Below are 62,094 nucleotides of genomic sequence, written 5' to 3' on the forward strand. Positions count from 1 at the left end.
AGCGGATCCGTCCCTGTAAACCTGCAGGCAGCTGTGCGTGCCACTCAGCCGGCTAGGTGGTTTCTTGTAGCTGAAGTCTTCATACGTGAAATGCTGACTCAAACACCTGTCGACAGAAATGACGGTTAAGACGCGCGCGTCGCTCGACGCCTTTCACAAACGCAGGCATGTTTGATAGACAGGCAATACGATAGCTGAGTGCGATGGTTTAGTATAACGCGGAACGGAGCCAGGTAGCCGAAGGCGGCCTCCGTGCACACGACGGTAGCAGCAGCGGTTCCTTGCTCCCGAGGAACACGGGCGGCCTAGGTGAAGGCTTGGCGTTCGGTGGAGGCTCAGCACTCGATGCAAGGTGTGCGCGCGCAACCGGGGCCCACAGAGGCGGTTGGGCCAGCCAGGAGCGCAGAAGCACAGGAAAAGGCCCCTACCTAAGGCGCAAGGTAGGAGCAGGAGTACACGAGGCCGCCAGGAAGAGGGCGAGGGTAGGAAAGGACCTAAGGCCCCGAATTCAAAGGTGGCAGGGGGGTTAAGGGAGGTAGGGGATGCCGCAGTTATGAGATAGAGCCGAGAAGAGCAAAGCGGAGAGGGGCGACGGAAGGGCAAGCCGGGAGTTCAGGAAACCAGGTACGCGGTGGCTGGCGCTCCACGTCCGGAGATGTCGACCGTAAGGACCATCCATCCCGTTGCCACGCTGGGTCATTATGGATGGCCAGGTAACGCGGACAGGTATACTTACCTTGCGAATGAAGGGTTTAACACCAAGGATTGGTTGTTGAATACATATTGTCGAACAGACAAATACGGTTCAAATAAATGAAAATAAAAAATGGCACAAGCTAGTGATTAGCTATTAATATTTTAGATGTTCAACGAGACGTAACCCACCCGCCAAATGTTCGGTGTAAGATTTATTGTGGCTGTCACCGAGAATATCTGTATATAATTATGTGAATATTTTCTAGATATATCAAAATGAGTCTAGCGTACTCCAAGTTATCTATAAGCTATATGCTATATATATATATATATATATATATATATATATAGCATAAATCTACAGTGATTAATACAGCAGTATTACAGCGGTATTTTCCCACGTTTGAATGGGATTATTTAATTACCTTCATTCATTTCAGTAATGACGTTCTCTGGCAGTAAATGCATCGACGAGTATTATGCATAGGGGATACGTACGATAAACGTATTTTCTATAAATAATTATTCAGATTGTGCGTTTCCATTATTCTCATTCGTTATTATTGGGATGAGCATTATAATTTACGTGAACGACAGCATAATGTACTAGCGTTGGTTAGGACACGCTACGAACGAACAACGTTCTCTATTGCTTCTATATTTTCGTTTCTGTATTACAATACTGCTCGGTGTAATTTTAACATACTTGTAACAATTATGAAAATGTTTATCTCCGTCTCGTGTACGTCTAACACGCTTTGTCTAGAACTGCGTTAAGTGACGACGTTGCCAACAGAACAATCAATATATTTTTTTCAAAAATATACAATAGACAATCGATCAAATTTATTTAAAAATAATTATAAATCTATAAACCTATCCCGAGATATTATTAAACTTAAGCAGAGAACGGAATATAAAGCCTACCAACATAAGCGGTTCAATTAAAAAATGGACACCGAATACAAAAAAAAAAAAAGGAATAATGAGTAGTTCGGATCTACATGAGTTTCATGAAGGGAATGACATGATACTATAAATGCGAAAAGGTTCTTATTTAAGCTAAGGTAGCTCTGTGCTACTTGAGTTTTCCATGCCCATCTACGATAATGGGTAATAAATAGATCAGCTTATCGTACCACAAATGATGATGATGATCTCGATTTTTAGAACATATTTACGTACCACACACAAGTCGGGACGGTTATAATCTAATAGCTTGCTCTGCAATTCAAGTTCGTGTACAATGCAAGTAATTCTTAAATGAAAACATTTCTTAGTATTTTAAGGTACCAAGTTTTTTTTTAGTTTACAGAATGTCTTAGTGACGTTTTTAGTTTTGTAACATTATTATTATTATTATTATTATTATTACAAGCTTCGAATATTTAGGAAACTCTTTTTTTTTTTAAATATTTCGTCTTGTACGCTGCATATTGTGCTTGAGAAAGCCGGCTTTTAGCGTTAAGTGGAGTGTATATACGTTCGGATTCGAATTTAGGTTACCGCGTGTTGAGTAGAAAAGCGCACGGGGACTGTACTGTCTCACTAGAATAGGTTTAACCGGTAACTGGTGGAACAAGTTACACATAAATAAACGATTGTTTACGTAACCTGACGGCCTTATTATGGTGGCATTGAATGGCGGATATACATAAAGGCAGTCATACACGCACATCTGAAAACGACAATCGCTCGCGTGTATTTCGGATAAAGTACTACCATAAGAAAGTTGATATTAACAGGGCTTTCATGTCCGCGTTGGGGATTCCCTTTTTAGCGAAGATAATCACATCTGAAATCCCTCTTTACTGGAGATCGTCGCGTTTAAATGTGGCACGAAAATTCGTCACAGTCACGCCGATCATACGCGTGCACCAGCATTTACACCGAGAATTCGGAATCCACAACAGTGACGAAATGTCACCTATTTAAATGGTTTCGGGACCAAAACGAGCTAATTATTATATCCCTTTTTTCAACAATAATTGTCTTTGGATCTGTAGTAGGGAAACGCTATGATTACAGACGTTCTGCTAGTGTCATTGAGGGATACGTTTAAATTTAGCTAATCGACATGCGTTGGCCCCACCCAGTTGTTCTGATAAAGCACCCAGTATTTTAGATGTTTAGTGGTAATAAAATCGAGAGCAAATACTCGCCTTGTAACATTTATAAGATAATTATAATAATTATATAAAATTATACAGACCTACAGTTCCTATCTGTACTTAAAGTAAGCTTTATTATAATGTGGTAACAGAAAGGAATCGCAAAAAGTAGGTTCGTTGTACTAACAATTTTTTCGAGCAATAACTACATTTGTCTCGACTTTGATTAGCGGTCCAGCGAGGAAAGTTACTAATTAACTATAATTTGCCCTTTTCAGTTGTATCTTAAGTTGCTTTTATTGTCCCTGATAGATTGCGCGTCCGTTTTAGTGCGCAAGTCTGTAACGGTTAGTTAGCTCCCGTTTTACAAGTAAAGAAATGAGAATTTGAATAACGCGTTTATAATGAAAATACAGTGCAATAAAATGCAAATCTCTATCCTCTTGACACAAGTTGCGGCGCTCTATGATTGGTGGATTCATATTCACGGCACACAGGCTGATTCATATCGTGTCTGGGAAAAAACAAACTATAACTTAGTGAGTACTTCATCAGTCCCATAAAGACGAAGCTCATCAAAATTTCTACTTTTTGGAAGAAGCCATATAGAGGGAGCGGTGTATATAGAAACTGCGCGGTTATGAGGTCGAGGCTTCCGTGACAGCATCCAAACGATTTTTGAGCTAAAAGTTGTGAGGCACTTAAAAAAGATGGAAAGTTAAGCGATTAGTTGCAATTAACAATAATAGTAATAACAAAAACCTGCGTTTCACATTTTCATCTATGACAAAGTAACCATCTATGCGTGAGTCCAAGTCACGTGAATCAGGTTAGACACGTCTCCAGTGGTAATAAATTTAGGCAAATGAAAACAATCTATATTTGAAGCACACTCGGCACGTTTCTTGCTAGAAGGGTCCATCAACCGCTTAGAGCAATGTGTAACTTAAGAACTATTGGACGTTTTTATTTACCAGCGTATATACGCAGACACCCACCCTGTAACAAATTTGATGCAAGCGCAAATAAAGCCATAAGATGGCAAAAATTGAAGGACGAGCTCGATTTAAACTAACTAAGATTTAACCAATGTCGCACAGACGCAAACTAATGCTATTTCTACATGACAGAAGTGCAAATTCAGTGGCCCTATATAACCTACTCAAGAAATCGTCTGAAGCAGTACTTAAAAGCAATACCGGACGTTGGATTTAAAATTTTAAGACAATGGTTTAATGATCTGGATCCGTCTGGCATTATGCGCAAGCGTCTTGAGTTATCAGAAGCAATAACAGCCGTGTACCACTTTTTATATCGAAAGAGTATTTCCAGATGTCAAGATATGCCACCGAAAAATGCAAGTTCTTTAGAACAATGTGGGACAAAAAAACAATAAGGTATAGACGTATTTATCGCAGACCTTGAAACTTAACTAAAGCAGTTCTACCTGCAATGTAAGGCGTGAAAAAATAGGCAAATAGGCAGTGCCTCGAATCTAAATTTTGGACCTGCCCACTCTAAAGGTACACCCAAGGTGTCGTATACAGACATTAATCTAACAGCGCTCCCTCTGCGATCTTAAATCTAACAGCAAATAAATATAGTCTGTAAACATTTACCGCCGACTCTATATCGTATTCTGTCACATACGAAGCTGAGTTGGTTATTAATTGGATGTTTATGATAATCAACCCCAATTCTCAGACTTCTGGTTTACCACAAAAAAATTCTATTATCTTTAAAAAAAAAAAAGCTATTCTTGTATTTTAAGCTGTACTGTAAGAAAACGGTTGAGCACGCTGATAATTTTTTTGGTACCACTTATCCGGAAAAATGCTATCTCTCCCTGCGATGGCAAATTATCCATAGTAACTGAATTCTAGAACTAGGTGGAATAGGAACCGTATAAAAAAAGCATACTAACTATCCGTTATTTTTAGATTCGTATGTAACTTTAAGTGAGAAGTGATCGCATATATTTTTATTTCTACATGGAAATTCGTTTTATAAAAAAAATCAACGCCAAACATAGATATACTACGATATTTATTGCGATAATGAATTGCATTAGTATTCTTTAGATTACGCTATCTCGGGTCTTTTCATCCTCCTTCTATTTCTAGTCATTGTCCATACTATGAGCTGACGCATGTATTTTGGATTTCAGTATGCCTTGCATGCGTTTGGCACGTTGTCCGGTGCATAACAAAATAAACCTTTAATGGCTGTTTCCTGCATACATATCTCAATGTTAGATCTGAAGTTCGATATTTTAATGCTATGGCGCTACGCAGCGGCCACGACATGTCCACAATGAAGCTAGAATCCTACAGCCATTTGGCTTTTAGCTTCCCGGCTATATCACTAACTTATATGTGCCGTTTTCCTGCGTTTCGTTGCCCGTCTAGCTACCTATTTACCTCCGAGATGGATAGCGCTATTCTTTGATCCTTGCGCGCATGTCGTATAACGCCGCTTATCCATAATAGTAGCAACGATCGTTTTGGCTGACCTAGTATTCTCCCTTACCTTTTTCGACATCTGTGTTCCTACCTACGGCCCATCTAGGCCGTCTGTGTTTCACCCGGCAAGTTCCATCGAACAGCAGCCAGTGAACCTATCGCTCGACTTTCTCACCAAACCCACCTACGTAACCCTGCTCAGCTCTCCTGAGCTCCCCAAGCTCCGACGTCCGTCGACGGAAACCCCTCCGATAGTAGCTGCTGTGGCCGTAGCGAGCGAATATCTATATCACATAACATCTATCAACGACACGGCGATGACCCCTCACCACCGCTACCCACGTTGATTCAGGTTGTCGCAAGTTGCCTCATGCACCGCAGACAGGCGCAGCCTCAGTGTCCACCATCTACAAGACTTCTGGCCGCCACGATTCGCATCGTACCGGTCGAAGGCGAGTTCGAGAGAAGAGGATGGGGGTTAAGTTCGGTATTGGTCAGCCAGGATCGCTGCTGTTGCTATTGGTGATGCCGTCTACGTTGCTTCGAGACTCTGCTTGCCGCGTCGTCGGGGGTTACGAGAGGGCACTAGCCGACGTAGGGTAGATGCGTAGAAGGCCAGCCTGGTGGGAAAAGTAGCAGCGTGAGAGAGGGAGGAGGAGGTATCAAACAAATACATATCAACAGCCTTCTCGTTTCGATCGCTGCTCTCCGACCCGATGGTCTCCTGAAGCAGTGCAAAATAGGGATTCAACGATGCCGTTGTTTGGGTGTGTTGAAAAAGGACGAGCGGAAAAATATATTATATATATTAGGGAGGTTGGTTCCACTAGATGTCTATCGTTGTGTGAGCGACGTACTCATGCTGCTATCTCTTTGTGGATATATTTTTAAATTAACTAAGTATAATAAATATAATCTAAGTTCTTAAGGAAAGTGAATAAGGGCGTGTACCGGAATTAGAGTTTTGTAGAAAACTATGATCAACTGAAATGAATATCCGTGGTATTTTTTTATCGGAAAGTCGAAAATGCATGTATTTAAACTGAATTGAGGCATGCTTTTATGGTTCTACTTGTCATTTTATTTACCGGAAAACGGCAAAGGTCTAAAACATAGCAAAAGGAAGATAATTCAAAGGCCAAGATTCGACATTTCAAACCGCATCAGCTACGATGTCTAATTATATAACAGTTGTAACTTAATTGTAAATAAATACTGGCTCACTTAACATTGTGCAAGTTGTGCAGTATAGCAGCCAATCGACTATACAGAAATTAGCAGAGCAATTACTGATACTGCTTGCAAGCATTCACCAATATATGATAAAAGACTGACTATTTAACTTTTTCTATATTAAAAAAGCTATTTGCGTATGAGCCAAGCACCAAACCGATTAAAGTTTCACGAAGTGTGCGATCATCTGAAACGTCATTCTTCAAATCTTCTTGAGGATTTTATTATGGTTCGTATTGACTTACACCCTTCACTATGCGCCTTTTTCCAAAAAGGTCCAAAGACCTTATCAGGCACTATCGCAATAAAAGGACAGCAGTTCATCAAAACCGTAGCCTTGAATTAATTATATTCGCTGATGAGTACGTTTTGACGGCGTTTATATAAGGATGTATAGACGAAGCACATCTGCTTTGTATATACATCCGTCTTTGTACACACACTTATTGAAACATCACATTGCATCGGTACTAATTGGTTCTAAGCCTAAGCGAGCTCTAGGAAAAAGCTTCACCGGGCATCAATGATGCAAAAAAGATTGCTCTGTATCTGACCTTCATCAGCTGCCTTCCTTTCACAATGTAAACCAATCCTAAAAACAAATGTAAACCTCGTAATGTAGTAACCAGGTAAGTAGTCTGCTGACGTAATATGAACGAATGAGCTCGTCTGACTTCTTTCTAGCATCGTATAGACAAGTGCCGCACGACAAAAGTATAAACTATGTCTTTATAGATGGCGACATAAAGAGAATGAGTAATTTTGTTGAACACCATACACACAGAAGCAACCAAACTGGGCTTTCCTATTTACCAGCAGAAAGTGGAGGCCTTTAAAAAACAGGTACCAACGTATTCAGTTATGTTGTGCAGAGAACATGTAACACCAAATCTGAAGTTAAGCTTCGAAACCGGTTGTAGAAAAATACATGGTTTTCAGCTTCATGCTGAAAGGGTTCGCGAGCCGTCTGAACCAATACTCTAACGAAGAAGTGTTATAGATTTTTATTTAACGATTTGTTTAATTCTGATTGAATTGTCAACAGAATAAAAGATGCAAAACTTGTTACTTATTTCTTTTATCGATGTTGTTGAATGCCACAAACAATTTATATATATGTATATATGACTTGAGAAAGATACGTTACTCTCATATTACTGTATGTGTTCTTTCGATCGGCATTCTATTAGGGTACAGCACGATCGATTCGTGATATTTTGAGCCGAAGCATATTTCGAAGCACCGCAAGTTGTCTTTCGAAGAAATCAACTAACGCGTCATCATTTACTGTAAATAATTACTATTTGTTTATATATACAAAGCTTGAGCAGAATTTATGTTGAATTGTATCTCACCGTTACAGGTACCTATCCCTGAAATGGGCAAGACGCCCATTTGCCACTCTACCGAATTTGGCTAGAACGAGTGACATCTGAATTTTTGCTGCGACAAGGGACGAAAGAAAGACGCGGAACGAATCTAGATTTTGAGATTTACCCTTCTAATCGAACAATCAGTTTGCGTTTTCAAACTGAACCAAAGTCTATTGCAAACAAATGGTACTTTAAAAGATAGATTTCGTTTCGAAACGCCACAAATTGATCGTGGTTTCTGTTAATCAGAATAATTACTATGATTCTATATATGTGCTCAATCAAAGTGACTTAGCACAATACAATAAAAAGCGACGAAGTGTGGATCGCTAATCGGCATTTTTTCGAATCTTTCGATCGAACAAACGTCGCCATGGATACGAGGCCATTCCTGATCCGCAATTCAGCATTGACATGTTGCACCTGTGCCGTCTAACAATATAGTGATCGCTGTTTTTATTTTTAAAAATGCTTTTTATAAAAAAAAAAACAAAAAATGCATATCTGTTTCATATGTCTCGTGCACGCAACCATCCTTAGAAAAAAAGCACATTTCAGTCATCTTTAAGATACGTTTTTGTAACCTTTCGCCTTTTTGTATACTAGAGCTCTAGTTGTCTTCCCATGCTGGTCAACTTGGGAAGAGCTGTTACACATTTTTTCATTTTTGTTTAATATTCTTTATCGATAACTTAATTATTTTTGCTGCTTCTCTAACTAATCACGGGGCATTCTCTGCTCGAGAGTTGTCTTTTAGTTAGAGTGACTCTGTCAGTTATTACATTTCTTCTAGGCACTCTTTGCTTCGTCTTAACTTCTTATCGTTAATTTAACTTAATTTATCGTACTTGTCTTATAATTTTAGTGGCTTTTTACTATCATAATACCTAATCCCGGGATGCGTTTACGTTTGCGCTTCCTTCACAGGCTCAATAGGCCAGCTTGTGATAATCGCAGATTTTCGTTTTTTTTTCCTACTCGGGGGCTCTACTCCTGTATGTGTATAAGATAAAGAAATCGCAATAAAAGAGCTGATGAGGAAAACAATTAAGTTAAGCACACCGACGTATATCACTGCACCATTTCAATGTCCACAAGAACTACTACAGTATATTAAACGGCCAGATTATTTCTTGATCTTTTATATTTCTTCTATTAAGTGCTTAATGAACATTTGATCTATCAACCAAAGTTTTCTGTGTAATAATTTACTTTCAGTTAACTTTTAACTGCGTTTAAAGTAAACGCGGAATACTTTTCCTAACCTAATAGAATATCTCTTTGACCACAGTGTGACAATTGTTTGTTCGCGAACTGTTTGTTCTTACACGGGGTCTCCTGTCGTCCACCAAATCATTTCTCAATATATATGCATTACTGTTCTTACAGCATACCCGTGTTTATGATATAAGCAGTGATTTGGATATACAGAGTCAAAATGTAAATTAGTTTCAATAGAATTTTTTACGAATCACAGGCCTCGAAGGCCCAGAATACAATATGATCAATACTGCATACCATTTGATGCTGTTGCGACACGCCATGTATACGTACATATGATCTGATTTAAAATTTTGCGGTACAGACCAAAACCGCGACTAGTAAACGCACCGGTGACATCAGAAATCGTGTTATGAATGATGGCTACGTTCTTCTTTAACGAAGAACAAAAGCATAGCATATTACCCAAGTGTACAGAGCAGTGCTATACTCAAACCTCGGTATCTTCGAAGAAGAGCTATAGATTATGCTAAAAAATCTATTGTTTTATCCTATTGGCATAGCAGCTATTATTTTACAATTTAACTTCTAAATCAAGTATTGCACAATCGTTTCTCTATTACATTTATTTGCTTCATTAACTAAACTGTACATTTTTCTATAAACATTGCCACGTAACAACGCATCTCAACGGTTTTTTCCACAGGTGAACCTCACATTGAAGCTGTTTTTACACACCACCTCGCCTCAAAAAACTCGTACATTTTCAGCCTCAGTGTCATGGATAAACCCAACCTGTTGGTAAGAACTGATTTGAAACCAGAATCGGACATTCTGCTGCAAACAATACACATACTTATTTTGCTTGACGTTTCGTTCACCCTATTCCAATAACATTTTGCGCTTTGCTTTACCATACGCATGCTAAATAGGCTTGGAACGAATCCCGGCACAATGTCACTTGGTCATCTTCAACATTACAAACTTTCTGAACGCTACTGTACGATCACCCGTCACGGCATTGACACGTTAATCTTGGACACGTTATGTCTTCAGCCAAGACCTCGACCTAAAGAACCTAAGAACTGTATCTCTGCTATCAACATTTAACCCTGTCTTAACTACGGACGCCAACGGTAAATGACAATAATCAACCCCACTCTAACCAGGACAAACGGTCACTTCTTCACGAGTCTTCGTCGTAGCAGCTTAGAACGGAATCCTTCGGTTGCGACACAGCTGTTAGCGATCGGCGCTGGTGGCGCCATCCAACGGACATAGGTTGGAACTCACTTCAAGTTGTGACACGCAAGTGTTTCCCGCATTGCGCCCGAACGGCAAAGGTTTTTTGGAGCTAGAACACACATTGAAAGCAGGCTGCAATAGAAAACCTGTAAAATTCTCTTAACTTTTATAAACTGCGCTTACTACGCTGGCCTCAAGGTATTATATTGCCCTTCGGTTTAGTAATTAGTTTTTGTTTCCCTCTTGTTAAAAAGTCCGCTAGGCTGACTGGTATTCCTCGGTAATTAATAGAAGCATTTAAGAGTCTTGATCTGACTCTTCATGGCAGACATTCAATTGTGAACATAAAATACGATGTTCCGGAAAAACCTCGATCGCCCTGTGCTGTTACTGTGGTTCGGAAAAAATACACGGTGGCACTAATAGCGCATCTTACCATTAAACTAAGAATAATAGCTTTACAACAAAAGTACTTTTCCATGACATGTTGTTTTGTATGAGTGAATGCTTTTCGAAACCCTCAAGCATCAGATGTAATATGCAGTTAGGGAACTGGAAACCCTACGATAGTAGACGCGAAAACAAAGCTGGAGTATTTTTAAAACACTAGTGATCTTATTGGAAGAACTCTTTAAGCGAATCTCAAACTCATATAATGTCCTTCGTTTTACCCTAAATTTTACCTGCTGATCAACATAGAACGCCTGATCTGAACGCGTCGAGCGTTTGATCACAGAATGCATCTCATACTTCATGATCTGAATACTATTGATACCTTAATATGTTTATTTTCGTGGGGCCGTGAGTTCAGTCGACGCTGCACGTGAGTAATCTATTTCTATGTACCTTGACGTGTACCCCTGAGTGAACATTTCTTATGTACCGTATATACTTCTGAGTAATTTTGAAGAAAATCTACTTGCTTTTATATAGCCGTGTTTCGTCCTATTCATAATTCAAAATGTTTAGTACATCCGCCTTTGACGAAAAATAAACGCTGATCGCTTTTGGATAGGTTAAGAAAGTCTGATATTTTTTTTAAAAAATTGGTATCTAGATGCCTAAGCACACTTAACTTTAGGCTGTCATAAAATAACGTATTAATTTTCGTTATGATTTCAGTTAGAAGTCAGTAATCTTTTCTTATACTAATCAGTACTATTGAATTTAAAAAAGTAAAAATCTACGCGAGCTGAAGACCCATGTTAGTACGATTTGGAAATATTTCATGGCATTCGTAGCTCGACAATAGAGAACACGTCAGGTTTCTCGGTCCATACTTTTTCAATAAAAAGTATCCTTTTATTCTGACATTACGAGAGCTTAAAAAGCAGTTTGTTAGAAACCATAAAAAAATGAACAGGCACAAATTGGCACGAGTCGATTTTTATTTGGAAAGAATATAAAAATTGTCCATGTACCGATTAATATTCGTCTGCGAGATCTAGATCAAAATTCTGCCTGTCCAACAATTTTTCTGTACCTTTTCTGTTCAAGTATCTGCTGTAATTTGTTGACTCGCTGAATAACGAACCTCTTCAGTCGCACCTTCATGTCGCGATGCCCTACATTCACCGACTTCTTTCTCCGATAGTTCTATGTCTGCGGTTTCTATTCGAGTTCGGTCTTTGTTGATATCTCTGCAAAGAATCTACTTTGACTAACACATCCCAGCTAAATCCATTCGCTTGCTACACGTGTTTCCGTCTGGCGTGCAAGACCAGGACCCGTTTGTCAATCAGGAGACGACTGCTGTTAGAACTGTCCTATGCCGGTGGCAGTCCAGGTGGGCCGGCAAATGCAGCCAGGACAGCATTGAGTGGAAAGAAGCACCTTAGCCTCATCTGTTTCTTTCTTTGCGGACTCTCTTCTATACCCCCTCTGCGGAGTTTCCGCGCAGGTTGAGAGACGAACAAGCAAGTGACTTGAAGTGGCAGCAGTTCGTGCTGCGCCTCGTAACAGCGGAGGAAGTGTGTGCTCTACAGTATGTGAATGGCACGACTCAAAGTGGTATCACGGTGGTAGGCAGGCGTTGCGTATTTCCATATAAACGGGACAGACCATGCACCCTCTGCAGCCGCTGCCCTAGAAGCGCGCTGCCACATAATGCCCACTTCACTTGCGGACGGATGAAGTACAAGGTATTTTCAACCACCCACCCCTTCTCCGTATCTTCGCTTCGCCCCACCGCTTCTTTGGTGCTTCGTTTTTCGCGCAAAAGTCCCATGTGCCGCAGAAGGTCTTGCCTCCTGTCTTTGCGCACACTTTCAGTACAACTTCCTACTGTGGTAAAATCTTTCGAAATGGCTCGCATCTATATCTTTAGCAATGTCTTTGCTTCCAAAACTGGCCTTCGGGAGGTGAACAGACGAGGTAATATGCAGACAATGAGGAAATGAAACCGTGTGTATGTCTAGAATACGAAACGTTTCAATGGTCAGTCGCGTTGATCACGAAGACTGAATAATCGTGGTCCTTATTGTTTAAGAAAAAGAAGATAAAATTATTTTTTTTATCGCCACGTGTGCGTAGTACATGCGAAAAGCCATGGGAACAAAATGTTTGTGACCATGTGTACCTAAGTAGATGTTTTACGTCCGGGTAGTGTCGCGTAGCATTGTTTCCGATGGGAACGCATACAAGAAAACATGGGCGGTCTTCCTTTAACAATACAGCAGCACAAGTAACAATGAAAAAAAAATAAGGTCAATTAAATGGAAAATGAAAAATCGTTAACGAATCTAACGTCAGCATCGATTCTAATAGTAATCTTTCGTCAACTTCGCACTTACTCAAGCTGACTAACTTAGAACAGGACACAGCAACTAAGCCGAAGCCCACGACGAAGGCAGTGTGACTCGATGTATAATGAAGTGGCATCCATTCCGGGTTTATCAATTTCTAACTATGACAGATAACGGCTCTTTGTCGAATCTGTAAAATATGACAATCATATCATAAAGGACGATGCTTGTCGTTATGCCTCAAAAAACAAAGTCGACCAATTGCGATCTTTCCGAATGCAAATTCTACACAAATAGGGCGTAACTGTCAACATTCCACAACGAATATGCTCACTTAGTTTCTTAATCTTCAGAAGCATATATATGTATATGTACAAGTTTTTATAGGGAAAAACCTAGCGGCATTAGATTGCCTGAATGCCCATCGTGTCATGGTTGACTCGTGGGAAATTGTGCGTTTATCAAACTTCTTCTTTGATAACTTCAGTATTCGAATGTACTATTAAAGGTTAGAGGGTCTTCCAAGTAAAACTTATCCAGTTTCGGAAACGATAACCCTTACTGACGGGCTCAACTGTTACATCAGATGAGAAACGAAGGAATGTCATTCTTGAATATGTCTTCAGCTGTTGCACTAATAACTTCATCCGTGTGAATCTTCTTCGAGTATCTAGGTGCAGATCCGGTAATTTCTGCTTAGAACCTGTGCTCAAGAAGGTCGTGGACGTGCACCGTGCTGTGCAGTGTACGACCATTGGACCTTTGAACAACTTCCTCTGCCAAAAAGGTTGACGACCTCAACCATCCGACTCAAGTCCGTACTGAAACAGCACTTTATGTACCGTTTTTTGATAAACGCGCTATCAACTGCATTTGCGACTTGGTTATAGCGCCAATATTTGAATATGGATGATGGATCGGCAGTGTAGGCCTGCATGCAACAGTCGGGGAACGTGTTGTTTGCATGATTTTTTCAAGGCGCTATGCAGAAGAAAGGGCTCATAAACGCAGGCGCCAATATAGTCAGTCTACAAAGCAAGCCCTTTCAAAACAATAGTTTAAGGAACCGGCTTTGAAACCTTACTTCGTCATTCATATTTTACTTCCACTAAGGTCCGTAAAGTAACTCTTTTCGGTAAGAATAGGCGTTCTTATGCATTCATCTATAAAATATATATAAACTTCCTCACATGAAAGAAATATTTTTGTTTGCATAATATTTGATAATAAACAATACAGAGAAAAAATACAATGCAAATTATTTTTACTCATTCTATACTCACTACACACATAGAATATTTGGCGCCATGGACAATTTCGAAAATTAAGACGATAAATCTATAGGCATTAGGCCCATATTTTTGTGATCTCAACTACTACCAACTATATATTATTATAAAAATCAGTACATCTTAAATCGCTAAACATATTGATTAATTCACTTTCTTGACTTTTTTTTTAACGGCTAGCAATTGTGACCGCCGGTAAATATTCAGTCGACAATACCTTTTGTGGCACGGCGGCTTACCTTTAATGTATCACACGCATGGTTTTTAATAGTATCACACCTTTTAAACGTCCTAATGTCTGAGCATGTTACATTTTCCTCATTAATTTCAAAAAGAAATTTCGTCTGCCTATTTTTCGAGTTGACTTCTGCTTTTGTCTCCGTCAATCATTGCTTCAAATCATTATCAGCGTACGACGTGTAGAATTGATATTTAGAAGTATCTATTATGAGAAGTTGGTCGTTTAAAAATGATTACTGAACTTGAACTTGTTAATGAGCGCGAACTTTATGTTGAGAAGTCCGATTTTTGGGCCGTGGAAATGCCAACATTTACAGATGCACTCTCTCGGTAGAAACGCGATCCAGTCAACAGAAGTAATTCCAAATTATAAGTCGTGGCTGATTTTTTGCTTAAAGGCTATATTTTCCCCCCTGAAGCTCTGACTTCCGCTGAAGCTCTTACTCAAGGAACGAGAGAGCCTGTAAAAAATTTATGTATATAATATAAGGTTAGGACTGTAATGGTAGTCATGTCTGTCAAATTCAACTGCGCGGCTAAATGATATTGAGAGTACATACGATCAGAAGGAAATTATAAAATCTATCTGGAGCTCGAATCTGGACTTTTCAATCCGAAGCCGTGCGCTTCCCGCCACGATAAGGGTCCAAGGCTTTTCGGAAGCACGACCACGATGAAAAGCTATCATCCAGCCATTGAAAGTTATATTACCTGAGAGCTAATTTATGCTCAGATTCGATCTCTAGTATATTTGGTAAGTGCGAGTAAATATACCGATATTGTTTTGCCTCTAGATTAATGAGGTGCTAATAAAAGTGATTCAAAAGTCCTTCGATGAAAACTTTCTAAAATTATAAATATTCCATAATAATTCTTACACTCTGTCATTAAAGCGATACAACACAACTCTCCGGCCCCACTCCCGAGATCGCGTCGAGGCAGATTTTGAAACAACCCAAAGCTAACCGTCGCGTGCAACACGGTCATGTCCGTTGTAGTCGTGCTAATACAGACATACTACAAGCGCGCCCTATAGACACTTCTCCATTCGCAAGTAGGGCGCTTCTCTCATACGCAGCTTATCTTCAGTGGGTTAGTCCACTGCTTGTAGTCACCAAGTCATTCCATGTAAGTGAGTCCCTATGGAGCAGTTGAAAGGCTACCGTTAACGACGACACTCAAACAAGGGGGGGTAGAAAAGGGCGACAGCGATTTTATCGACGCGATACTGCGGAGGGGCGACAGATAGCACAGTGAAATCAGCACACTTGAGCCACTCCGTAGAAGCTTTGCCCCCTATGCTTCTGACTTTGCCTACCATTGGCGCGACAACACCATAGAGACTGGAGTCTCCATAAGCAGGCGCCAATACAACTCTCCATTTTTCGTTACGAATACAAATGAAAAGCTAAAACATTGTGGTTTGAATAACGACGAGATACATCGACATAAACCCGATTTGACATTTTTGATAACAGGACGATGAATGCTGTTAAGTAGATGACCCGCTTGGCGAAATCTACTATTTCCAAATTCGGTCAATATCGTAGTTTTTTTTCCGTCATTGTAAAGACGGCGAATCGTACGTCACGGAGTTCGACAACGCCCAAACTATTCGGCAGCCTGCTATTAAAATACTGAGCTAAACTCATTAAAGGTTAAAGCCTTAAGGTTAACACATTTTCAAGGCAATAAACCTCCTTCTTCATGAAATACTTTCTTGGGCATTCAGGAGTAGCTTAAATGCGAAAGAAGAACCTTTTGGATATCTTCAAGGGAAGCGCGTCTTTATTGTACAACCACCTTTTTCTTTAGTTGATATTATTTTAAAGACCGCATGTATATTAATCAACTGGTTAATCCTGTTTGGTCACTTAATCATATTTCACAGAAAACCGTTTGTTATCTGACGGCCTTCAATAACATCATTGTACTTATTATCTGAAATGATTGGTTTCGCATAGGGCATACGCCTGAAGGCATAAGTGAGTTGTCTAAGTTGTAGATTAGCAAGTGAATCATTATCGTTTTTAAGCGTATTATAATTACTTTTTTCGTATTATCCTACAGTACCTAGGCAGGCGTTTATGCCTGCGTGATGAGCTGAATAGTGCTATTTGGGTTTAGGTATATCTTACAGTAGATGTCACGACTCAGTGAAAGTATTTGTGTTGCAAACGGACACGCTGCTTACTTCAATTGATACCTAGGAACCTCATTTAATGTCTAATCTCTGTATTTGATAGTACAACACATCTGGGCTTGAAGCAATCCGTGTATAAGGTTGACTATGGCCTTAGATGGATTACTATCCGCTCTACCCGCTGACTATTTACGTAGTATAGGGCTGGATCGTAGTTCTACGAACATCTTTAGTATACTGTGTGGTTTAGGCAGTAAAACGATAAATACGTGAAGAGACAAATACGGGACTTTTTAACTCGTACGGGCCTATGTTCACCGGTATTTTGTGTGTTCGATGACAGGGTTCGTTCGTCTTTTATCGCCGTTAAGCCCCCAATCCAGGCAAACCTGTACCTTACGTTTTAACCAAAAAAGCATTTTGCCATAAAAACCTTCTTTTTATGTATAGTCTTCAAATATTCTTTTTAAAAGAATCTAGAGTGGGCGGCTTAGCTTTATCAACTGTGTAAGCCGATGTTTTGTATATAATTGTAACTTTTAGAATTATCAAAGATATTAGTCAACGAAAATCCATGCGCAATAGTATGACCTATAGGTCTAAACGTTGGCCAATGGTTGTTTTTGTCCCACTTGACCTTTGACCTCGCACCCAATTAGCTAAGTCTAAGGGATGGTACGTACAACATGAATGAATGGCGAAAGAGCATCCATCCTTAGATATATTTCCCAACTCCGACACAAATTCGTTGAGCTATATGCTTATAGTTCAGATCGAAGGCCTAAACGAATTTGCTTAAGTGGCGCGCAGTGACTAATTGTCTGAAATACAAGGCTCTATCGGCCTACAAAGGGTCAGCCTCTGTTACAAGTAAAGGTCGCACAACGTTAATCCTAGTGATAACAAGGGCCCATAGAAGACTGCTAATACAAATTGCGCAATCAACGAACCCATAATGAACCTATTCTACCTTTACATCTGCCAAGCTACCGGGTATAAGCATGGCGGCCGTTACCCTCACTCGATGATTGTCAATTTTTCGTTGAGGACAGCTGCGTAATCACTTACCACAGCAGCCTGGCAGGCTTTTGATAGGACGTGCAAGCTATGTACCGTACTTATTACGTGCATCATTTAATAATACTGCCACTTAATCAAGCAGCACTTTCGCTGTCATCTAAGCAGCTAGAACTTGTAACGATTTGCCAACGAAATATTCAGGTATTAGAAGCGAATTTTATATGTAGGAGCTCACAATCTTGACAAGTGTATCTGGATATATTCAATAGTACGAGTCATTGCGTATCTATTCTATAAACGGGTGATACGCTTATGCGGTCCGCGTTGTCCATTTACGGCGAAGCCATTCAATCCAATGAACAATGTTTGAAATCACCTGAAATGTTGTTTTGCAACTAAGAGGCCGTCGGCGCGTAACTTACCACAAGCTACTGGGTCGTACGTAAATTATAAGTTAATGGCAAACGGAGTACATGTTAAGGTAGTATTCCACGATAAATCGTTCAGAAAACAGCGTTGACGACGCCTACAGACACTTAATTATTTTTGAAGCAAATCATATCTTTAAACATCAGCTGTATTCCAGACATAATTAAATATTTCATACCTACGAGTGGATATATTAATAATGCCTCCGTTATCACCCGTATAAATGCTGACAACCTCGCAAGCATTTTTTTTAAACGAACGCATCAAAAGACGACGCGAAGCCTAATTTTTTTCTTAATTATCTACACTATATTCATTTATAATCTGTAACCTATACCGGTAGCGCCCCCTGGCTAACGGGCCCTTCATGGCTTTTTCTTACTAGGGCCCCATCATAAGGGCCTCTACCTTGCAACGTATTTTCGACCTGGCGGCCCACCTTCAACCTTTGCGCTGCTCCCATTGGCTGGGCCCTCCTCCCTGGTGAACCAATCGCATCGCTCCATTTAGGGGCCTTTTGAGAAGCGCTCATCGCAGTTTCAGATTCATTCATTCCATCGATGAAACCTACTGCTGAATAGAAGCTATTTCAAAACTCATACTGAACTTTAGAGGTCTGAGACGCTCAATCCGAGAAAAAAAAATAAAATTTTTATTTTTTCTTCAATAAAGCACATTATATTTTAAGCAACTTAACCATGTAAGCAAGTTGCGTATATATTTTAGCACTTGCCGAATTAATTCAAAGTAGTCGCTTGGTCATGATAATGCTCCCCGTGGGATTTGCGGGTGACGGACTGTAAAGTGGCCTGATTTGTTTCCCACGGGACCTTTAACTTCGATGGTCAAGGGTGCGAAAACTTGCGAAGTTCTTGTTGTCGGCATTGCTGGCCATTAGTCTGAAATCACAACTAGCCCAACGAAACTTATCAACTTATCAACATGGTATAAAAATAGCCAAGGCCCATAATTTCTGGCACTGTCAAAACCTCTTTTTGGATATTGGAGAATATGATGTCGAGCTAGCAAGGCCTAGGACGTTTCAATATGTAGATCATTATCTCCCACATATTAAGATGAACACAGCCTACGTATCCGTGCTAGGTAGGCTGGGGGTTTGCATTGTTAATCAACAAGGTTTGTTATAAAGATCAGATATTTGTAATAATGGATTTTTCTGGATTAAATATTTCACTGAAGTGAAGTTGTATTGAAATCTCTGAAAGCTTAGTTGCTGATTTATGCAGCAACCGTTTTGCTGTAAACATTACGTAAGATTAAGTTCTACGAACTGGTTGACTTTGTTCTCTTTTTTCAACTTTTTGTTTTTACATTCACATGTTCCATAAGTGTCTATCGCCCGCAGGTCAATATCATCTTGGATAGTGAAGAAGTTTCTATGCGTTGGGAGAATAAACGAGCATCTTGTGTAGAGATTCAATTCATCTGCTTTATCACCTTAAAATTCTGATAAAAATTAGTTGAAGTACTGAGGCTCTTACTGATGAACTTGTGCACAGTTTAAATATGCGTTGTGTTCCTAAAGCAAGCAACATATCGAATACTAAAAGAAATTGGTAATCACTGCCATAATTCTTTAGTTGCGTAACTTTTGTAAGTACATATATAGATAATTATGTATATATATAATAACCTGCTGAGCGCAATCCCGCTTGGAAAAATGATTTAGGATTTGAAAGGGAGCGAACCGTCGACTCGCTATTTCTACCAAAGTTTATCGCTTGAGTCGATCCTTAGCTCAATTTTTTCTGTCTTAAAATAAATTTTAATATCTACATACGCATTTGCTAAATACTAGAACGAGAATTAGGGCGTATAAATCAGTGAACGATCTGTCATCGAAAGACCTTGGCGAATCACTCTGGACATTCGTATTAATATGTATGTTAGAAGTCCTGACGAGTTTCCAAAATCTGGACGACCACGATCAACGGTTACCCGTCCAAATCATTCGTATAATACTATCGTATTTCGGCAAAAGATAATATTTATCTCGATCAAACCTTACCTAGAAGTGCTTTACCACCTCCAGGTGTAGAATGTTTGTAGACACCGTTCGTGAAACAACGAAATTTAAGAATGTGCCTACCTGAACCTTTCGAACCACCTTTTGATTGAAGACTGTCCTTTTGCAATAATTGGCGATGTGCGACGAGAATTTCTGTGATGGCTTAAGATTTGTCTAAATAATCGAATCCTGTGTTAAACCTCGACCCGCCTCGTTCGCTTTCCACGAATGATCGAGTCGAGCCAAGAAACTACAAGCCGGTGGACAGAACGAATCCTTTGCTATATGCTGATGCGGCTCCTGTAATCTTTTCTATTGCTGTAATTTGTTCGGATGAGTGCACCTGAAGCTTGCTTCCCTTGCTACACCTACTCCCCCTTCGAGTCGTCCATCGCCGATTCTCACAAACCGTGTCGACGGTTTATCCGCCTAAAGATGCCTTCCTCCGTTACCAATTTCAATGACAACGCTCTTCTTCCAAAATGTCGAATAGTGAATACTCTGCGGGTCATGCAAGCTGACTCGTGCGAGCTACAGCGCTTCATGTGCCTGCTTGCTCGTCGCTACTTGCATTTGTGATGAATTTCAGGAAGTTTTAGTCTGCGACGAACCGCGCGTGGCCTTTCTATTGCACTGCCGGTGAGGGTTAGGGTGCTTTCTCTTCCCGTGATTCTCCCGTCGACTGGGCGACTGCGTCGTTTCGGTTGCCGCACCGGTAGCCGCTGCGGCGTTTTGGCGACTTCACTTCGCAAAGACGCGTCGTCTTTTTGCAATGAACGCGCCGGCGCGAGTCTTTGCCGCTCTTTCCACAGACCCATTCTACCACGCCGTTGCTTCCACTACCTCTCAGTGCTGCAACAGAAAGCCACGGCGTTCTTGAACCCCTTCCCCTGCTTCACCCGTACAATGTGCGTGTTTTGCATTCACTATTCCCGCATGCTGTTAGGAACGGAGCGTCGCGAGAGCAGCACGCAACGTACTGTCCCGTCCGTAGGAGTACCCGCACTCTAGTATATGGTAACAGTAGCGCACGTAGTGATGTCGGAGAAAAACAGTGCGTATGCAGCGATAGCGTAGCGTCGACGGGCTTAACCCGCGCGCCGTTGAAGGTTAACCCAGGCAACTGACGATACAGCTGAGTGAGTGACCCGGATGATTGAAGGAAGTTGAAGCCCCAGGAGGCTTCTATGCAGACCGGTAAAATCTACTCTTGGCATGTCCGACACATGCTTTTACTCTCTTTCTGTTTCCTTCCCTCGTTTGACAAGAATCAAGACAACGAATACGATATGACTCTTTATTGTGGTGTTCCCAACCCAGGACCCCGTTCCTTTTCAGTTAGTCTGATTTCGTCGTTATGTTAAAGCGCTCACTTAACGAAGTTGAAACGAAGTAATGCTTGAAGTCACGCTTCCGTTGTTCCTGTCGGTCGATTGCCGACTTCCGATAGCTTTGCCCCAGCTTCACGAATGCGGCAAGGCAAAGTCTTCGTTACGCCATAGCTAGACAATGCTAAAATGATAGAACAGATTTTCGCCTTCTGCCTTGTGTGTTTCTTCGGATCCTGGCAGAGTCGTCGCCGAACGACTTGCATAACTGCATCGCAAGATAATCAAATTCCAGTGTTGTTATGCGTGATTCGTTGGCCCATACATTTCGAAGTACCTCGATTTGCTCGTGAGTAAATCGCGAGAATTGCACCTCACTTCTCTGTTACATCGAAGGCCTCTCGGATTCAGCGTGTAGTCTATGAAATGCATTTTATTTATGTGGAAATCAAATAGGTAATGACATATTGTGATCGCCAAACTCGGTATGGAAGAAATCTAACATGATTTTAATCGAATCGAATTATGGTTTTAAAAAATTACGAATTTGTCTAAAAAATTGCTTTTTTTTATGGTCCCATAGACTCTGCTAAAGTAGGAATTTTTAAATATATCATTTTTTTCATTCTCAATAAAAACGTAAATAACTTACTTTTGTAGCTTTGGATCGCTTTCTGATCCTTGTGGTGCAGATTTTCTTTTTTGCCTTCGTTTCGCTAAAGCGTTGAATCTTAAGTCGTACGGTAAACGCCATCTTGCGGCTCTTCGTTCTTCCTTTTTCATCTTTTTTTTTTTCTTTCTGCTCAAAACGTCAAAAGTCAACACAGCGATACGTGTATAGTAAGTCATCTTGCACAAAACCCAGCAAATATGGGAATGTCGCATCCTACCAGCGTAGCTGGATTGAGGCAGCTACAGCCAGGCAAGCGCTTCCTGGCTGAGCGGCGAAAAGACTGCGCGAGGAGTTAGTTGGAGCCTGTAAGAGACGGACTTCGAACGACAATCCCAACGCATCTAGCAGAATAGGAAAAGGGCATGCAGAACGCTTCGAAGCCAAGGCAGCTTGGGGCCTAGGGGGATGAGATTGGCGGTGTTAGAATGAAGGTGCGCTAGCAAGACACTGTAGCGGCAACCACCGTCGACGGTGCTGCCGGTGCGCCACCATCACTTCGTCTCGGATGAAAGGAATGGTGAGTCGCAAGAGGGATTGTTGGAGGTGACAGGCGTGGGCGAGGAACGGATAGAGCTAGCTCAGCTTGGAGAAAGGCTGAATTGCGGCCGTGCGAACGGGCTCTCTGTCTGCCTGTCTAACCTCTGACTCCTAGGCGACAATCGCTGGTGAATAGATGTCGTTTAGAAGTATTGTAGCTTAGGCAAACTGAGACAGTCTTGATGTGGGGCTACATATTTCGGCGGAGGCGCGACCGATCACATCGAATCGAATGCGCGAAGTGTCGACGAAGAAGGGCAGGATGGAGAAATTTCGTGGTCGGACCAACCGACCAATGACAGACGGACGAACCTGCAGACAGAAAGGCGCATACTGCATCGCACGCCCAGGGGTTTCCGGGGTTTCCGATCAAAGAAAAGTCAAAAGGCAGAGGAGGGAAAAAGAGAAAGACCTCGCAAGGCTCACCACTCATCCATTCGGTACAATCGACAGCACGGAAATATTGGAAAGTTCATTTTGCCATTTTACGCCGCGCCTGTTACTCCTCCACTAGTCGCACTTGAGGCTGGCCACTTCAGAACCACAGGAATGGCGTGGTGTGCAGATCTCCCGCAAGATCTGAATTCGCGTCGAGTCAGGTGGAGGGGGGGGGGGTAGGCGTATTTTGTCAAGCTGTTGGCGCATGCAATAGCGATTCGTGCATGCTTAGGCATCACATTATTCTTATACCTTTGTTAGTAACAATCAGCTACGATGCGAGAATTGTATGCAAATAGAGGGTAGATAAGCAGGCACGAAAGTGTCAAAAGCTGGCTGACGAAAACGGATGACGTCCTACATAACATGATACCTAATTAATAACCAGTTTGCAAAACGAAGAAGGTTGATTCGTTTCGAAACTACCAGAAGAAAACATGACTTGATCCGGCTATTTTATGAACCATAAAGCACAGAAAAATGAAATAAAAATAATTAGTAAGACTGTAGTTTCACCTCGTGAATGAGATGACAGACAAGAACAACAGCGAAAACTTCCGTAAACAATTCTATCACCCCATATTAAATGTATATCCATTGAGCCATCAAACCAGGATCAAAATTGTCAATTCACAATTTCCTTAGACATCCTTTGTAAGAGTGACCCAAGGCGTTCAGTCTTAATTCCTTTTTCATCTTCATATCAACTGTATGTAACTACATTGAATCGTCTACCGGCGTAATAACGGTTAAACGTTGTGTTTACGCCAACAGCTTCTCTCACAAGCCTCGCAGCAACCCTGACATGCTTTCAGTTCGCTTCTAGCACGAACCAAGGGCTTTAAGTGCGAAGGAACCAAGGGAGGATAGGACGCTCCGCCCTCGGAAGTTGTTGCAAGCGCCGGTCGGTAGCAATCCAGGCGAAAAGGGCCTATTTGGAAGCTAGCCGCTCGTTTCACTGACTTCCTCTATCAATCGCATTTGCCGTCCATGTAAGCGGAGTCGAACAACATTCGACTCCGCCGAACGCTGTTCGACCAACAACAAACTCTTCGCGAAGAATCTAGACACCACTCACTCATTCATCCTGACTCCTCCTTCATTCTAAACTCTCATGACAACGCCGGACGCCAATTTCTTCGAGCAAAGTCACTCCCGAAGTCCTTTTGCGGTGATTTTCTTTCACCGACTGCATCTTTTCCCTTTTCACCGACCGTCATCGGCGATCTCAGCCGCTTCACAAGCGCGTATCAAGGACCACTTGGCCGCCCGGCTTGTTCACTGCGCTTCTTTTTCCCCTTGCCGTTGTCACATAGCCCAGCTACTGCTGCTACCACGAGCCGTGCGTTTCTGCTCTCTGGTGCTTTAATCCTACTATAGGCAGAGCTCTGCCTAACGGCCTGCTGCCTTCGCACCAATTTCAGTCACCGTCGGCCACCACTCCGTTGCTCACCGTCCCGCCGCTATACGAGGGACAACACGTATTGTTATAATAGTTGTACCAGCTCCAGCAAAAGAAGCCGCTTTCTCCCATCTTTCCTTTCCTCTCTGCTCAGCCATGATCCTATGTCATCGCCCGGTGTCTTGTCCTTCACGTTCTACTATCCCACTACTCCGTTATACCCTCGCATCTTCTTCTTTTTCTGCTTGATTTGCTTTAAATTACCACAATTTGTCATCATGGTGTCGCAAAATCGGCTGGCTCCATTTTCCCCCTCCCGGTGAAGTGGGCGCCTCATGGTCCCACGAACCAGCCTCTGGGACAATGCAAGACGATGCCAGTGGCAACACCAACGATGGCTCAAGTCATGTTTGCCCGTATCCCCGTACCCCGATTGAACAAAGGACCACGTCATAGAGCTATTGCCACTATGCCTTACCGGCTGAAGACTGCTACAGCTGCTGCTCAAGATGTTGCTACGGCTGCAACTGTGCTACGTTGCGAGATCTGTTCACCATCCACTTGATCAAGTGAGAGGGAGAGAAGAGGAAGAAGAAGAGATCTCTAAGTAGAAGTTTCCGTGTGTTCCAATCGTGCTCCAGAGGGGGCCGATAAAGGGGCTGGACTGTGAACGTCACGGAGGACCCGTTCGTCGGGTGCGTCCTTCTTTCACTATCCTCTGCATGGAAAATCCGAAAACAGTCCAAACAGGACCAGGACAGGATCGGAGACGGAAGTTAGAGCAAAGTTGCGTTGTCTCGTAGGAGAGGCGGACTACGAAAACCCGCTTCAGGAAGACCCAAGGCTTCTGGAGAACAACAAAATCGAATTAAAATCGATACCGAAGTGAAAACGTGTGCTCATCCGTTGCCACGCGCTTCCATAGCGATCGCTATTGATGTTGCAGTTGCACAGTGTCACCCGCTAACGCCATCGCCACTGCCGCCTTTGCTGACTCCGAAGCCAACAGAATGCCCGGGCCCTTCAAGCAGCTAGAGCGAAAGAAAGAGAAGGGATTCGTACACACCACTTGCTGCAGGGGCATAGCATATGCCCGTGCCCCGCGCTGAGCCGTACACACGAGAAAAGTTGTGATATAACTTCTAAATTTTTTAAGATTGTCGTGCCAGCACAACATCATAGACCAGAGATCATCGGATACTGCAAGAAACTGGACAAAAAGACGGGAGAACATAGAGCGACGGTAGGCGGAGCGGAAATTGCCGCCGGACAGGTGACAACGTTGGACGGCCGGTACGAATTTAAAAAGAAACAAACTTAGATCACAGCAAAAGGAACAAAGGTCTTTATAATGGAAAAAAAACGAACAAAAAATAAAAAAATGTTGACCACTTTCATGTACCGTCCGGGCACCGTAGCGCTTCTTAGATGTTATACGCGGTTCGGCTCACTGGTCTGCAGCGGCTGATTGACGATTATGCGCTATGGTGCGCGACAAAATGAAACGAAGTTCAACGAAAAGTCAAAAAAAATTATCGGTAAAAGGTATCGGTACAGAACTACAGAACGAACAACTTAGCTAAGTTCCGTACGATCTTCTACTAGCAGGCAATCTCACAGTTGAACTTTTTAAGGTGGTCTCTTCATAGCAAGTTAACGTAAAACAATGATTACTTTGAAGACGAGGAAAAAATCATTGTGCGTGTTTTTCCCAAAAGCCTGTAAAACCCAGCTATAACTGAGGGGTAAAATAAACTATTTCGGATTGCATATATTTTACACAGGCTGTTTATTGTTTCACTAAGTGTGGTAGAATATGATGAGATATCTAGCTTTTGAAAAGAGTATTAATGAAATCGATATATCCGTTCTGTTGGGCGTAAGGGGCTGAATTCATTGTAACCTTGTTTACAAAGCAGTACCTGTGGAACTTACAAACCTGTTGAATACTACTTCTGTTGTTTGCTGTCACTTCCTCGTTATGTTAATACATATTATATAGCCAGACTGCCACTGCTAGATGTCTATTGGGTTTTCCCTGAATCTTGAACACATCTGCTGTGACGCTCCGTGACCGCATGTTTCGAATCAAGCTGCCCCATGCAGTCTTTGATCCATTTTAGCCTCAAAGACCCCTCTCGACCTGCGGTTGTTTTTTGTCGACTGCGACGTATGACGAACAAGAGCAAACAACTTAGAGGCTTCTCTGCTCTCTTTTATCTTTATATTTATACCGGTCTCATCCAAAGTTGCTCATCTTCACGCCACCGTGTCTTTGTTCGTCCTTATTTTGTTTAGCTTCGCCGCTGTTGTTTTTGGAGACTTGGATAAGCTGGCAGATGCTGATCTTCCTGCTGAAGTGCACGAGGGCCGCTCAGGCTAAAGCGGTAAGGCGGCACAGTGTGCCTGGTCACTCTGCAAAGAACGGGAGCACTTCCTATTCGGGTGCCGAACTCGTTCTTCGATTCGTTGAAAGAAACGGAGAAGCAAAAAGAGTATGGAGTGAAGATGCTGCCGAAGGGCTGCTGAAAGGCAAGTCGGGGACACGCAGACAGTTTTTCCTGTCTCGACGAATTTGCGTGGTCAAGCCTCCTGCCAAAAGCATGCCAGTACTGCCGCAGGCGACAGCAGCCAATTTGCCAAGCGTCCGACGACGCGGCGGTCAACTGGTCAAAAGCGGCCGGTCAGCGGTCGTCGGTAGATGGTGCAACACAGAACACAGCTGGTAAACCTGAAGAAAATCGAACGGAGCAGGGATGGTAATAAACTAAAGGAGCAGCAGGAATGTCCCCTTCGCAATGGACCGTGCGGAATAAGGCAGACAAGCCCCCGCCGCCGCCGCCTGCTCTCTCGCCATAAGAACGAAAAAAAATCGCCAGAGGACGAAAGAAATGTCCGAGAGCGAAGACCAAGCCAAGAAAGCATCTCGAGCTGAGGCGACCGAAGTAGGACAAGCTGAGAGAATACAATTGTAGAATGTGAAGCAAAGCATAAAATCGAAAGAACGGAGTATCGATATATTTTCTTTTAAATGACAACTAACGAAGGTATTATGCATGCTATCTCACAACGAAGTGTTCACGTCCATCTAATAGTGTGTGCGTAAATGAGCGAGACTGACGGTTGAGAACTCTAAAGCAACACGAACTGATAAAGGGGACTATATGGAAAAACTGGGGTATTATAGGTCGTGCAATTTGACTCTTAAAAAAAATGACAGATGAATGTAATGTTTTCTTGTATAGGGGGTCGAAACCCATTTGCATAAATTACTAGCACAAGTACGTATAGCCTATCAGCCAAATAAATCCTGCTCTAAAGAGGCCATGCTAAAATGTGCCATTGTAAAAATGTTTATAAACTATCGATAGAATAAGGAACTCAAATAAAAACACGCTCGACGTTCCACCATATTTAAAGTAATGCTCGTTAGATTAGTAATGGCACGGAATGATCATGAATAACTTTATTCAATAGGCCAAAAAAAAAGGTGCCAGACAGTTAACCTTTGCATTTAATACTATTATCGATTTGAACAGGTAGGTACATTTTTAAATATACCTACCTGTTCAAATGCTCACGCAGTACAAATCAAAACAGTTAGCGTTATGTATAAGCTTCGCATATTGATGAAAAACAGGCCAAAAGGATGCTATTAAAGCAGAATATGGGACATCGGAACAAAGAAGATAAACAGTGACAATGACTGTATGTAACGAAAAATCGGTGTAATTGATAGTTAAGAATATATCAGCCAATAGCGAACTGGACAATTGTCTAAAACTGGTAAATATATCTGCTTGATAAATAGGTCACATACACAGGTGGCAAAAGAAAATTGGCACGCGCGTGTCCCGAAGCGTTTCCAAAAACATATTAAAACTAATGAGAGAAATCAGTGCAACCACACTTGTGCAGAATTATCGAATCGAGCATGAAAACGTGCATTTTTTTTCTCACAGCCAACGGTGCACACTTGGGAAACTCGTGCTGCACGTCTTCTAAGGTATCTCAAGGTCCAGTTCAAATACATAAATCACAGGCTGTTTTTGTGTTTCGCCGTGGCCGATAGCGTCGATCACATTTATAAGTGTGCTAGTTTTTGTTCCGCGAAGGCATTCTTCTACTGGGCTTAGGCAGAAGTTTTCGATTAGCAGTTTAGCGCCGGCACCAGCCACCATAGCCTTAGTTTCAGTCGGGGACCAGGCATAATTCAATTATAGAATGGAACCGGTCCGTAATTTGAAGGTAACCGGTGTTACAATATGGGGAGCTTCGTAAGGGCTGCCAGCAGGTGGTACCTTGCCATTAGCGCTGCAATGACGTGCAATGATGCTACGATGTCTGCAACAAAAAATCGTAAAGTGGTAGACATTAATCACTATTACTGATTCGGTTATCTTTGTCGGAAAACTGACTGCGCTGTGTGTGAAGACCTCAATTCGTATAGCGTAGAGACCAGATTGTTGTTGTGTAAAAGTTCATTGTTCAGGCCTACAATGACTTCGGTGTAAAGTTATATCTAATAATAATTAAGGAGTCCTGGTTAAATTAGCTCGACAACGATGGCTTTTAGCTAATCCAGTTATACTGCCTTGACAAATTTTAATGAACATCAAATAGCGAAACTTAAAGGGGGTCCCCTATATCGATAGGCTGGTTATGACCTATGATTTGCTTATCGTACCTTAGTGCCGGATTCGTTGGTCTTAATCTGTGCTCGAAAACCGAGCTTGTCTGCATAGGCTTCGGTAACGCCCATCAACAACGCCCCCAGGACTACCAGACTCCTTACGTCCATTCAGAGCACCATACCCGTTCTGGATGTCATATCCAAAGGCGTAATTAGCGTTGTCCTGTTACGCGAAAAAGTAAGCAAATTATAGCTAGCACACGAAGCCCTTACCACAACTTTACCATACGTTGATGTGGACTTTTGCTATAGAGGTCTGAAACGCCGCTTTCGGAGTATAGCCCTAGGCGAATAATCATTTTTCAAGAAAGGGCGCCACTCGTGAAAAGAGCCATAGCGTTAGTTGAGGTCGTATTGGCTAAATGAAAGTTGTTTCGGGCGGGAAACTGCATTGAGTTTGTATTCGTTCAGATATGAACACCTACAGCCTGTTTACGGAACGTGTTCGAGTGTCCGCCCACGGGAATTACCCCGGCAAAAGCCGACGAAGCGCAGACTACAACGTCCGCAAACCCTAGATTCAGTTAATAACATCGTTAATTGTTAATGTACAGCTGAGTACATTTGCGCGCAAATACTAATAGTTGTGTTGGTAAAGAGATTGTTATGAGGCTATTACTGTTTTGGAAGGGACGTGGTCCTGAAATCAATCAACCAACCTATTGGCTCGCTCAGGTCGTTTTTAAATTTTCCAAAAAAAATCCGATTGCAAGGCACAATTGAGTTCTCAGAACATTGCCAATTCAGCAAGCGGATAGCTTGTCGTTGTTGTTCCACAAACTTGAGCTCTATGTAATCGAATGAAAATGATTTTCAATATTCCCCAACGTTACGGTGTTTTTTTTCTTGTAAAAGGTATAAAACTTATGCGCCAGTCCATTGCTGTGGTATTACTCAGAGTTTACTGAACTATCTATAAAATCAACCTATCCCATATTGTTGTAAGGAGCAATTTAGACAATAGAAAATAACACATACGTTGCATAGAAACATGGACTCTATTGGTCCGAAAATTAGTCGCAATCGCCTGCCCAAATCACTACGTGTGCAGTTTCACTGAACTTTCCATTAGCATGCAATTACGCCTTTAACTAAACGGGTAGCAATTGATACACTACGAAAAGCTGCAGTGACCTAATCTTCAAGCACTTTTGCGTTTGCCCTAACACCACACATCAAACAACAGAACACAATTTCATCCTCGCGAGCTTCTATTGTGTGAGTCCTCTCACCATCTGTTACCTTCGTGGTGGTCTTTTTTTGAGACTCTTGGCTACTGTCTATGGACAGCGATCGAACATTTTGTCGGTAGTTCGTTCTAGTTTGTCTGCCCACAGACCGATTGGTAGGTGTGTTTAAACTCTTGCCTCGTTATCCGGTGGTGCGGCGTTATTGTCTCTTCTCGTCCGCCGTCGAACGCTTCCATTGGACAGCACCGGCATTGCCCGTCTTCCTGGACAGAACAATCGTCATGGATGGTACGGGGCCGCCTTCAGGGCTGCTTTTCCGCCGGTTGCGACAGTATTCGGGGATAGCCTTCCTAAGACCGCGAACGTGGTGGTGCTACCTAACCGTAATTGACCCAGCCCGATTCGGATCAGCCCACGTGTCTCACCAACCTTCACAACGGTGGACAATAGTTTAGATGTTAACTCTGCTAGTAGAATCTGAGGTTTCCTGAAACGAAAAAAGCCAAAATGAAGCTAACTACGTCGCACTCCCAACCCAATAATAACTCTGGTTGAGTCGTTATAGCCGGCCGACTCGGCAGCTGATCGTGTTTCTACTTCAATATTATCCGAAACTATCCGTAGGTTTTGCCGGGCGGAATTGGCAGACTTTCCACAAACACAAGGCTCAAAAGACAACCGTATTCATTCCGGGATAAGGATTTCTAGATACCATTAACATTTATGTAAGCTTTTTAGTTCTTTTCCTGCTTTGCCCCAATAGCCTACCACAAAATCAATCCATTGGTATGGGACGGCAGGATCTCAGCAACGGCCAGCAATAGATAATCAACGTGAAAGTGATCACCGGTGCTAAGGTCCACGGATAAACTAGCGGTCGTTAATGTGGGGCATCATTAACCATGCGCTTTCGCGTCCGTGAGACGGGGCATCGCTACCACCCGCTAGCAACGGCGCGAAAAAGGAAACGTTATGACGCATCATGCTGGTGGAAAAAAGGTATCTAGCTCCCCTTAAATACGATTGGAAGCAGAACGTACTTTGTGTGGAATAAGTTGGAGTTACGAAGCTGAACAACCGGCGTTAGTGGTTCCGGAAACGTTTGCTAGAGTATTCAGTTATCCGTTCTAGTTCTAACCGTTTTGTCAACACAAAATTATACATGCAAACTTTCGTGTGAATTATATAAGAATCTGCATAGTACAATGACTTATTTTCGGCCTTTGTATTTACCTAAGCCTTTTTTTTTGTTTACATTAGCTGTGTGTAATAATAAGAGATATGCATAAAACTTTATCTGATGTTTCTTGTTTCGTAGAAGAAACTGAATCTCTATAGGATTAGATGAAAGCCTAGCTCAGTTTCTATTTGTACATTTTTGTTTCCTTAATGTCTATTAATTCTGTAAGCGCAATTTAGCTCTGGTAGACCGTTCATTCGGGCATGCTTGTGGGCGCGCTACCATACGTTTAATCTGACTAATAGCACAAAAGAAAAGACAATTCATTAGTTGTCGTGCTTGTAAAACATGCTTTTGAGAGGCATGTTCTAAACTCGACGAAGATTTTAGTCCTGTAACAGGTAAAATCGCAGGCACTTAAGAGCAGCATAAAAGGGCACAGAAGGGTAGGCTAAGGTTGACTTTGAAGGAGAGTTACGATTTTCGTATAGTTGATTACTGCTTTTTTTGTGTTTTTCCTGCCACGTCTGAAGCGTCCACGCACGAAAATAATAGCACGCTCATTAAAACTGTTTTGATCGGCCGGCAGATAGGCAAATTTCTTGCTTATGTTCACACAATGATGTTGGATAGTTTTATTGTTACGGCTTTCCAATGGGCCAGATATGTTCGGTTGTTGTGATATGATTATGACATGTATTGGGCTAGCTATTTAAAAAATTTTTTCTAGTCTAGTGCTGTATATTTTTGCTTCGGATGACCTCTACAAAACAACGCAGATTTGCTGTGATTCCGATGATAGGAATCGCCATAAAGAATTAATCTCCTGTTAAGCATCAACGCGTTGCATTATGATAGAATAAAGTCATTTTTCTAATAGCTCAATCGATATATCTTCTTCTCCGTTCATACGAATATTTTAACCCTAATGTTTTCACGTTTCAAATAGGCCTCTGCCTTTGCGTCGACAAAACCATCTTCCGCCTGTTGGTCGCCTTTCACGATGAATTGTTCACGAAAAACTCATCATAAAGTTATGATGGTACTCGATCAGCACTACGCTTATTGGTATCTATCATCGAAGGCTAAACAGTTAGCTAATACAGAGCTTTTCGTAGTTTTGAAAATTTGATATGCATCATTCTCGCTTTTTTGCAACGCTAGGTGGAACTGTTTTTGAGATACTTTCACTTTTCAATAATCTACATTCAAAGCATTCTCCAAAGGGTATCGTAAATATCTTCATTGGTTCAGCTGGCATAGAAGATCTAACCAGCTTTTCGATCGTTGTTACGTTTTTCACCGTGAGATTGACCAACATCACGTGCCGGTCCAGCTGCTGCGTAACAGCCAAGACCACAAGTATTCTCGGGAATCGTGGTGACACCTCATCTGCTCATTGCAGAAAGCTCATATATTGTGAGAGTCGAACTATATATCTGCGGTGCGCAGGGGTGGTCGTTTGCTCCCCAGACAGGCCCCGCAACGCACAGCGATATCGCTTTGCCTACATTCAGCTCCTGTTCTGCTCTATTCCCATATCTTTTTCAGAAGAGTTTTTTGATCGGCAATTTTTAGTTTGTCGACGTTGGCTGTTTGGTCGGCTGGCCACTCGTTGTCGTCGTATTCCTAACGCTTAAGTCTAGCTAGTACTTGCTTTTTCCACACGAGCCTTTATACCGATTTCTTGATATCGAACCCGGTCCAACTCACAGTCAAGTAGATTCTAGGGACGTATGAGCCAGGGCGCACTGTGTCGGGTAGAACTGCCAAGCCTGGAGGTGAACACTCCTCGGGAGGGCTAAAGAAACAGAGCACGCTTGCGCTAGACGGGGTGCTGGGATGAGAGAGAAAGGAAGCTTTAAGCTGCGGTGAAAGCGCTCATAGTAAACTAAGAGCCGATCGCTACTGCCCAGCGGATCCCGGGACTCACTTATACTGGGGATCAACTATCAGGGCAAGCAGAGTTGTAAGCCGACGGGCGAGTTGTCGTCCGCGTGAAGCCGTCGTCGGTGATATCGGCCCAGTAAGTCGGCCGCGCAGTTTAAGCAAAAAGAGAAACTATCCGAAATGCGCCGCAGTCACCATTCAAGCGCCTGATGCTAGTGCAGGCGATTTCCATCGTGTGACTTCTGTGGAGTTCGTTCCAATTTCATGTGTCTATCGACGTTGCCGAGCTTCCCGGGCCTACATAAGTGCCTGCGTCCCGTGCGCTCAAAATGCCTCCCAAAGCTGGCCTACGACAAACCAGTTGTGGTTCACTCTATGAAAAAGAAAGATTGCGCTGTTATCAGTGACTTATATGAGAAGAAAACTGCGGGTAAAATCTATGTCAAAGTTACGCTACTAAACGGAGCGGGTCTCGTAAAAGTAGAGCTAAAATAAAAGATAAAAGAGATTATATATAGACTGCTCTGGGAGCTAATTGACGCGCTCCATAGCGATGTTCAGCTTTGATGCATTCATATATAATCTGAACTAAAGGTTAAATAATTCGACTAACTTGAATTTATGTGTATTATGGTTAGTACGCGACTCACTGTGTCCCGCGCCGAACTTGCAGAGTGGACCTCATATAGAAAGGACCAGTTAGTAACCGTCTATTTATTACGCCAGTCGTTGGATAACGAATAAATATAAACTATTAATAACCAATTGTGGAAAAATGGAATCTACCGGCTGGTGGTCGTTTACTGACACGAGATTGAGGTCAGTTTGAAGGAGAAATCGCGATGGATCTACACATAGCAATCCGACATCTCGCGCTCTACTGAAATATAGATTTTATACCATACACATGTCCTATGTACCTTATACTCTTGTATATATCTCAAACCAAGATCCTTCGCTCGGCCACCCTTTTTATTTTTTTTATTTATTAAAATTACTTGTTATTTATTAAAATTACCTATTTATTTATTAAAATTACTTGTTAAAAGATAGATATTTGTATTAAGTAAGGTGGGGCCGTAAATTAGTCGACGGATTTTTATCATTAATTTCTACTACTTTTTCTGCCCCGTTATCTGAACAGATGTAGAAGAATGAACGCCATCAACTTGTGCAGCGGCTTCTTTCAAATTGTCAAGAGGCTTTTGCCTCACCTTATGCAGCTTGGAGAAGAGATTTCATAAGAATAAAGAAGCTATTAATTAGCTATTGATTTCCGCAATGCTAAAAACGCAATAGACGTTTGTTAGTAAAATATCCTACAAAAATTCTCAGTTTTCAGATTGAAACGTGTGTTCATGATCTAAAAAAACCGTGCAGACATGCTTACTCAACAGAAACATAAGCCCCTATAGGTTTTTATTGCTTTCCGCATCCTAGATAACAGCAATGGTAAGGAGCGTAGTCATTTGGAAATATCGTACGCCCATAACCGTAGGAGAAATACTGAGCTAGTCCAACAAAGCGTTCTATGCTAATTGTGAATCTGATTTAACAGACCCCGAATAGCGCCGCAGACTCAGTTCCACGTCTCGTCCACGGAGATAAAAACACAGAAATGCATGTATTTGCTTTGTATCGTCAAAAATCGAATTTTGTATTATAATTACATGCGTGCGCAAGCAAACTATAGAAAGCAGTATCCAACACGTTTGTTCAATCAATAGTAAGTTCTGAAAAAGCTCAATAGCTGGTCTACGTTTTCGAAAATAGCGCCATTGATACGCTCTGTAGGATTAATTTCAACTTTAACAACAACTTGTGCTTCGGACAATTGCATAACGTGTTATTTCATGATCTAAAAAAACCGTGCAGACATGCTTACTCAACAGAAACATAAGCCCCTATAGGTTTTTATTGCTTTCCGCATCCTAGATAACAGCAGTGTTATTTCGGACTGGTAGGGAACCATACCCATGCCGATTGATTTATGCCACACTCTAATACCGTTAGATGCATAAAGTGAATTTTAACCTAAGAGGTTATTTAAAAATGCTACATCTACGTATAGATCTTTTCGGGACTCCCTCAAGAGCGTCGATGAAGTTCTTTTTGCGTACAGGTATTACACCTCTGAGCAGTACAGGTACAAGATTGTTGTAAAGTGTGACATGGAAGACAGCTTCAGATAATGAAGCAACGGAACTCTGTGTCACATCCCGAAAGACCCTGAAGTTCTGAATCAACTGAACTCTTCATTACGAACATATTCGAAATTATGCTCACGAGAAGCAACAAGATGTATCACGTCGTGTTTTTTGTAACAGAATGTATTACGTGTCTGCTATTACAATTTTCATCTAATTATAATTACTACGGTTCATAGTATTTGCAACACCTAAGAATTTGTTGTATGCCAATATCTGGCATTTCGAATTTGCGTATAAAGCAAGTCCACAAGCGAACAGAAGACAGTAAAAAATGATCGAAAACCATCTTGCTTGGTTGGTTCGCCCCTCGTTCTAATAAACATTTGTTAAACCAACAGCAATTAACACGGCGCCATATTTAATCTTGCCTTGAATTTATGTTTTCCTGTCATAGACTTTCCCTTCATTTGTTTGTACACGAGCAAACAACAACAACCATCGTTGATCGGCGGTGCTGCTACGAGTAATGTTGTTGAACATAAAAATTCTAGTTGCGGCTGTCGCGGTTGGCGGCAAAAGCATGCTAGTGGACACTTCCCTGCTCGATCGGACGCGCAAAGCGTCGCGACGTTTCCTTCGGATTTTTGCTTAATTCCCTGCGTCTACTGCTGTCGGGATATAATAGTGATAGTCAATTTTGTTAACGTTTATCTTTTTCAATTCAGAACTGACTGAGGAAATGGCAACACAAGTTGCGGAGGTCTTGTTGCACCAGTAGCAACCGGCATAGAAGCTTGTGGTCGTGCAAATTATCAAAAAAATCCCAAAATATTCCTAATAACGAATATTATTGTCGCCTGCGGTAACTATGGCGGCGTTCGCCTAAAGTAGTATTTTCTACTCTAGTAGGTCTTTAAAATAGGTACACAGTATTAACGAAGTAAAGAGAGAAGGATTAAAATTTGTAACTGCATTAGGCCTGTCCGCGTACTACACTATATTCGCTGAGAACTTTTGCGAGATGTACTGTGCATATTTATAGCATACAAGCGTCCTGCCATCGAGCGCAATCTGAAGCACGGCGCAGAAGACGTAAGCAATGTACCGAAAAAAAGCTCTTCTAAGTGCAACCTGAAAAAAACCTAGAAAAATAAGCAATACTTTTATCAACTTCTGTAAATATTGGTAGCCTTTTTCGGATCTTCTTGACTAACTACAAGCATTGTGCATGATTTGATATACAATGGATTATAATAAGTTAATTATCTTCCGCTCATGGATTACTTACGTTTCTATGGTTTACCGTAATTATTTGAAAATCACACAGCGTAATGAGATTCGATTATTGAATGAAGCCATGCTCTATTGAGCTTAATAAGTAAGTGCATAAAATATAAAGAATAGTAAAGTGGTACAGGTTTTTAAATACTATACTTACTATATTTATAAGTCAATGTGTCAGTTTTACCATTTAGGATTATATTTAAGGTATATATTTTGCGTTTAGATTCGTTGAATTTGTTTTCCGGTGTTTCATGAAAGACATTTGAATTATCTCACAGATATCAAACCATTAAAAACATTTTTTTAAATACTGAGTTCTGTGCTCGTAGACTACTTCATCACTAGGTCTCTGTGACTTCCGTGTTTCGAGCTCGTGGATAGCGTATTTGTTCGCTAATCTTGGATACGTTGTGGCCTAGGTTCTAACTCGGGCTTCGTTTTGTGATGGCTAGGAGCCAGCTGTCTGATGGATCGCCTAACAGCGATACTGGGCGTACAACTTCAAATATAGAGGTCTCAGTGGCTTAATAAGGCAGAATGCTACAGACAAAGGTATATGACGATCCTTCACTAACAGCCGTTGGTAACACGTGCTCACATTAATACTGACAGAGATATTACCATATAAGATCAGTAGTTGCCTAAGTAAATTCAAGTATATCAAATGGTTTTATAATAATAATAAAAATTTATGTGACTAAATGTACTGTAAATATCTATGCTTCATGATACCCACGTAGACGCAGCACATATTCGAACCAAGCCAGAATTAAAGCTATGTACCACTGAGGAACGACGAAAAACCAGTGCATAAATGGACTCTTTTGACAATAATGCTCCACTTCTGTGTTTTCACGCGGCTTCTGCCGATCGAGGCAGTTTTCGTTCTTTGCCCACTTCGCCACTGGCATGCCTATAGCATGTTTTGAATAGTGGGGGCTCACCCGTGCCTTGCGTCTATGGGTCAAGTCATGTCAATGTCTGCTGCCGGTCTGTGCCTTTTTCATCTGTTTATTTGTTTGTGTTTACGTTTCAGTCCGTGCTGTTGATTCAGTTTTATGCCAGCACACTCTTTTGTCGACGACTCCGACGAGACTGCCTCCTGAACTGCCTGATCCTCACCCTCCACTTGGTGGGACAGCACGCCCATGACGGGCAATGGAACATACTCCCTCTGTCTATAGCGTGACGACACTTTTTCCAGCTCGTTCAACTATCCCTTTTCATAGACATACATACACAAACCCGCATGTACAGACGCCCTTCAGCCAGAGCCTTCTTTCCAGCACCTCGTGACCCCTATTCGTACCGCGCTTCCTTGCCCATTTTCTCTAACGTACCCCCCGAGCTTTTATAACTTTGGCACGCACTCTGCTGTGTAAGTCAACAATGTGCTAAGGACTGGCAGCCGCCAGAGCCACTGTCCCCGCAGCTTCAGCAGGGAGCTGACTGACTCTATGGGGAATCTGCTTAGAAATCCTCCAAGTTCGTACGACGCCCTTATCACCACAAGCTCTCGGAGTTGCCCAGGTCATCCTGCGCAGGTTGCCCTCCACTCCCTAACCGTTTCGAACGCTTTCCCACGCTTTCATGTGCCCCCGAAGAGCTTTCAAGGGTCTTTGCAACTCTGAGTTAATAGTTTCCGAGTCGGACTTCGAGGCTACGGATGCTGCTTCTACTGTTATTACAGCCAGCGCCATTGGCGTCGCCGTTGTTTCCGTTTCTGCTTCTGCTACAAAGAGACAAAAACCTGATCGACGCACTCAGGTGGAAAGTGCGAGAAGGAAAACGGCGACGGGCACCGGGCAACGACAAAACCTGCCACGAATCGTAGAAAAGGTGAAAAGTCTCACTGGCCTTTACGGGAAGAGTCGGATAACAATTACTTATGTTCGTATTTTGCTGATACAGAAATCAAGATGCAACATTGACAGCGAAATCGTGGATCTGGCAGAAATTACTTGAGAATCTACAGTTGCCTATAGTGTTAGACAGTAGCACAGTACTAGGAACAGATGTTTGTTCGTCACCGTAGTGCAGCAGTTATTAAAGATGGTCGGCCCTCTCGAACTTTGCCTCCCGACCATGAGTTAACGTATCGAATGGGAAACGCTTTCATATTTTGCTATAACACTGTGTCTCAGAGTAAATGAGGTGAATCATATTCACAAGTACGAAAGACATACAAGCCTAGAGCCCCTTACAGAAATTTCGATTCTTTTGTTTTTACTACTTACAGCACATGCCAGCAAATCTGCATGTAGAACTCCAACGAATAACACATCACAGCCTGGTACAAGGTACGCTGTTTGTAAGTAGCATTTTACTTTAAGACCTTTACGATACATGTTCACCAGGCAACTTGAGAGAAGTTCGCTGACGTTCGATAGTGGGTCTTGCAATAGCAGGTGCTCGTGGTCACACACCACTCAATATTGCGTTGCTTCCTTGCACTAACTTTCATTTTGTCCTACAACCGCAAGTATTTCTTATTTTAAGCAAATCGTTCAAGTGTCACTTAAGTACTGTTCACGACGAGTTTTGCTCTGTTATCAAAACGGCATTATTTCGTCATCTATGATGAAAGCCATTGCATTATGCTAAAGTTCTTCTAACAGAAATGTCTGCAGGTAATTTTCAATTCATCATATCAACCTTTCAATATAAGTAACTGTAGCTAAAAATGTCTGCAGAACAGTTCAACAGGATAACTGAGCTCTAAATATACCATGATTGAGTTATGAAATTCTAATGTTTTTGCAACGTCATCAAAACGCGATGTTTACCGCGTTTTTCGACGGTGTTTTCCTTTACAGATAGGAACTGCTTTATTTTTAGAGGACAAACATTTGGGCGTATATTTAGAACAGCAAGCTTCTCCTGCAGCAGTACCACATACCAAAATAGTACTATTACTGATAGTTATATATGGATATCTGCGTCGATATTATAGCGAAATTCTTTCGGATTAATCTAAAATTAACATCACGAAAAATAGCCTTTACTCTAGTCTTTCGGCCACGAGCAATCTATTACTTCAGAAAAGTTTCAACACAGACAAACAAATGGAATCATTTTTAGTTATTAGTCTCTTGTGGTGCATGTTGATTTTTTTTTTTTTGATTGAAGATCGCTTACGGCTATAACTATAAAACTATCACGCGAACAAGGGCCGAGTTGCAATCTTATTCATTATAATTCATTTTCTATACGTCTTAGAACCCGTTGCGTTTCCCTGTGTTGTTTTAATAGCCATTCTACTACATCGATACGAGCCAACTTCAGTCTAGGGTAACAAATGGTGACCAGAGTGAGTAACATGTAACTTACGCATCTTAATATAAGATATCTGTAGCAAGAGCATTGACTTCAAAACAGAAATCTAGCAAAATATTTCAAAACGCTTGCAGTCCGAGGGTTCCAACTTCGCTAACTATTATGAACCCTCAGTCATATGATAACTTTTGTGAATTTACGGTAATTCTTACGTGATATATTTCGCTATTCTCAGACTTCGATCGCAAGCTATGCTTCAATTAGTGAGCAATAAGAAGAAACGTTAGATCCACATTATAGAGTCAATTAGTATGTTCAGTAGTATTTAGTAGTATTCAGTACAGTGTTCAGTAGTATAAGAAATAAAGATGGTGAACACATCCTATATAAGATTTTAGCACAGTAATGTCCTAATTAATGAGTGCTCTATTAATGAAGATAAATAATTAGCATATTTCTACTGTAAGGTTTGCGGTATGTAGGTTTAATCTGCAAAGCAGACTATGTGCTAAGTGCATTTAATAATTTTCAATTACATCTCAATTTTACGAGTTATTTCCTACCTTCTAGATTAAGTTGTACCTTAACTAGAATATCTACTATAGTGAAACTGAATCACTGGTAGGACTATCGCGAGGGAAGTGGGGGTGACGGAATATTGTGAACACATACTTTAGCCCAATAAATTTGCGCCCCAGTAAGCTCGCATCGTCAGTGACTGTAGAAGGCAGGCCAAAAACATCTGTGAAATAATAGACCGAGCTGCAAGTGCTTCTAAGCTAAAATGTTTGAATGCTTCTAAATAAATATTTTTCGCCCTAAGAACTATCGTTGTCGATCAGACCCCTTATTAAACCCCCTTTACCCTGATCCCCTTAGGTATAATAATATTTTCTCTTCTATTTAAACTACTGTGCCACAACGGAATTTTACTAATAAAAACATACGGAGAAATATGATATACTGAGTAGAGAATTAGACAAAAAAATAGACAGCAGATCTCTCCTAAGCGTCAGGGCGCCACAGAAGATCAAGGCGACCACGTTCAGTCCCTATATTAGCACAGTGTCGGCTGCAAAGGTTACCATTACAATCGACATCCCAAAAAGAAAAGGGATTGAAACAGCACCACTCGTATCATGAAGGTATCGTTGGATTCAAAGTTTCACTTCTTTTTTCTCTCCTTGTTGGTCTAAGTTCACTTGCATGTGTATTCTCTTTTGGGTATACAACGTATTCAGTTGCGGACTGTTGCAAACATTTTTTCGAGGATTAATTCAGTACAAAAAATATAGAACAAACATTTGTAAGCATTTAGCTTCGTTGCCCAGAATATAGAACATTGTTAGCGCTGCGTACCTCTACCTAGTATCAACTCAAGCTGAATTTACTGGCCGCAAAATATTCTAGTAGTGAAATTAAATTTGTTGTCACATAGCAATGAATCCTCATTTGGTAGACCAGAAAAAGTCGCATGATGCAAGCGATGAGATCTACGTTTTGCATGGCTCCGACGCATACTCAATGATGAGAAATGGCCCTTCACAAAAAGGATTTTGCCGTGACAACAAAAAAGTACAAAACTGTTCTGTATGGATAATCATTGCAAAAACCGTAATCCTATAGTACAGCAATTTGCTTTGTCTATTACAGAACTTCGTCGCCATTTGCGCTCTTGTGTATACCGTTGCCTTGCATGCCCCAGAGGCATCCGCCATTCATTCTATTGGAGGTCACTCCAACTCGTTCCACAAGCAAGACGTAAGTTTGTCCAAGAGTTTGTCAGTAATGCATGATATCGCACCTTCATGCTATGCTATAGACGCATGTTCTCGACGTCAGTATTTGTCTTTCTCGCATTGCAGTAAGAGTGTTGGTAGAGAAATATATCTCAAAATCGAAACAGTTATATGTCAAATGTTTAACGAATTTCCAGTTATTTATGGCTATATAATACGTTTGCAGGACTACGGAAACTATGCTTTCGCTTACAACATAAAAAATGGACATGGCGCCGTAAACGGACGTAAGGAGTCCGGAGGCCACGGAGGTACCGTCGGATCTTACTATATTGGTGATATTGACGGACGTCAAAGGAGTGTCCATTACATAGCTGACAAGCTTGGATTTCGCGCGCAGGTCAAGACTAACGAGCCCGGAACTAAGGTAAAGGCCTAATTTCATTACGCATCCAGCCAATAGTAGCTAGGTCTTTTATAAGGTTGTTTTTCGTTCTTCGTTGCGAGGCTTCATTATACCTTTACTTCTTAGCATTGGCTGATACAGGCACCACCCATATTACATTTTGTCATTAATTATGAAGCTGGGTGTTTTTTCCACCTATCGTTGATTTCCAGACCTCCTATGCCGCCGCCGCCACTGTCTATTCTAGTGCTACCGGCAAAGCTGCTCCGGATGTAGGACTCTACGGGGCAGCCCACGAAGGCGCCGAATACTGAGCTCGCTTCCACGGCTAAAGAGAAAAAAAATACTCCTAAATTCGGATAGACGCCCTGCATTCGCCAAGATGCAATTGAATTCATCAGATATAATTCGCTAAAAGTTTAATCAGTTTTTCACTATGGTACATTGCTGCCGTTTTTGAGAGAAAAAAGAATGAGTCGAATCTGAACGAATTTTCAAAGTTGTACAGCCCGCGATTGTACTCTCCCCACCTCTCCCCCCTATAAAAGGCGGCATCCTGTATAAATACAGTAGCTGAAGCGTTTACCAACAGATAAGGCTGATGAGTGAACCATCTGTGATACCTTCGCCGTTGCTCTTTTGCCAAATGGCGTTCATGCAATACAACACAATGGAAAGTCTTGCTGACTCTTTGGCACTTAAACTTTTCTCATCGTTGGAGCTCCGACCTGTTCGCCATCTTTTCTTGACCTGCTATGTTACTTTAGTTATATATTCTATGATGCACTAGATTTTCCAGAACTAGATATTTATTTTTCAAACTAAGGTCTATTCGATTGAAAATAAATGTTTATTCTGTACGGTAAAAACTACCGTTGTGGTTTGTCACTCCTTTAACAGAAAAATTGAACATGATAATAATAATATATATTGGGACAGAATAGTTATCGTTACTTGGCCTCGAACAGCGTTAGACAAGCACAATGTTATACTTTTCGTCATAACAGATAAAATGACGTTTATGATTATTATGTAGATCTCGAAAAACTCACCAGTTGTTTTACTTGCCTCACAAACTCTTAACTGCTCTTCAGAAAACTACCTCGTTATCCTCCACATTTCCTTCGAGGGTTTACATTAGAACCTATGGAAAGTCCTTTGCGCTTCTCAACATCAAAGTGATTCTTTACATAGACGCCGCTTTCATTGCAGAACAAAAACACCAGTGTCTATGCATGTGTGAAAAATGGCTAGGAGCTAAACTTTTTGATTACTCACGGAAAAATGCGTACGAACAAGAACATCTGTGTGAACAAAAATGAGTTGTGTATCTAAAATCTAAAACTATTTTTTTTTCGAATCATCTGAACTTATCTATGTTTTACAAATTGTTTAAAAGCAGTATGACCTGATGCTGATATTATCATGTTTTGCCGCTCAAACAACATGGTACAAATCGTCCACGTTAGAAAAATCTCGACGACATTCACATTTAAACAAGAACTTAAAATGAGTTCATAGAAACGTGAACAATGTTTACCGTGAGTGACCCTTTAAAACAAATACAAATATGAAACCACGCCAAATTCTTATGGTGTGAAATTTTTAATAGTACTAGTAGAATAAGAAATAGCACAAATTTACAAAGACAGCTATCGTATTATATACTTTATAAAACTTTAAACGTGAACTATTTTCACTGATGTAAAGAGAATAAAATAACACAACCTATTGATTATCACCAGCGCCAAAACCTAACTATCTTGATTATTACTTTAAATACAAATTTCAGAAGAAGAAGCCTGAGCAAAAAGGCTTCTAAGTTAGAGGTTATCGTGACAACAGGAAGTGGGAAAATATCTAGATAATTATGTGTTTCAATAGAGCGCTGTTACGAAGATATAAAAACTATAATAATTAAGCATTGTACCGAAAAAGGGTTTAATATCGTCTAGTATCATCTCTGTCTTTATTTTGATGTAAAGCGTCTAAGCGGACTCCTGTGTAGGACGGCGAAAAAAATTAACTAGCGAAGAAACACCGAGGGAATTTTACTGACTTCTACAGTTTTTGCAATATATGATTATCTCTATACCCTTTCCTTTCAAACAATACTTCATTAACTGTAGTTTCGATTGTTTCCAAATAAATATAAGAACTGAATTTTTTTCGGTGGACATAATAGGCTTAGGGCTTACACTTTCTTATATACAATAATAGTTTCAGCACAGTGGCGCGTCCAATGCTGATTACTCATTGACTAAAAATAATACGAAAGAATTAAAATCGATCGCCCCAGCAAGAACTGCCCTTGTTAAGTGACTGCTAGTTTATGACAAGACCAATGCAATATGCGCATATCTTGTAACGAAAAAATAAATCAGTAAACACCGAGTGGCGCTTCTTGTTGAGGTTGAAAGGCAAGACCCGTTTTAGCTTAGCTTAAAATATTAACGTAGCTTTGCTATTACAGAAAACCACTGATTGCACTGTTGGTTAGCGCAGTTTTATAAAAAAAAAAAATAAATAATCAGATAAAACAAAAAGTTTCACATGTTTTTTTTAACGTCTACCCCTTCCCTCCGTTTGAGAAAAGAATTAAATTATCAGGGACCAGCACTAAAAACAGCTTGCAATGCTCGGATGACTACCCACAAGGACGTTCTTTTCGTAACGAACATTTTGCTCGGCAGCGTTTCGCTTAAAAAACGTCTGGAATTGTGTAAGCGTGTCGGAACGGTACGAATCCAGTAGCAGCAGCGAGAAATGCAGGAAACTAGAAAAACATTGGCAAAAATATGTCAAACTGAATAGGCTGTTGATAACGTAAATATGTAAAAAAAAAAAAAAAAAAAAAAGCAATAACTGTGAGTGGTAACACATTCGATACAGTATGGATTGGATCGATGTTGCAGTGATGTAGGATAATGCAGCGAAGCCACAGGTAGGCCTTTAAGATAAATGTTACGGAAAAAATTCCAAGTAAGACTATGTGCTTGTGTGTGATTTACGTATGATTTTGGTATAATTGTAAATATTAAATTAAGTCCAGAGTTCTTGGGTGTTCATTCCAATAGCTTTTAGTGTGTCGCCACCATTTTGGCGTTTCAAACAAGTCAAAAGAAACTTAATAAGTTTCCTTGACATCTTCCCCATATCACACACATTTGTAGTGGTAATTAAGCCAGTGGAATCTTTTTTGGCTTCACTATTAAGCCTGATTTACAGTTCATTAACATACCAATTAGAGCAATGTAAATGAACTCTTTCGCTAGTAATGTTACAACGATGCAAAGAACAACACTAGTTTTAAAAAATAGCAAAAGTCTTCTAAAAAGGTATAATATTCGGGGAATAAAAGGAATTCGCAGTGTTTTTACCTCTGGAAAACATCTACATTAGAATCGTACGTATAAATATGCATGATCTTCTTGAACCGCCTGAATTAATTAATTAATAATGAAAAAAAAAAGCATTAGCATCAATCCAGAATTAATTTCGATGTTACGAAAATTTCAATCTCTATCAAAATCAATTCTCTATGTTCTTTGAATATGTTATAAATCAGTAGTTTATTCATAAGATCAATAGCTAGTTTATAAATAGCTAATTAATTTGATATATAGTTTAAGCAACAGTAGCGTTACACGGCGCAACACACCAAATAGCTTCTGTTAAATCATCTCAAGCGCGGATTTAGCATATGCGCTGCTAAAAACCGAAGGCTGAGTTGCAAATCTTACCATCGTCGGTATCCGATTGTGACTGACTTGCACCTTGTACATTGCAACACTCAGTGATTGTGGAGGTGAGGGCTGTGACGACTGATCCCTCCATACAGCCCCCAGACAGTCAGACAGACGGACTAACACGACCGCCCTTCCTATACTCGTCGGCTGTAGATCATCACCGCTACACTCCTGCAGAAAGTCCCGTACACCTCGTACGGATGCTGCTACAACTGCCGCTGCAAAAGAGCTTCCGTGCTATGACGACGACGGCGGCGTCAAGCAATCGCTACTGCTTCGCGTCGTTCGACGCCATTCGTTACGTTGTTCCTTCGATGAATGATAAAGGAACTTAGAGGTAAATCTAGTGTGAGAAGGCTCGTCTGGTTGTGTCGACCGACGAAGGATGAGATGAGAGTCAAAAGAGGAATCTCAGAGAGAGAAAGCTGTTTTACTCTTGACGTCAGCCCCTGTTAGGAGTCCTGAGTCGAGTTGCTGAAGCTTCTTTTGCTGTAACTCGTGCGGCACAAAGAAGTGTGCAAGTATTCGCTGCCTTCTGGCACTTGTCCTGCAGGCACTAACTGAATGTCCGTGGATGCAATCGCAGACGAGCTGCCGATCCCAGCGTCCTCAGACACGCGAGTTCTTCGACAAGGGCTAAAGGCTGAGCGCCATTAGCTGAAACGGAAACAGTGAAAGAAGTTTACATAGTTTGTTTTCAGATTCGCCAATTTAGCTCATATATAGCGTAGTAGTCACCTGTATAAGACACCACCAATTTTTCGCGTCGTGTAACAAATTCGAAGGTGTTTGTATAAGACAGCACGGAGAAACAAGTATTTTAAAGTATACGCGCAAAGTTAATGTAACACTGCTAAGTCATGGCTTCCAAGCCGGAAGACGGTTGTACTCTACTCAATCAGGGTAGTTAAAATTCGGGCCTTGTAGGCCCGCACAGAACCTCACATTTAGCCAAGAGAAAGCCCAGGAGTCACTCACGAAAGGAAGAGAAAAAGTGAACGAAAAAAGGATTTCCGGCAATGATGACTTTTTCGTCGCGTTCCGTCCCTCAAGTGTTGCCGCTGCTTCACACCAAGCTAAGCCCGATGACTCTTGAGAGGCCAGACCGTCCCGGAGACCAGGAAGGCAGGAAAACCAGGAGATGCAAGAAAGACTCGAGGGTGGAGCCGAGGCGGCCAGACAAGGGGACGAACACTTTGCTGAGGATCACTGGGTTGAAGATTGTGCCGGTTGGCTTACCCTCCCACTATGAGTCGGCTAGGTGTCTACTAGCAGACAAAGCGGCTACGCGCGTCTGCGTCCATCAAAGGCTTCTGAACGCTGATGCCTTCTAACATCTCTTAAAACACATCTTGAAAACACGCCCAATCCATACTGGCTGACAGCCATTCAGTCTCGTAGCGTTTTGTCGGTCCTGTTGCCACTACAATACGATTTTCGAAAAACACTATAATGCAAAGACTGTTGTAATGGAATAGATACGAACTAGACCTCTATGTTTTAAGAAGGTACTTGTCGTTGTCGAGACAGTATTCATAATAATAATAGTCTAATAATGTGCTGGCCTTACGGAGGTTCCAACCTTGTGACGCTAGTTAGAAGAAGTTGGTAAGCGCAATAGTGTTCTCTATCTAACATATCCTTCAAGAGATTATTTTAAAAATAGATGATCTATTATCTTTGATCTCCTGTATCAACATCAGTTCCAGAGTTACACTCATAGAATTAACCTAAGACGGAAAGAGTTTACGGATCTTCATTTCGAGAAAAATACACCCCAAGGATTATTTGCACGTCGTTCCTTATGTAGGCAGATGAGCAAAACCTACTGAGCGTTTTTTGTCACCCATAAACTAAATTTCTTCCCAGCCATTTTTAGATCACTGATTAAGTTAAATATACTGCTCGTATCAAACTTTTTTTACACATTTGTACCTTTATTTTTATTATAAAGGTTTGAAATGTTGCATTAAATTTAAATAATAGACGAATATTTTATATTCAAATTAAAAAGCAACTTTTATCTGACGTGAATTGAGTGTGCTTGAATCATAGTATATTTAATATCAATGAAGCCACGTTGTAGGACCATAAATTGTATTTGATTTAACAAATGGTTTGAAAAAACTTACAGACCTCGCGGCACTATCAATGCTGTGATTTATGCTGCAATTATTGTTATTGTGTTGCAATGTTAATAGTGATTACTTCTAGCACCCTTCAGAGAAGTGTAGCCTTTTGTTGATGTTCGCGATTTCAAAAAACTGTCTAAAAGTCACCGCTATAGATTTTTTTCACAACAATTCTGCTTGAATCATTTATAAAACCGGCTAAATATAAGCACTTTATTTAGACAAGAAAAACATTTAGTAATTTAGACACCCAACTTGTGTATTTAAAGGCGATATGTCTCCAATCATTATTATCGTAACGTTATGTATGATTAAGATGAGTCAACTAGAATCCTGATCATGTGATCGTTCTAGTATGAGTGACTTGACAGGCACGAGATGAAAAATTTTGGTCCGTTGTATATCTTACAGTCAAGCCTATCGTTACAAGACTATATTCTATTTAAAGACTTGTAAAGCACTTAAATCATTGCACGAAGTATGTCAACCGTAAGTTCGACCGCCTGACTCATCGAATCTAGCGTTTTGATACTAATATATCTCACTTCTTACCACTTTGTACTCGAACAAATTCTTTACACGGCAGAAGTAATACCCCGTTCATGAATAAACCCTTCAATAAATAATAAATAATAAAGAGTTCATTCGTAGCCACGCGTCGCCTTCAGAAAATGGTACATGCGTGCATGTACATATTGCAATGGGTCAATTATTATGATCTATGAATACACATCTATGGCTGTATAAGCTCAGATCGAGTCACTGTGAAGCGCTCGTTCCAACCAGCCTACGACAAAGCTACGTGAGTTTGCTTCAATATACGTGCATCAACTAGATTCTTAACGTCGACTAGAGAGAGTGCTGACTTCCATAGTAAATTAGCTCCTTTAGCTAACGGATTTTACGAGCAGATTCACAATTCAGAAAGCCTTTGCCTACAAAATAATACTTCTGTCTCTATTTTCTAATTATTCCTTTCGAATATTAAAAGGAACTGCCTCACAGTGCATTCCTCGGTTCAAGCAACAGCATAGTAGAATTGAAACTCAGTTCAAACTAATACAATGAAAAACCTATATGGTACACTATGGATATTTTTTTAAATATTTCGTACAACGCGAAGCGCATTGCCGTGTGGACAGAGCTCAAAGATAACATGTTATTATGTGGGATATCTGTGTAACTGTGATATATGGTATATATAAAGTTTATTTTCAAACAAAAATGGGCGGTTTTTTTAATCAGTACTATTTGTAGCTGTGTCTTTTTGAAAAAAGGCCATTCATACAAGAATGTCTTACTGTATATTAAAAATAAGCGTGTAAATAACTTTTACACTAATAGTTTTATTCACGCATTATTTTGCAATATTTTGCGAACTTACAAAAAAAAAAGTTAACGGGGGTGTTCCCTCCATGTAGAACGTTTCCACGATCTATCGTGTCTGCCCTCGAAAGCGTTCGCGAGTAGCCCACCCTTCACCACTCTGTCGCTCGGTGTCTTCCTGTCTCCGACTCAATTCTTTTTCCCTACTCGGAAGTTCAGGGCGAGCCGACACAGTTATGTGAAGGAGGCAGAAGGATGGCACTTAAACTCATTCCGCTGATTCGAATCGTTGTCGTTGGCGTTAGTGATACCGCTCGGAACGATGTCGGCGGTGACGGTGGTGGCAACGGTGTCGTCTGCACCGGATGACTTTCTCGCGTCCTCTTTCTCGTTTTCCTCTTCCCTCTCGTCCTCTACTGCACACACAAACACAGTTTCTCGATCGCTTGAGTTCCCGCTCATTCGGGACTATGTTTTTCTCTCTCTCATTTTCACCGCTCTCACACAAGACATCAGTTTACACTAGATATGCTAGTCCTTAGCTCTCTCGACCTCTCTGAGTCCCCCAACCTCACACTCGCCGCCTCATTAAACATAACGAACTTCTTCCCGCGTCAACTGTTGTGCGCCCTCCGTCCTCACAAACGGGCCCTCCGTGACTACCTCTCTGGCTGGAGTTTCTCCTCTATTCCGTTTGCCGCTCACGCGCGGCACCTCATGTCGCCGAACAGGACTGCGAGCAGTGAAGCTGTGGGAGCAAGACGAACTGTGTCTAGGAGCATGTGTCTATGTGTAGTTTTCGTCTCGTCGTATGTCTTTCGTGTGCTAGACAAAAAGAGAAAGCCTTGTCTGGCGCCGCTCGTGTGCATCGCACGTTTTCTTCCTTTTTCGCTGTTGTCGTCGCTACCAAAAAGAGGCTTGCAGTCTGCCTTACCCGCTTTATTGTGGCCAGCGCCACGAGTACCTTAGTAGTGAATACCCCATCTTCGGCATCACACAGCCTAGGTACTATCTCATTTCTCCTTATACATCTTCCCTGTACTGCGTTCACGGTACAAGCCGCGCTTGCCCTGCTTCTCATTCTCTTAAATGCAATTCCGCATTTCGTTGTGGACTGCCTGTCTGGCTGCCTGGTCATTCCGTTGGTGGCAGGCATCCTGTGTAAGCACGAACGAGCACAACCGTTTGCGTTTTAGAGTACGCAACTCACCCCCTATCCTAGTTCCATCTCCCCGAGAAAGCAAAGGGGTAGAAAAAAAGAGACTCTATTGCGGTGGGTGATAGGGTTGAAAGCGGGGGTGAATAGTAAAGCGGGCTGTAGCGACGGGAGGACAATAAGGGTTGTGTGAGGTGGAGGAAATTTCAGGCTGAGAACCAGGAAGAGGTACGTTATAAGCAAAGGTGGAGGGGGGACGCAGTAGCAGGGGTGGGAACGTTTTTCAAGTTTCAAAATGCCACTCATTACCCTTTCCCCGTTCCCTAGGCTAGCCGTAACCCCCTGCTTCTCGACAGACTATGGTGTCCCGCTCCCCCCAACCTCCCTTGTCTTGACTGCTTCATGAGTAAAGCATTCATTCCACGTTGTAATACACAGGCGCACGCACAGATCCACAAACCTGCAAGCATCCTTTGCGTGTGCTTTCTCCCACTTCCTGCAAATGCCCCATAGCGAATGCCTAAGCAAGGGCATTTCGTTCCAGGGGTTCTTCCGTGCACACGCGCTTTTGCCCTGAAGAGCCTCTTTTCTCCACTCTATGATTGGACGTAGAGTCTCGCGGATGCGACGGACAGAAAAAAAGACGAAAATCGAGCAAGCGAAGTCTTTATCTCGGCACAGGTTGAGCGCGGGTACTTGCACGTCGCTTGACATGCCGCTCTGTCTGGCTCGACTGTTCCTAGAAGCAGATAAGAAGAGACAATGAGATCAAAAAGCAACTTCTTTTACTTCACAGAGTCGCAAGACAGCACACAAAATACATGTTGATTTTCTACTGAAAGAGGCTACAATTTTTCGGGAACTTAATTTGATCAGCTCTTCGCTTGTGGAGCATTGAACGAAGTAGGCCGCGTGATTTTTACAACCACCATAGAAACAAGCTGCTACACATACAGGTGGCAAAGCTGCCGTAACTTGAGTATGTTAGCTCCAATGAACGCAAGTGATTTCTTCTTTTCTCTACAAAAACTTCCGGAACAATTTTAAATTATGAAACAGGTCTTTGGAACACCAACAAGTGTCTTGACGTTTAAAGTTTATTCCGCAGTACCCTGTTTATGCACTTCTTTCGCAATTTAGGCGCACTTGTGAAAGGACTTGTAGAAATTCAAAGCTCACTGCCTCAATAAAGGAAAAGAAACAACTAGGTTTTTATTATATGTTTGTTTCATGTTTTCTTCCGACCCATCCTCAAGCACTTCCATAAGAAATATCCGATCCCAATTGATTGGTGTCCTAGTGTACTCAGTAATAAATATTCAGTCCTCAAGACCTTGAGTACTTTTCTCGGATATAAGGCAATCGCACCAGGAACTATTTCTGCGTTTATAAATAAACCAAAATTAAGGGCAATATACAGAATCTGCACAAAGAAAAACAAAGATAACACACAGGTCACACCCTGCGAGGCTCTACTCTAGAAAAAGGTGTAGATGCATATAATTACATACACATAATGTATAATATTTTTCCATTAAAATCTCTAATATGTCGGTCGTTACTGGATAAACCTCGTATTGGAGTTGATATTTGTGCCAAAGGTGGTAACGTTTGCTTCTACTGTCAGAGAAGTGCTTTCCACTCTAAGAATCCGCGTAACTTTTTTTTTAGAGTGCATAATCTACAGTTTTACATCTCTTATATACCTCTAGACAAAATCCTTCACACACCATCTATAGTATAGTCAGAAAAATATACAATACCTTCGTAATATTCTACTATGATTTCACACAGATGTTACTAATTATAACATCAATATGTACGGAACATTGACAGCTGTGACCTCACAACCTTATACCTACTTAAAATAAGACAAGATCTAAACGTGACATACAGAGCGATTTATTCAACACGGATCTCCAGCGCAATTCCGCTCGCAGCTTATCGAGCTTTTTTTAGAGAGGCGTATGCCACATATTGGTTGCCATCCAAGGTGACTTTCGCATACTTGTTTTGTATCCATGGTGCTGACCATGAAGATGACATGTGGTACCCAACAAATGCGAGGATCCCCCGGCGTCGCCCGAAACAATCTGAAATTTACTTCAGCTTCTTCTTGGGACGGAGATTATTGCAATGTCCACACTTGCGCTTACGGCAGTTGTGCGCTTTTGGGTGCAGACGAGCATAGCATTTACGGCAGATCATCTTATCGCAGTTGTATTTCGACGCCAGAATACGAAGAGAGGGCTCAATCACACCACCTGATTATATGTAATAAAAGCAACGAAATTAGTACAGATATCCGTAAAGAAAGATTATTACAAATCCCACAAGTCAAATTACTTTAGCAAATATTGTACCAACAACCAAAAATCAGGAAAGAACTAATGCTCGCCTTCGTTCGTGTCTAAATGAGCTCGTTTAATAATATTTAGCAGTTCTAAAGCCTAAAGCCTCAAGTATTACACGGATTAAATGAATGTTTGTAACCAGCACATTATATAAACACATAGCACATGCAATTCAAACGAATAAGTGAGGTTGTAAAAATACACTAAGCATGCTATCATCAGTAATTCCATCAATTTTTATTCCTATCCATTTCGCTGTTTCTGATCAGGACTTTGAGCGTTGGCTAATAGTTCACTGTGCAAACACAATCTAAACAGTTTGTATATTACAATGTAGATATTAAGCTATTAATGTCGACCTGGCAAAGTACTTCAGCTCTGTGTGAGCTGAAGCTACCTGAAAACGAGGTAGATTTTTAGCTTTTTTTTTATAAACGCTCGTAACCAGGTCACAGACTAACAACATTCTTTGACATGCACAAAGTCATATATAAGAACAATTATAATAACATTATAAACGCATTAGTTATAGTAACATCAACTGAGGAGCGAGCGGTGGCCACAGAGCTGCTATTCTGCAACAGATCCCATTAGCGACTCACAGCATTTGATAAAAATGGACATAATATGAAAATTTTAACTAAATATATGTTAGCGCCCTTCTATATCGAGAACGTTATGAAGTTCCGCTGACGACTCAAACAGGGGCTATTTTTCTTGCACCCGTTTCCATCTACGACCCCATCCATTGGTGCATTCGTAGAAGAACAAAGTGCTTTTTACGATCGACAATTACCTAAAAAAGCTTTATCTCAATAACATTTCATAGGAGCTACCCTAAGTACACGTAGTATATGTACAATATGTATAATACACATAGGTTTGAATAATTTAACCGTCTCAAAGCAAGTCTCCCTAAATATCTCATAAATATTGAAACATATTGAAGCATATTTTAGGTTGCGTACCCCTCAGTCTAGCGTTGAGAACTAAGGTCTTGTTTGAAAGCGTAGGCGTGATAATCGAGTTTTCGTCATACGCATGGGTACCCCATGATAGACGCATTTGATCGACAGGCACCTGGAAACACGTAATAGCCAAAAGAAACAATGGACAGGGTTGTTAATTAGCAGGCCTTAGTGAAACTGAAATAGAAAATCTACCCGTGTCACTTAATTTCGTTACGCCACCCCTTGTGCCGCAATAGCGTGTTGTGGGTATGTCGATACATTTTCCGTTTAAATATTATAAAGATAAAATCCTTATAATAATCGGTTAGGTAAAATTCTACTGAATTCAAACGTTATGGTATTACGAACTTCGTATCACAGTTATAACTTTGATACCGGATTTCTGATCGTAGTTGGGGGCACGTGCAGCTATTTTGCGAGTTAAATCAATCGATTTTGGGACTATACATACGTTTGTGACCTCTTCTAAATGGCACATGAGATCCCCGAAAGAAGACCCATTTTCCACCTCACAAGGGATCGTCTGCCCATCGATCGACTGCACGAAGATCTGCATCTTAATGTCGCCCTGAAATTATCCCGCATCAGTATAAGTTATTGATGTCTGATTAATATAACTATAATGCAACTGTAATGCACTAACTGAAAGGATTAAATCGCAATAACTGGCATGGTGCAAATTTGAGCGTTTTTCGATTCTATTCGGATGTAACGATCATTATTCTATGGCGAACCATGCAATCGGCTTGGCCTTAGCAAAAAGATATGTGTCACATGGGTGCACGAATGTAAAACCTGGTAATAGAGTAGAATATCACAACGTGTTTCAGTCAATCAGTGAATCAGTATAGGGGCCACGCCAGAGATCAAGCTATGCTTATTTGCTCGTGCCAAGCTTTGCCATTTGAACACTTGCAACGTTTGTGAAGTCAAGTATTTTCAGCAAATCACTCACATAACACATTTTCTTTGAAACTTGGTTAAACACGACTAAAACAAGTAATTTAAACACGAGTACTCACTGCTAGCCACCAACCTTGCGATGCAAAAGACTATACTAATGATCTTTGTCTGCCAGCTTAATCGACAGAGGACAGTTGGCAACAGACCCGACTGCCCGCGAAAATTTGAATTGGAAAACTGAGGATCTTAGATCTATCATATTAAATTTTGCAAGTAACGATTTCGCCGCAACAATGCTATTACCAATTGTCTTCTAATGTTCAGCAATTTTCATAGAATAAAAGAAAAAACTGTGCACTCTGCAACTTTATAAAACTGATAAGAAGACCCTTGATTCGAATTTACACAAAGCCTGATCATTTTTGATTGAGTTTATTAAAATTAACCCAACGAACTGCTACTCTACGCACCTGGACGGCATTTATGTAGTACATTACACACCACAGAAATGGCCCATCAAGTCTAAATCTAAAAAAAAAATAGATATTTAAAAAACATATGAACCTTGCATAACGAATGCTACCTTAAACAAAATGCAGTTTGTACAGTGAAAGATGCTATTTTGTTCTAATAGTACTAATAATAATAAAATTCAATATAATTATATAATATATATAGGCTATATAATAATAATAATAGTCAGGTGTATACAGTATAAAGGCAAAAAAATGCGACTGTATCATTGTATGACAGAGACACACGTAAATCAAAGCCTATGAGATACTATATATTGCTTTAACGGAGATCATATGCGGGTTGCTCAATAATAAGTCTAGCTTTAATTGTGACCACCAGTTCGTATGGTACTGGGTGGTATATTTACCCACAAATTCGGAGACAGATAAGGAAAACAAGTCGACTTTGGCGAAAATAACCCTGGAGTAGACTTGACAAATGTTCGACTAGAGGTGATCTTCGGATTTGCTATAGAATCTTTGTCAAGCATGTAGTAGCGTTGCCATATTGTTTTGGTAATTAGTGCTATATACTGACCTTAAAGCTGAAGTTCCACGGAGGCTATATGCGTTAGCTGATTACTTTTTTTAGCCAGTTGCTGGTCTTCAATTGCGTCTGCAGAGAGATACATACAACGACGACAACAACAAACACGCATATAACGAGGTGAAAAAAAAAAATCATAAGTAATAATAATAGTTATTATTATTAACACTATTCGGACCCGCTGCGTTACGTCATTACCTCGAATTTATGGCAACAGCTAAAAACTACCTTTTTTGAGAGTTTTGTTAAATGTCCTTGGCGGAAAATCAAAATCTGTTTACTCAAAAAAAGTAGCAGCAGATAATTTTCTAACTATAAATAAATTTTAAATAACTGAGGACTGATTCACGCTCGAAGTCACACAGAGTTTGTTATCTTTAGCTACTCAGAACAAATGTAATCACCGTTTGAATCTTAGGAGTTCATTTTTACGTATAACTGATGAGTGGTTGTATACGTGCCCGCCTTTCTGAACAAAGCAGACACAACTGAATTGGTTAAAAATCATTAAATAATGTATATTTTTATAAAGAACGTTTTTAGCATGGTAATCACTATGATAATTTTAATCAGCAGAACAAATTCGGTAAACTTGGGTAAATAAGTTAAAAGATTGCTTTTCACACCTTTCAGCTAAATGCATCTCTACTTCTACACATACGCTTAACATAAGTAATAAAACAGAAAAGCCTATTCACTTGCGGCGATTTAAGGACGCGGAAGTTGCGATCACAATTGACTAGTTACCTAACCATATCAAATGCAATAGCTTTATATCTATTTTCAGGCAGATATGTAAGACCATACAAATGTTAGGACATATGTATCCTTATGAATTCGTTTTTAATACATTTCACTAAGTTGAAGTATCGCCTGCATAATTGAGTATAGTACGCATTCTAATATAAAGTTATTTGTTTGCCAGGTTATTCCACCCCTTGCTTCTACCGTTATCTTTTCCGTCCCACTGACTAAAAATGATAGTCTCAACACGATGAGCTTTGCTAACACTGCGGTTTTATGTAGGCGGTCCGGGTGCACAGCGGGTGCTGTGTCCTCTCTCTTGTAGGTTTGACGTGTTCGTACTCTTTGTGCGCGCCACGACCGCACTTGACTATCTTTTTCTTGGTAGAATTCCTTTCTTGGATACGGCGTGCTGCTCCGATGAGTTCATACTGTGCGGACAAACATTGTATATAGACTATATTTTGAAACTTTTTCGGGGCACCATAACATCCTCTCTGTGTTAAGAATGTGTTGTCCTTCTCTCATGTTCCTTGGCGGCTCCTTCCTGGTGACTCCTGTGCTGGCTCGCCTTTTCATGCGGTCTGTCTTTCTTTAAATGTCACTCTCACTCGGTCATTTGTTAAAGAAAACACGGGAATAGTGCATGACGATGTAAACCAACAGCATCTGCAGCAGAGACGATGGTAGCAAAGCATTCTGCGAGTTGAAAACCTCTAAAGGCGTGGTTCACTGCGCAGAGGCCTTGTTGCTTGCTGAGTCCTTGTCCTCATCTGTCCCATATTGTGTCAACTGTGCACGTATCTCATACATGCGCAGTGGTAACGTATGACGTTCTCTTGTTTTCCGCAGGTGCTCAAAATGAAGTGTGTTACGCGAGTCCTAGGCACCGCCCCCAGCTTAATTCAGGCTGTAACCGTATTGTTCGCCCTTGTCTGTGCTGCGCCTTATGTCGCTTTGTTTCGGGACACTTACGAATCTTCTTCCTGTTTTTCACTTCATCCCGCATTCAAGCTCAATGGCTACGCGTTTTGTACGGTCAAATCTAAGAATGCTTTGTTTCCTTAATTCACTACACCTTATCTCGGAAGCCATTGTTTCCGCTAATCATTACCAAACCTTTTCAACTCGAGTTGTGCCATTGCGGTCCAAAGTAAACAGCTTTCTTGACCATTCACTTTTGTTTATCTAAAATTTTGCACACACCGTTTATCATTCTTATGTCTATTATTCTTCTATAAGTCTACTGTTCGGGTGCTGATTCGCTTCTAATGTTTTCACAGGTTGTCTTTATGCAATAGGATATCTCGGTAGCATACGAAATTTATTTTCCCTAAGATGGCTAAGGGTCGACAAATGTGCGTGGCACGTTACGATTTGATAGTTCATAAGTTACCACAAAATCATAGTTTCGGCACCTATTAAATGATCGCGCCGTATCTTACTCAAATAAATAGAGGAAGGGCTCAGGTTAGCAGTTGTAAGTAGATCCATATTACATAGTTCACCAGCTAATTTCATTACTGATTTTAAAAATATTTAATTTAAGATTTAAAAATAAATAGTGAAAGAATTGAACGGGACCGTATCTCTTCTGCAACACTGAGGGACATACATGCATACATACCTGGGCTAGATAACACTGGCAAAAGTGACAGAACGTTAATGCCGTAAACTTAATGCCGCATTTTTATTTAAATTGATCGCAATAGAAAATACTGTTTTAGCACCTGTAGAACCGATACATATCTAATCCATAAACCTGGCTACTACTAGTTATTGGACAGGTGCCCAAACAAGGGCATTTGTTTTTTTTTACAATCAACCAGTAAATAATAGTCCGAGCGTAAGGACTCTTCACCCATACCTGAGCCGTTCGCAGAGCTGTGTCGCTGCAAATATGAAAACTATCTGTTCGATTGCCAATCAGGGTTCACTGATCTTCTCCATTCGTCACAAACTCCAGTGGAAAGGTGAAGTACCCACCGCGCGCTAGTGATGAGGGATTTGACCCCATTAAAAGATTTCATGATGTTAATCTCTGTCTTTTCTCGTTACGGTGAAGCTTAAATTGGCCTATGCTGCATCTTTTCATAAGTACACTATCACATTTTCAACCGTGAGCAGATCAACCCCACTGTGTGCTTGCTCTATAATTTAGACAATCGTATAACGAATTTAATTCCTTCCAACTTGCACTGACCACATAGTGAATTATGCTTATCTAAATATTCTGAATATTGTCAAATAACTCAGACTAAACTAATTATTTTTAAATCCGTGTTTCATAATTCACGTGTGATCCCGCAAGTATCCCTATACCATATTTGACAACGTGTAGGTTGGTTTAACAAGCATCGCATCATTTCACCGACCTATGCCATAGTCGAAGTAGTAAGCTAGCGATTGGATCGTTTAATAGTATTTCATGCAAGCTGAAGCAGCGGTAGGCAACATGCCTTTGCTCAAAATAGATTCTTATTTGAATCAAGCGTCGGTCCGAAGTACGCAACAATACCAACAACATGGCCCTCAATCATGAACTAAAACAATAAGCTTGCAACCCAACTACATGCCTGTACCGATGCAACGTCAGATACCTTGGCCAATCGACCCAAAAAACAAGATCTTTCATATTCAGTCCTCAACTGGCGTCTGCAGTACTTTCAAAGGAACGCCCCGTTGGATGCTTCGCCCTCTGCCGTGGTAATGATTGTCGACGTTAGCAGGCGGCGATGCTCGGCCCCTCGATGGTGGTTGCTTCTAGCACTGCACGTCCGATACCAACAAAGAAAACAACTAGTTAAACCATAAATAATATGTCGTCTCTTCGTAACCAACCCACTGTCTCTTCCCTTGAAATTGTTGTCTCAAGGGAGCTACTTGCTTCGTTTGACCTCCTTGTTCGTTACCGAACACTGCAAAGAGCACTAAATTGCTTATCATGTAGTAGATGGGTCAGTCAACAATACATTTAGCCATTTTGTCTGCCCCTGGCTGCTATTCCCTTTTTTCGCTATAATAATCTCCCTTTGCTATATCGCTTCGATGGAAGCGGACGATCGAGGCGAGACCGCGGATGTCGGTCGAGTCGAATGTGTCCATTGGGAAGCAATAACTCTGGTAGTTAAGCGCATGTACTGCCGCTACTGTTGGCAAAGAGAACGAGAAATTTCGCTTACTTCATCTACCGAACCGCAAGAAAAAACAACGACTTTGCGAGCAACCGCTTGCTTGTTCTCATTAGGAGCTCATCGCAAATCGTGCCTCGTTCTCTATTTGAAGACATTGTGGCCTGCGTTTATAAGGGAAGGAAAAATAGAGCAAGAGGCGTACATCGCCATGTGACTTGGTTTTTTTGAAGACTCAATGCATTTTTGCTAAGAGCTTCAATACCCCTGGTAGTTTTGCATGCGTATTGCTTTATAATGGCTCCTTCATTGCTAATTGATTTATGAACAGGGTGAAATTTGACAAGTTTTTTTCATTATTTATTAATATCTGATATAAAAAAACGGAACGGAAAGCGTGGGACAGTGACCACTATTTGAGTCAATTTTAGTTTCAGCCTTTCGTTACGTGCCTCCTGTACCGAAATTTTCAGCCAGCGGTCGTTCTGTATATACTCTACATATAGCAAGATATTGCACTGGATAAAGTGGGAATGGACTCTGTCAGAACCAAGTGTAACAGCGGATTAACGGATAAGAGAATTGGGGTGAATGGATGACACAGGTATTATTGGCATTGCTTGAAAATGAATAGTGAACAGGACAAATATAATCTAACAATGCGTAAAGGCCATGACAAAATAGATTTGAATGCGCGGATAAAATATCCAATGCCTGAGAGGGTGTCCTAAACGTAAATCTACGCAGAACTATCTATTACGTTATTCTACAGGTTGAGCTCTGGTATTCATAGATACAGATGATCTTGAACTACAAAAAGGTCGAAGCCCATTGTTTTATCCACGACTAATAATTGAATAAAAGAGAAAATGCTGAATTGATACTTTCCTAGCCTCTTTGATTCAAAATCTGCCGGCTAGTTACGAACAAACGTTTTGAAGTGAATCTTTGAAGGGCTTTTTCATAATAATTAGCTGGCTTGAGGATTTCAGATACGCGGACAGCTGGCACCTTTCATAGATGTGCTCAGCCCGACTCGACCGCTCAAATGTAGAAATGAGATCACAGTTAAATTAGCTTTTAAATCATGTCCGTGTTCCGTTCGTAATACCTCGACACGATCCGAGTTGAATATTTTCTTTATTTTTTCTGTGCTTTAAAAGATAGGATTCAAAAACGCAATTGACAAATGCCTTTTGGGGCAATACAAGCCAAAACGTGACTATTTTTTATGATCCATGAAACTGTTTATAACGGGAACTTTTTTGGAAGGTGCACTAAAGTGTGCCTTTCGGAATTTAAGAGAGGCTGCAAAAAATTCAGTACTTTGGATATATCGCACAATTTTCAATGGTACTTTGGTATAGAAAAAAGCGTCACTTTGACCCCAACTTAGAAGACCGTCTACTGCTAGACGACTCATTAAATGTGGGCAACCCGCCAGGTTAACGGTGACCCACATCAGCCCATTTTAGCTAGTAATTTTGGGAATAAATTTTGCTGGCTGGTGCTTTCACTAAATAAACCACAGGTGAATACGTCTACTTGCACATGGCTGCAAAACATCTGAAAGACCTGGATCATTAAGGTGGAGACAGTAATTAACTGCTGTATTTCAATAGACTAAAACAACAGCTTGTGCTTCGATGAGGTGTGGAAATTTTATTTCATTCCCATATTGGTCTATTAGATATTTGCGATATTCTGGGAACCGCTGCCAACGTTGCCCCGGTAATAATGCAGCTTGGTATTCTATCAAATATACTCTGAATATTATTTCGATTCGATATTCGACGGGTCAGTACTTTCTATCCTCCATCCGACCGGCCAACAAATAGTTGTGGGCCGCTAGTGATCTTTATATTAAAAGATTCCGGCTTGGAATGCCAGTGCTATTTCGTACTAGCTTATACGACACCCGCCTCTCACTTAATATTTACATTTGCATCATCATATGAAATTAAATTTTTGGCCATACTGTTTTTCACACTGACGAAAATTATACCAGTTTTTTTGAAAATGCTATACAAATCTATAACTTGCTCGATTTTCAACTGTATATTCGACAAAGAAGCCTTTCACATTTTTTGTTATAAAAGGGACCATTAGCCATAGTAAAGGTCCATTTAAGTGATTTTTTAGTCA

The 62,094-nt window shown here is 41.1% G+C and overlaps 2 protein-coding genes and 2 long non-coding RNA genes across 6 annotated transcripts; 1 reads left to right on the top strand and 3 right to left on the bottom strand.

Annotated features, from left to right (window-relative positions):
* Positions 1-11,643: 11,643 nt before the first annotated feature.
* LOC147752914 (uncharacterized) lies at positions 11,644-14,983 on the bottom strand. The gene is made up of 3 exons (XR_015312778.1): positions 14,857-14,983; positions 13,134-13,275; positions 11,644-13,002 (listed from the first exon to the last, which is right to left on the bottom strand). It is a non-coding gene; the product is annotated as an uncharacterized LOC147752914 (long non-coding RNA).
* A 26,329-nt stretch (positions 14,984-41,312) lies between these two features.
* Positions 41,313-43,294, top strand: LOC111264736 (adult-specific rigid cuticular protein 15.7). The gene is made up of 4 exons (XM_022840859.1): positions 41,313-41,421; positions 41,930-42,037; positions 42,242-42,442; positions 42,634-43,294. Exons 1-4 carry the CDS (start codon positions 41,416-41,418, stop codon positions 42,733-42,735), a joined length of 417 nt encoding a protein of 138 aa, XP_022696594.1. The 5' UTR covers positions 41,313-41,415; the 3' UTR covers positions 42,736-43,294.
* A 2,702-nt stretch (positions 43,295-45,996) lies between these two features.
* On the bottom strand, positions 45,997-52,576 carry LOC147752915 (uncharacterized). Its single transcript, XR_015312777.1, has 2 exons — positions 51,245-52,576; positions 45,997-46,827 (listed from the first exon to the last, which is right to left on the bottom strand). It is a non-coding gene; the product is annotated as an uncharacterized LOC147752915 (long non-coding RNA).
* Positions 52,577-52,664: 88 nt separating this feature from the next.
* On the bottom strand, positions 52,665-55,283 carry RpL40 (ribosomal protein L40). Of its 3 annotated transcripts, none has more exons than XM_022840861.2 (4): positions 55,132-55,283; positions 54,561-54,677; positions 54,107-54,218; positions 52,665-53,048 (listed from the first exon to the last, which is right to left on the bottom strand). In XM_022840861.2, the coding sequence occupies exons 2-4, from the start codon at positions 54,663-54,665 to the stop codon at positions 52,885-52,887; spliced, it is 381 nt and encodes a 126-aa protein (XP_022696596.1). In that variant the 5' UTR covers positions 54,666-54,677; positions 55,132-55,283; the 3' UTR covers positions 52,665-52,884. The 3 variants fall into 3 exon arrangements, with proteins under 3 accessions (XP_022696596.1, XP_022696595.1, XP_022696597.1); XM_022840860.2 differs by having other exon boundaries at positions 55,065-55,204; XM_022840862.2 differs by lacking the exon at positions 55,132-55,283 and adding an exon at positions 54,905-54,923.
* Between the last annotated feature and the right edge of the window lie 6,811 nt (positions 55,284-62,094).

Source organism: Varroa jacobsoni, unplaced genomic scaffold (genome assembly GCF_002532875.2).
Source record: "Varroa jacobsoni isolate VJ856 unplaced genomic scaffold, vjacob_1.0 scaffold_892, whole genome shotgun sequence".
NCBI classification, from domain to species: Eukaryota; Metazoa; Arthropoda; class Arachnida; order Mesostigmata; family Varroidae; genus Varroa; species Varroa jacobsoni.

Bases quoted from the DNA above. Each gene is read 5' to 3' on its own strand.
- LOC111264736 (XM_022840859.1), top strand. The intron at 42,038-42,241 runs GTAAGTTTGTCC...ATACGTTTGCAG, and splicing joins ACTCGTTCCACAAGCAAGAC to GACTACGGAAACTATGCTTT. The intron at 42,443-42,633 runs GTAAAGGCCTAA...GTTGATTTCCAG, and splicing joins CTAACGAGCCCGGAACTAAG to ACCTCCTATGCCGCCGCCGC.
- RpL40 (XM_022840860.2), bottom strand. The intron at 54,219-54,560 runs GTATGTATAGTC...ACGTGTTTCCAG, and splicing joins ATTTAGAAGAGGTCACAAAC to GTGCCTGTCGATCAAATGCG. The intron at 53,049-54,106 runs GTACGCAACCTA...ACATATAATCAG, and splicing joins TCTCAACGCTAGACTGAGGG to GTGGTGTGATTGAGCCCTCT.